Below are 72,089 nucleotides of genomic sequence, written 5' to 3' on the forward strand. Positions count from 1 at the left end.
TATCACCAGTTAAAATTAAAGCGCAGATTTTGCTTATAATGTCATATTACTCATCGTCATAAATTAAATAAGGATGCATGACAGCTTAGTGGGACAGCTGGGATAGGTGGAACTCTGAATATGAGGAGCGTTTACTCGCATGTGACTTGTTTTAGCTATTTTGGTTTGTTTAGAAACTTTGCCATGTGAAAGCGAACCGCACCAAGAACAAAGTGCAACATTCTAACAATTTTAATCCCTGTTTCAGAACATATCTGTCACGGTTTGCAATCATTCAGGATCAGGAACCGGTGTGAGTGTTGCATGACTGTAACTGTAGTCCATAAAATGGCGGATTTGTAGTGATCTGAAGGTTCTGCACAGGCTGGATTGCTGGTTAACACACAGATCACAGAGAACTACAACAGTTCCAGTCATGCAACACACACACTCACTCCAGTTCCTGAACCTGACTGATGGCAAACACACAGTTGAAGCTGCTTATGGACTGATCACAGAACTATTTAAACTGCGCGCACATACACATCATTTGCATTGAGTCTTGTCGAACTGTTAAGTAAACATTACAACGCATTTTCCTTACCTTGCTTTGCTGTGTTTTGGACCTTTGCCTTGTTTGTTTGTGTAAGTTGTCTGCTGCCTGCCTGTTGACCTTCTGCCTGTTTTATTGTCTTTATTGACCATTGCTTGCCTGACCACTCTGTCTAAATAAAGACTCTGCATTTGGATCTGCACCTTTGCTCTCAGTGTCAATTCACGTTACAAAAACAATTACTCTATAGGTGTTAAAGCACCTTTAAATTTAAATGAGCGCTCTTTTCAATAGAGGGCGGAGCTACAAACGCCTGTGTGTCAGCAAAGTGGCAGATTCAAAACCAAGTCTAATGTCCTATGCTAATGACAGTGAGATTGTCACTAATGGGCAAGGATTTCCCCCTCTGATGACATGTACAAAGGGAGAATATCAATCAAAATGTTTCTCCAGGCTGTTTTTTTTTTTATCAAGTATGATTATAAATAATAAAATCTATATATTTTTATCTTTAGAAGCTGGTTATATTATATACAGTGATTTTTGCATGACAGGTCCCCTTTAAACTTCCTTTATAACAATATGTCATATAGCTATACCAAAACGCTCAGTTTATACACACATGGCGTGCAGTATGAGTACAGACAGATAGAGTACAGATGATGAGCTTTATATGTCACGAAGACTCTGCAGGAAATTAAGCCTAATAGTCTGTGCTTAATGTCTATTAAAAAGACAACCCTCAGGGGGACACAGAGCTAATGCTCTCCAATGGAAAACAGCAGTCTGTCTTTTGCACTCCCTATCTGCTTGTTTAAAGGCATGGTACAGAATTCAGGCGATTGCTTCAAGCTCTTTATTAGAGCTTGTGACGACAGCAGCAAAACAAACCTCCTCACACTTAGAAAGATGACAGAAGGGTCTCTGTATTTTTGGAACTTTTCAAAGCAGAAGACAACAGGGTTTTCTTTGAAATGTGTACTGAATATACACTCGGGGTGTCCCTCGCTACGTTTCCGTGGTTCTCTTTCCCCTGGTGGCGATAATGCAGTCTTACCGTCACTTTGGTTACAAAACCATTGTGAATACTATTGTACCGAGCAAGCAAAAAATAAACAGCGCAGACTTTGCTCTGTTCTTAATGGCCTTTAAAAAACTTGACCGCAAGACCACACAGAACAAAGCACATTTTGTTCTTCTCAGCAAGTTTTGCCGGATTAATAGCAGCCATCTTAACCTTGCACACTGCATAATCTATAATCGTGCTGAAGTGGGGCATGATGCTGAAGAAAAATACAGAAAAATTGTCAAATATCACAATCAAAAGCTGTAAAAGCACATCAGGGGTATTTTCTTCCTGTGTCTTTTTGTGTGAAGTGGAGCTTTATTATCTCTGCTTAGGAATGATTTAAATGTGATTTTGCAACTGTAACAGGTCAAATTCCTTGCATTTTTGTATTGCATCAAATTACATAAGGCTTTTTTATAGTCATTCATTCATTTTCCTTCAGCTTAGTGCCTTGATTTATCAGGGGTCACCACAGTCGAATTAACTGCCAGCTTATCCAGCATATGTTTTGCAAAGCGGATGCCCTTCCAGCTGCAACTCAGAACTGGAAAACACCCAGTCTCATATTCATATACACAAACTCATATTTTATGGCCAATTTCTTCAGCTTACCTATAGCATATTTCTTTGGAATGTGAGGGAAACCAGAGCACGCAAAGGAAACCCATGCGAACACAAGGAGAACATGCAAACTCCACACAGAAAAGCCAATTGGCCCAGCTGGCACTCGAACCAGCACCTTCTTGGTGTGAGGTGACAGTGCTAACCACTGAGCCACTGTCACCTTTTTTAAAGTCATTTAAAACAAATTAATTACAAATAAGAGTCTGATTAAATGTTTCAAATTTATTTAGTTGTAAATAACAAAAAATATGGGTGAAATAATTTAGAGTAATATAAATAAAAATTGAACAACTCACTGATTCTGGCTATTCTGAATCCTTTTAATATAATACAAAAAGTTGACAAATGAGTAAAGTATAAAACTTTATTTACGTCAAATATTTAGTATTTAAACGGTTATTCCAGCCTGCTTCTACAAGGAAACGCAAGTTATTTACATTTTTTCAGTTTAGTGGCTAATTCGTACAAATTTGTGAGTCATACGAAAACGTAGGATTGAAAAAAAATGTAGGCATGGCACACAACCCCGCCCCTAAACCCAACTGTCATTGGAGAATGAGCAAATCGTACTATATTGTATGAATGAGATTGTACGAATTCATACGAAGGAGTCACTAAATGAAAAAAGTTAAGAATTGCATTGAGATCATGTTGGTTATTCTGAAATTTAGTACTTTAGTTGTTGTAGTCTGTAAACCATAGTAAAAATATACAACAGTCCTTATTATATCAGAAAAATAGAAAAAAAACAAAGCCATATTCAAGTTGGTCAGACCAACCGTTTTTGTTTAACTTGCAAACAAATTTAACGTAGAACTTGCAAAAATGTACTTGAGGCGATATCTCTGTAACGCACTGATATATTCACACCAAACTTGATGTGTGTTTTGACAACTATAGTCTGAGGTTATCTGCAGCATTTCAGCACACTGCCCCCTGGTGATCTGGAGATACAAAAAAAATATTTTTTTTGCTTAACTTTTCACCCCTTTGTCTAAAACTCATAAAACGGGTCTCTTTATTATGTAATTCAAGTTGATATGCGACATGGTTATCGTTTACCAACAAATGTGCTGGATCATCTGCAATGTTTAAACATAACATTTGGTAACAGCGCTACCCAGTGATCACGCATTAAATCCCTTACCTAACCATCAATTATAAATCTTCCAAAATGGCTAATAAATGTTGACTGCATAGGTTTATTGTGGTAAAATTGCTATCAAATTATGCCTTGGGTCATGTCGGGAACATTAATACCAAACATGCCCTATTTGAGGCAACTTCCTATCCGCCATATTGATTTTTTTCAAAAACCTTTTTCTTTTGCAAATTCTTTCTCGACCGTTGATTCAATTTTCAACAAATTTGACTATACGTTTGTTGCTTACTTTTCCAATATTTTTCTGTATTTATTTTTTTAAGAATTTTGTTTGATTGTCAATAATGAACTGGGTGGGCATGGCAGTTTACCATTTACAGATATCAAGCAAGGTACATTTAATAATCTACCACAGTGTGGTTTTTGCAGTGTCATTTAACAGGAAATGCACAGATTGCAAATCTATCAAAGTCATGACCTAGAAACTGTAGGGTACTGTGTTAAAACCCTGCCCTATACAAGATAGTGTTTATACTACATGTCAAGACTACTGCTTCTGCATTTTATTTCATTGATTATGTTAGCGTAATGTCATGTTAGTTTCAAAACAAAAGGATGTTCACATACACACAGACACACAAACAAAATATTTCAGCATATCCTTTCACATGACCTCAAATAGTTGAAAGTCCGCCTGTGGACCGTATTCCCATATGTCTATAAATGATAAGCTTCTGCGAAGTTGAAGAATCTAGCTTCTGGCGGTCCATATAATGACAGTCAAAAAAGTCCAAAACAATCCATATTTTTCTCCCAAAATATAATTTTCCATTAAAGAATTTACATTCTCAGCCAGCTCTCACAATATTTGCTTTGGTTCAATGAAAAGAACTGACTTGTTTTGTCCATAAATAGACTTAATTTGTGGATCAGGAAAGCAGCTCCGAGAATAACCTCAATGAGATTAGAGCTGTGGGCATTTTCAGGCTCTGTTACAAATTGCAAAAGCTTAAACATCCTCTGTGACCCTCTCTAAGTAATCTAATCACACTAACAGAGCGCTCTTGGCATCATTTTTTTATCACCCGCTAATGAGACATTCAGTTCCTCTCATCTGCCCTTTTAACTCAGCTAAACATTGCGGGATTATCTGCATTTTAATCAGAACTCTGCCTTCTCCCTTATAGAGAGAGCAAAATCTAAAGTTGGTGACGACTGTGATCTCTGTCTGACCCACACGCATGCCGAGTGCTATATTAAGTCCAGTCTTTGCATAACTATGAATTTATGTTTGCTGCTTCCACGGCTCGCATGCAAACCAGTCAGAGAACAAGCAGCAGACGTGATTGACAGATGTGTGAAGGTTTTCCTACGGCCAATTTGTTATTCTGTGGTCACGAGAGTCTGTATTTGGAAGACTATTTTTAACTAAAAGCGAGGCTGGTCTTCGGTTTTGATTTCACATGTTAGTTTAGAGTAGCATGCAAAGGTCTGATCATGAACAAATATATAAATAAATAAACCCCAGCAGATTCTGAACTGTCTGTAGGTTGCTAATTAAATATATCCGCGACTTTGATCATGTGATTTACTGCACAGATGTTCTTGTTTTTCAGGAAGTACAAGGTTCTTTAAACCATCTCAAATCAAGCTTGAGGACACGATTACATCATTCACATTATTTTATATAATATACACAACTGCATAAAGGTTTGGGGTAAATGGCTTTTTGGTTTAGAAAGAGCTGTCTTATGATCACCAAGTTATTTAAAGGTGCAGTAGGTGATATGCTAAAATGATAGCTGTTAGCATAATAACTTTGAAAACACAGTCCCTCTCCTGCCATCCAAAGCCAAGCCTTCTTATATCAGGAACGCGCACTTTAAAGATGGCAGTAGACAACCCACTAGATCATGTCATACTATCATGAAACTACTATTCAGAACAAAAAACTGTATTATATCTAGCACATTTACAGTTGTGTAGAGAGCAAAACTTGTCATAATGTGCAATATTTCATGCATGCAAGGATCGCTGGTGTCACTCTCTCACACGCTTTGTCCTAAAGTGACTACTGTAGTGGTTGGCCAGCTGCGTGCAGGAAGGAATTACATTTTTTACTAAGCCATACTAACATGCTATTTCAGACTGAATATTCAAAGTAGCATGTTAAACAATAGAGGGAGTGTGTCACAGGTTGTCATTGTTCAAAAATTAACCAACGTGAATATACAACCAACTTCACCTGGGTTAAGCAGGCTAGGCGGAATAGCGCTATTAACTGATGTTCTGTTGTTTAACTAAATACAAATCTACATTATTGATACTGTAAAAGGTCCCTTATGAAACTAAAAATAGTCACATCAATCTTTTACAGGGAGATTTCAGTGGCTAAATAACACTTCTGTGCATATAACCCATTCTTAAAACAACTAAATCTACATCAGCTTTGCACGACTAAAATAGTTTAAAAACAGAAATCCTTTAGCCATGGTGTCATCCTTCCTCCAGCGTGCAAAAGTAACTCCAATATTTATTCAGGATTTTAAAGTTTTGATTCAGCATTTGTTTTTAACGCTGTCACTCTCTTGTGTGCACTTAAGCGCGTGTGCACACTCAAGCAGTAAATCTGCGTGAACAGGGTGTGCAGATGTACAAATCTTTGTTGACAGTTCGGGCTAATTATCAGAATTATGGGAATAATCGTACAGACAAATTTTAATTGGTTGAACATTTTTTTAGTCTTATGCCTCACCCAGTACATTTACATTTAAATACATTTAAATATGTTTAGATCATTTACTTTAATCAGTACTATTGAAATGTGAAGAGACTTCCAGCCAGCACAACAAAAGATGTGTGAAGATAATCACCTACTGCGCCTTTAATATACAGAATTGTATTGTAATTCAAATAACCATTTTATTTGTTAAGAAATGTTTCAAAGTAATTCCTTTTTGTGGTGGCAAAGCTGAATTTTTAGCATCTTTAAAAGCCCTCAGTCTCACTCAATCCTTCAGAAAACATTTCCATATACTGATTCGTGCCTAACACTTTTCAGGATAAACTAATGAATAGAACAGCATTACTTTAAAATATCAACATTTTGTAACAATGGTCATTTATGAAAAAAATGCTTACTTTTTATTTTATTTAAAGAGGTCATACTCAGTTTTTAAAACAGCATTAATTTGGAGGGTGTGTAAATCTGCTGTTCATTAACTCAGGTCATTCAAGTATTGGTTTTGAAGAGTTTGAATAATCATGTACCATTGTTGTTTTCTGATCTAATCAGTTGGCATCAGATCTCTCACAGAGTAACATGAGCAACTGCTAATGGTGACTGTCTTGTTCCAAAGTGTAAGATCTCTTGGTCAATCTGTTTAGTGAACCGAATTGTGGAATGATTAACCTGTTAGCCTAAAATTAAAAAGTAATATAAATGTTTTTTAGTAGTGTACTTTTAGTAGTGTACTTAAAAAGGGGTTGAAAACAAAACAAGTGTTTACACAAATAGTCTAATATTAGTTAGTTTAAACATGCTGCCATTGCTTTTACCTTATAGCTATTTTATGCTAAGACCTAATGTGCATATGTATTTATTTTATTTTCATTTTATTTTTAAATGTCTAGCCTTTCTTGGACAGGTGTTGAGAAATAGCAAGTCTGCCAAAACACTTAAACAAATGCATTTGGTTTGTCCAGTGTAATTGTGATGTTCATGTCATTCATTCTTTTTCTTTTTGTCTTAGTATAAATCTGCGGTTGCAACAAAAGAATGAACCACCAAATTATCCAGTACATGTTTTATGCAGCAGATGCCCTTCCACCTGCAACCCAACACTGAGAAACACCCATGCACTCCTGCATTCAATTCACCTACAGCGCATGTCTTTGGATTTGTGGGGAAAACCGGAGAACCCGGAGGAAACTCACGCGAACATGGGGAGAACATGCAAACTCCACAACGAAAGGCCAACTGACCCAGCGACCTTTTTGCTGTAAGGCAATCGTGATACCCACTGCGCCACTCGGACACCCTATGTTTATGATAAACAAACTAAAGTGAAAGTATTTTCAAAATAGTACATTAATATGCTATATCAAATAATTTTCTACTATATTTTTCTTCTAGAACTGTGGTAAATAATTCATGATAAAATGTAAGGCACTTTGTTTTCTATCAATACTGTTCAATGTATAAAATGTGCTGAATAAATTAAAATTCCTGTTCCTATGCAATATATAGAGGTGAAGGAATGTACGCTATGTACAGTGCTTTGCGTGGTGAATAGAGGACGGACTCTAATTCAGGCCTCAGCTTGCTGGTAAAAAGGCTAGGGTGTAACAGGAATGCCAAAAGAAGCGTAAGGAATGAGGTAAGAGCTGTTTAGACCTCCTCAGTGTTGTGATTGGAGGATTCAAGTCAACATGCTCCTCCTAAAACCACAAAGAGGAACTTTCAGTGGCAGTCAGACAAAGCTTCACCTACTATTGAGATCAAAACAGACACAACTCTTCCGGACACATGATCTCACTCTTTCTCTCAGCTCACACCCTTCAAAACCAACATCTGTTCCTGGTGAGCAGTTGTATTCCAATAAGATAAGCTTACTTGACATTGATATGGACAAATAAATATGAGCGGAGAGTTTTTGTGTGAAGGCAGTGGGAGGCGGTATAGGAACAGCTTCATCTGAGCTGAGCAAACAATGGAAACTTGAAAAAAAAAAGCGTGACTTATTTCCCACTGTGACTGACCACTCATAACGTCTTGCATAACATCTGACCTCACTGCAGTGAACCTGGCACAGTGTTCAGCAGAAGCTTGTGAATTTCAACACATGCCTGGTGAAACCTGGTTATTATCTAGTTTTCCAGTCTGGATTGGTTGGTTTTAGTTGGGTTTTGGGGGGATGGTGAAATTACTCAGTTTACCCTTTTGAAAAGTTTGTTTTGGTGGTCTTTAAAAGAATAGTTTAACCAGAAGTGGAAATTTGCTCACCCTCAGGTGGTTTCTTTTGTTCTGGTAAACAAAAAGGAAGGGAAGATGCTTTGAAGAATGTTATTGAGGGGAAATACTATGGGAGCTGCTGGTCTCCAACATTTCTCAAAGTTTCTTTATTTGTGTTCAGTGGAGGAAAGGAACTCAAACAGGTTTGGACAAGTGTGTGGTATGATAAGAGACTTTTCGTTTTGGGTAAACTCACCCTTTAGAAGGTTATTAGCTGAAAGCCCTTGCTATTCATGTAGTGCAACATGACATAAACATTTTATATAATAAAATAAAGAAAATAATCTTTATTTGTATAGCACTTTTACAGTGTAGATTGTGTCGAAGCAGCTTAACATAGAAGTTCTAGTAAATTGAAACTGGGTCAGTCCAGTTTTCAGAGTTGAAGTTCAGTTTAGTTCAGTTCAGTGCGGTTTAAATTTCACTGTTGAAAGTTCAAACACTGAAGAGCAAATCCATCGATGCGTAGCAACAGTCAAAACTATTAATATTCACAACTCCTGATGAATCTTTGAGGTTTTATTAAATAAAACAATCAATTTGTTCAAGAAAGATTGTTTTGTACAGCATTATTACATCACAGCAGCATCTGGTCAAGTTTCCAGACCAATAATTGATGTTAAAATAAATTCCTTTCTGATTTTTCATTTTTAGGTAAACATTGCATTTAATAGAAGGGCTAGATTTTATCTGCTTTATAGCTGGTCCAATATGATCTACCAGCAATATTTTAAACCTTTAAAGGGCACCTATTTTACCCCCTTTTTCAAGATTAAAGATATGTTGTTTGCTTTTTTTGTTGCCTGTGCCTTTTATGCTAGCTCTTCCCACCCACTGTTCCCATGTGGCTGTCAGAGTGTGCCTCAATCTCTGGCTGCCTGTGTCAGATAAACAGCACAGTGACAGACATAAAGAAAGCAGATCACACGTAATGTTTGTGAGAAATACTACAGTAAGAACTTTACCAATGATTATTTCATGTATTTGTTGTGGAATTATTTCAAGCCTTTCTGCAAGGAGGAGTCATTGTCATTACAAAGTTCACGCACACACACACAGTGTGCGGTTTAACTTTGCACTGTTTTTGCATGGCAAATGTGACAGGATACACGTTAACATCCACTGCTGTATAAATATCCATTATATTAATGTACAAAATAAACCTGATTTAACATCCACAAACTAAGATAGAATTGCCTTCTTAATAATTGTACTGACATGCGGTTGTGGTGTTAAAGGAAAGATGGTAAAATATCTGTAATTCATTACAAACATGCACTGTTAAAACTCATTCTTGATCACATTTGATGATGATTGATGATCACAGCGAGCTAAACAGATCTTTCAATCCCAGTTGCTTTGCACACATTCTGTCTTGTTGATATGATTATATGCGTTACTACGGAGACATGTTAATATGCGGCTGTCAATCAAACCGTTGAGCTGGGAAACCACACTCATATGTTATGTTGTTGTGGCCCTTAAAATGAGAGGGATTTGGGTCCTATTTTAATGGCAGTACATTTTTAAAAATAGGTTTATTGTCTTTATATCACCCCAATATGACTGTGGACACACTACGCCTACACACAGATCTGTCCAAACAGCTTACAAAAGATGATTTTCATCATATGTGCCCTTTAAGTCAAGGAACAGTTCATACACTCAAAAAAAATGTTAATTATGTCACCATTTACTCAGCCTTTACTTGTTTAAAACCTTTTTGAGTTTCTTCTGCTGAATGCAAAAGAATATATTTTGGAAAAAGCTAGAAACCTATAAAAACTGACTTTCATATTTGAAGTTAGCCTAATGGTTACAGGCTTTAAACTTGCTTTAAAAAATAAATTTTTTTGTTCAGTTCAATAGAAAAAGACCTTCATAAAGGCTTGAAACCACAAGAGCATAACTAAATCAGGCCTGTAGCCAGGGGGGTTTGGGTGGTTTGAAAAATCCACCCCTCACTGACAAAAGTCCAGAATTGATCCCCTATATGAGCTCATTTATCCTATGTTTGACTTCTATGCTATCATAAATTGTGAAACTAACCAATCAATGAAGGCTTTAGACTAATAGGAATCTCCTGTTGGATTATTATTATTATTATTATTATTATTATCATGTTTGAATAAAATGTGTGTGTGAATTATTCAAATGGCCAAATTCTGACTGAGGTAAGTTGAATGTAGTTGGCGGTCCGCTGTAGTGACCCCTTATGAATAAAGGGAATAAGCCGAAGAAACATGAATGATTATAAAATTGTATTTTAAAAATAAGTATATTTTCCTATTTCTTTATTCTAAACTTTTAAATTTAAAATGCTAACATTATTATATCTCAACATTACTTTTTAAAAATAACTTAGTTTAAATGCACATTTGTAAATAAACACAAAGTACTAATGCAAGTAACTTGGCAAAACGATAGGAAATATTTTTGTTACATCAAAAAGTGTGGTTATATCACCATCTATCAAGCTAATCCAGCCAACTTTGTTCTTAAACGTCACTAAAATTCTACATTTAAACCTCAATCAAATAGAAAATGTGGCAAATACCTGAGTTAATTTTCATTTTTGCGTCAACTATTCATTTACATTCTATAGATTTGCCCTCAACATAGCCTATACTGAGCCCAAATCAACCAGTTGTAGTACAAAAAACTCACAAGTAGTCCAAATTCCAGGAAAAGCAAACAGCAGGCAAATCGTTTTTATTCCCACTGATCACTTTAATGAAAGTCAATGTAGGCTACTGTATGGTAAATACGCTTTTTTAATACCCCGCCCTGTTTTACATAGAACTGGGAGGAGTGGATGCATCAAGGACAGATTCTGGAGACAGCAGGATGTGAACGCTCTCACAGCTGGAACCCAAAGGTAACCATGACTTTTAACAAAGACAAAAACAGACGCTTTTCTTAAAATCGGGTTTGGCTGCTGAGCGCTGGGATTTGCTGGCTGTTAAGTTTGTTTGTTTCGGTTTTTATTTTAATGCTGTGTGAGGAGCGCGAGACAGAAGTCCTCGGCGTGCGTGCGGGTGAGTTTTTGACGTTAGCAGGTTCGCTAAAACACATCCGCAAACACTTACTTTTTGCTTTATACCATTGTTAAAATAATGGCGGAAGCTCTCTCACTTTACAACTGCTGTGTTGAGTAAAGCTAAAGCGACTGCGGCTGTGTTTTTGACGTTTTTCCCGGTCTGAAGTAAAGTTCGCTTGATTTGTTATCTGTACGGCGTCACCTGGTGAGATCGTTGGCCATTATTCTGTCTCTAAGTATGCTACATTATGATGGTTAAAACAGCAAATGGCTTCAGGAAATATAAATTACTCGCAAACCGATTCAGAGAACTCCGCTATAATCCAAAACAGCCATTAACATTTAGTCACAGGGTGTGTGTCAGTGGAAACTGTGTATCCTATAATAACTATGCTTACGCGTGTGTATGTAGTTGCCCAGTGCATTTAAGTAGGTGCTGGGCTGTTGCCTATTTACTATGGTAGAAAAAATGGATACGAATTGTTCTCTACTTTCAGTTTCACAACTGATTTGATTGAATACTAATTAGGTTATCGTGTCTTTAATGGAGCTGTGTGACCTGTCTGATCATGTCTGCTCTGTAGTTCTATAGTAGGCTCTATATGGTTGGCTAACTGTGGTTTCAGTTAACGTATGAACAGGAGCACTTCCCGTTTAACTTGATGCTTCAATTGCCATAACAAACTTTTCACATGCTTTATTTCGCCTAAGCACTGTGCAGTTTTATGCTATGTGACTTCTTATTTGAATATAATTTGCATTGCAGCTCTTGTACAGACTGTGAAAAAAAAATCAGTTTGATTATAACAATGATATTGTTTAGGCCTACTGTATCTGGTTGTTAGCTGTTTGGGCAACTTTTTGTTGTAATTACTTTCTAAAAATCTAGTTTAAGCAAGATGCTATTTTAGCTACAGGTTTTGCTTCAAGCTTCTAAGCTCTCATTGGTGTTATTGTTGTATTTTAACATCAAGTGCTTGCTTTTATCAGTGATACAATGTAACTTAAATGTATTCAGACGATCTCCTGAAGGGAAGTAAATGCCAGCTGAAGATTAAATCAGTGGCCACTTCCAGGAATCAGAATAAGGAGTAATACCTGTTTGATTCTGATCGAAGAGAAACTTGAGAAAACAAAGTCCTCTAATTAGTTTAAGGGTTTTGCATGAGTACCGGCGGACTCTGAAGTAATCAATCATTAAAATGATGTGCAAATGAGACATTTTCTATTTTTTTGCTTGGTTTTGGTGACGTTTTTGGCAATCTGATTGACTAACTTTGGGTGAGAAAACTGAACTGAGACTTTGATATACTGTAGCTAATCATCACATTGATAGTGGCACTACAGTGACAGTCAGTATTTGCAGAAGTCTATATATGTCATACACACAACATTATTTTCATTTTGCAAACTGCAGTGTTTATTTTGACTGTAGATATTGATTTGAATGTTTGTGGTTTGACAAAGATGCCATTCTGTTTTATCCATGTTTTAGGTATCTAAATCAATTTACATGACTAAATGTGTGGGTTTAGTTAAATTTAGTGTGGTGGAATTTTCTCACATCAATGGGATTGAAATTAAGGTTTGCAATTTTTACAGATGTTTTACTTTTTACTTCTCTTTATTTTTCTTAAAGATAAAAGCACATATAAAGAAACAAGAACATGGCGTTTAGTGTACATCCTTTATAGAAAAAAAAAACATTTTACATTAATTTAATCCTTTAACTGCCTGCTTTACCAAATAGTTTTAAATAACGGTTTATACACAAAGCATTGTTGATTTACAAAAAAATCAAACAAACTTAATCCTGTTGCACTACTTCACTTGATTTTGGATTTATTATTAAAAAAGAAAAAAAACATGTTAAATAAGAATCTGGCTTCAATATTTTATGGCAAACCTAAATAAAAAAAAGATGATTTAGTGTTTAAAAATGTTTTATTTTTAATATTTTCTTAAATAAATTGGTCGTATACTTAAAATTTTTGGATTTTTCATAGTATATGTTTGAGTTCTTTTACTTTTACCATAAACTAACACAACTACCATTTGGTAAAGAGGTTGATATTTTAGAAATTATAGGATGTGTTGAAAAAAAATGCATTGAGCTTGTTAAATAGTGACATTAGAAGTTAGGCAATGCAAAGGGCTTGTTAAAGGTTTAGGTGGACATTCATTTACATTAATTTAATAAGATAAATGATAAGAACAAGTCAAGAGTGACTGATTGTTTTTTACTTTGACTTTTAAACATTACCAGAAACCAGCAGATACAGTAGATTAGCCTGCTGTCACTTTAAGATCTAATACATATTTTGTCAATCCCATATAATATGAAAAGTTTACAGTGGTATTCATCAAAAATGTAAATGAAATTATATCATAAATTAAAAATAGCCTTTCCGTTCTTGTATGGTGATCAAGAGGTGGCATTCTATGTACAAACTTTAGATAAACATAGAAAAACATAGCAAATTCAGTTCTCTTTTATGTCATTGTACAACTTTGAAATTCTTAATATTTTCTTGCATTAGATGTGATCAGTTTGATTTTAAATGTGCACATCCAACCTTAAACCTCATTGCATGTTAACAAATCATAACTCATTCATTCATTCATTTTCTTTTCGGCTTAGTCCCTTTATTAATTCAGGGTGGCTACAGTGGAATGAACCGCCAACTTATCTAGCACATTTTTACGCAGCGGATGCTCTTCCAGCCCCAACCCATCTCTGGGAAACATCCACACACACTCGTAGACTACGGACAATTTAGCCTACCCAATTCACCTTTACCGCATGTATTTGGACTGTGGTGGAAACCGAAGCACCTGGAGGAAACCCACGCAAATCATAAATTTTTTTGTCATTTCATCTTTATTACTTACTCCCAGGGCCATTTATCTTGAAGTTGACATTTAGGCGCACAACATTGGTGTTTTGCAACATCTATTTTTTATGAGGTGGGTTGTTAGCCCAACACTCAACCCCCAACCTGGAGGACCAGGACATACAAGCATACACTACAGACAATTTAGCCTACCCAATTTACCTATACTGCATGTCTTTGGACTGTGGGGGAAACCGGAGCACCCGGAGGAAACCCACTTAAACACAGGGAGAACATGCAAACTCCACACAAATGCCAACTGACCCAGCCGGGGCTCGAACCAGCAACCTTCCTGCAGTGAGGCGACTGCACTAACCACTGTGCCACCGTGTCACCCATTTCATCTTTATTAGGATACAAAGATGTCAGTAGATAATTTTATTGAATTTTGTCTTTCAAAATACTTCAATTGTCACATTTTCGTTTGTGAAAAATTTATGAAAACTAAGGGAAGTGATTTGCTTATGAACTGAACTGTATTTTTTAATAAAAATCTTTTATTTTACTTGTGCGTTCAGAATTTAGAAAGAAATTTTTACACATTATAGGAAAAAAAAAACTCATTAATTTACAAATTAACTCAAAATATTTTCCACCTTGTCTCCCCCTCATGGCATACCATTGTGTTTTGTGGTCACTGGAGCATCTTAACTGACTTTATGGAAACCAGAACTTTCCTTTTTTGGCTTAACTGTTAATCGACGTGCATGACATTTCCCCATTGTGGCTTTACCTCATTAACAGTACACATTTACAATCTCTTCCTCCATATTAACGACTGTGAAGTCAGAATGAGGTTCATTCCTGCCTGGTTTTCACTAGCATACAGAATGTTAGCCTCATTACAAAGACATTGCATGCTCTTAGGGAATGCAGAGTCTTCATCAAGTCTGTGCTTGATTTTTCACACAACCTTCATACCAGGCTCTTCCAGGCTGTTGCAGTTCATTTAGATTTTGTGAGGTAAATCTGATGTAGTTTGAATTGTAAATTCTACATGTTTTAATGAAAGAAGTGCTGGTTACATATTGAACCACGTTTTATTTTCCTTGTGCTTGTGGCGAGAAGACTAGGACCAGGTTTTGCGCGATGTGAGTCAGTGGGGTTTTTAACTAACCAGGGTAAATCCCTTGGAGTTACACTCATCAAGCAGTTCCATGATGACTCAAGTAATGCTTTTCAGTGCACGCTTGTGGCCGTAAGGTGTTACCCTGTTTCATTTTAATCAATTAAATGGAAGCCTTTCAAAGTAACCTACAGGATGTGGTTAAAGTGAAGAGGTTTATCTTAAGAGATCCCAGCAAACATACTAAGAGGTGTGGCTTGGAGGGGGACTTTCTAGCATTTTGTGGATTTCTTCGGAAGTGTCCTTTTGTTAATACACTCTGTTTCATGTCCTATTCTCTTGGTCACTGGCATTCCATTTAGCCACCACATGGGAAATACTCCACCCAACTCCAGACCGTTCACTTTGGTGATAAAGTGTTCACCCTCTTCCAGGAAATCTGCTCAGTGTCTTCAGATTTATTGAACTGTTAAAGGGCAGATGAGGCTGCTAATGGCTTTGTTGTTTTTTTTGCGCTTGGCAAGCTGCATGTACAGAAAATATCATATTTCATGTGTACATGGATTTAATTTTATTAAATTATTATTTTGTTAAGGAATACTAATTTCATCAAATTCTGAAAAATATAATAGATTTCATAATTATAGTCAATTTAAGTAATATTTCCTTGGCACTAAATCAACATAATATTTTTTTTTTTGAGGCATTCGTGTGTAGGTATGGGAAGATAACCATTTTCTTGATATACCACGGTTTGGAAAAGTCAAGGTTTTAAAAGTTTTCTGCAATACCGCTCCTTAGGTATGTGTGTATGTGTACGATTTCTTGTATTTTTTTTTTTATTATTATTATTTTATTTAGTTTTTTAGGACAACAGTATCTCCAGCAGAAAAGATACCCAAAAGATGGCATTTTAAATAGTAAATTAATAATAATAATGTGTTTTTGAAACAAATGAAGACAGCAGAAGTCAATAATTAATTTAGCCTGACATGTTTACTGTTCCAAAATATTTTAACTGTTACTCAAAATAAAATGTATCGTGTTCAAAAGGGAAAAAAGTTTTTATTTTTACCCAGACATTTAAAAAGAATACAGTTTAGAGCAGTAATCACAATATTGTGAAACCATGATATTTTTATCTACAATTATTATGCAATTTGGGGAAAATATCTAATTGGGATTTATTTTTTTTATTTTATTTTTTTACTATGTATTTCTTTTCTTTTTTTTTGTAATTCAGTTTTTTATTTCTGAAAGTGAGAATATACAATTTTTACAATCAGATATTTACTTTGTATTTCAAGGTGATTTTGATTTTTTGAATTCAAGCTTCAGCTAAAAAATATGTAAGTCATGGCAACAATTCCGCGACTGCTCTTAAAAATGACTTGTTTTTTCGGTGTCTGTGACTTTAAAACTAAAATATTCCCACATTATAAATGATGTTTCTTTGATATTCATTTGTATATTAATGCTTTTGAAGCAACAGACGCCATAATCCCACTTGTCAGCACTTTCTTGTTTTCTTTTCTTTCTTTATTTGTGGGCGTAGCTCCGTTGCGTAATTCTTATTGGGCAGAATAAAAGTGTGTCCACTCAATGGACTAGTTATAAAGCCCTGGTCAGTTCACACAATTTCTGCATAATTTCCTTGACGTAGGGTGTCATTGGGAGTCATACTGTAAATGACAAATGGACATCGTGACACAAGCTTCAATCGTTTCCTCTCATGCAATGTGGCATGACAACCGATATTATGTCTGCGATGCCTCACAACACCATCGCAGAAAGTCTAGCATTTCTAGCATAGTTTAATTTTCTGAAGCATAGCAGACTCTTTAAAAAGCACTTCACCTCAGATGTTATTCGTTATTCTTGCTTGCATATACACATATATATTTTATATTGCAGCCTCTTGTGATTAAAAAAAATTGCAATGTTTCAAATAGCGATTCGATTTCAAATAATCGGAAAGCCCAGCTGCCATAGAAATCTCAATGGCTCAATTTATTGTTAGTCATTCTTTCATTCATTTTCTTTTTAGCTTAGTCCATTTATTATTCTGGGGTTGCCACAGCGGAACGACTGCCAACTTATCCAGCATATGTTTTACTTGCAACTGCAACCCATCTCTGGGAAACATCCAAACACTCTCATTCACACGCATAGACTACGGACAATTTAGCCTACCCAATTCACCTGTACCGCTTGTCTTTGGACTGTGGGGGAAACGGGAGCACCTGGAGGAAACCCACGTGAACCAGGAAAAACATGCAAACTCCACACAGAAACGCCAACTGACCCAACCGAGGCTTGAATCAGCGTCATTCTTGATTTGAGGCAACAGCACTACCTATTGCACCACCGTGTCACCATTTATCGATTATTACTATTTATTTTTTGATTAAATAAATTTTTTAATTGTTATTATTAATAATAATAAAAAAAAATAAGAAATGCTGGTTTTGAAAGCATAAGAGACACACATTTTTAAAATAACTAGAATAAATAGTAATGCATTGCTTTTTCATCAATTCTGCTAAGTAAAGCTTGGTTTTGCATGTTATTTATTCTGTCCATTTTTCTGAGCTTGTGTGTTTGTGATCTTCTCCTGATCTCTATACAGCCATGAGTTTGCAGCCTTTGCTTGAGAAATGCTCTCTTAAAGGGATAGTTCGAGCAAAAAAACAAATTCTGTTGTAATTTACTCACGCTTTACTTTTTTTGACTTTTTTACTTTTGAAAAGGAAAGATATTTTGAAGAAAGCTGGAAACCGGTAACTCATAACTTCCAATTTATCTGCTTTTCTCCACTATGGAAGTCAGTGGTTACTAGGCATGGGCCAGTATAAGATTCTGATGGTATATGATAACCTTGGATAAAAATACCAGGCTTTCAGGGTATTGTGATTACTGTTCTAAAATATGTTCTCTTTAAATATATGGCTAAAAACAAATAGTTTTTCCCCTTTGGACACAATATATTTTAATTTGAGAAACATTTCAGATATTTTGTAACAGTAAACTGCAGTTTTAAAAACTTGCCTTTTCCAAACCGTGGTATAACTTGCAAGCGGTTATCGTCCCAGGCCTAATGGTTACAGGTATTCAGCTTTCTTCAAACTTTCTTCTTTAATTCAGCAGAGGAATGAGTATAATAAAGCTGTGGAACCGCATGAGGTTTAGCAAAATTAGTAAGTTATTTTTTATTTATGATTTTGCTGGACTATCCCTTTAATTTTTTATCACAGACGGACTGATTTGTTTTCATCCTTTAACGTAGTCAATCATGTGTAACCATAATCTTCAAAAAACCTGTGAAGGGCTGAAGTCACACATGCAGATTATCATCAGAGTAGATGAACAGACAATGCTGTTAACCAGACAAGGTGCTAAATATAGTTTTCTCTGTTCTGATTCATGCACGCACATGACATCAGCTTCCTGCAATGTATTGCTGATTTGTTTAAGTTTTTAACGTAATTTCTGTACACATCACATTGATACACAACGTCTTTGCTGTATATGGTGAAACTGAGTTTTAGTCTACAACAGAAGGTCTTGAGCTCAGTATTGAAAAATAAAAATATAACTGATGCATGACCTGAAAAGAAAAAAAAAACTTTATTTTTATTATAAGTAGTGCTGAAATTCATTGTTTTAATTTGATGGACTGTTAGCTGTGTCTGTCTAACAGTTACATGCAGATACATGCATTTTTGACCGTACATGATAGGACAGCATGCTTGCAATTTTAGCATAGTCTGTCAGCTTCAAGTATAATAAGAGAAAAATAATCGCAACAACATTGAGGAATTGATTCTTAAAGAAGTAGGAATCGTAATCAAGTTCATTTCCAAAAGCTTTGGGATTTATCAGCCCTAATATACACATTTCAGATTTAAGAATGATTTATAAGGATTAGTGGTATGTTTTCCGTCTTTTGGCTTTATTCTTGGCAAACAGTCATCCTCTAAATCAAGGGGGTGTCCAAACTCTGTCCTCTAGGGCCGGTGTCCTGCAAAGTTTAGTTCCAACCCCAAGCAGACACACCTGGGCTAGCTAATCAAGCTCTTACTAGACTTTCAAGAAACATCCGTGCAGATGTGTTAAAGTACTGTAAGTTGGAGCTAAAATCTGACATTGGCCCTCCAGAACAGAGTTTGTGCACCCCTGCTCTAAATCTTTTGACCAAACTATGCAAGGTTAAAGAAAATATTATCCACTCTTTTACCTGCACTAAGAATAAACATGATTCATGCAAACAATATTTACAAAGGAAACCCTGAGAACTGGAAACTTAGAGACAAAACAAAACTGTTCATACAATTTTTTTACTATTATATACATGTTAATATATTTGCTTGTATATTAGGCTCATGATTATGACAGGACTTTTTGTTTGTTGCTGTTTGGTGCACACATTTGGTGATGAGTTTGGTCACTGCTTGTAGAACCCTATATCATAGAAGGGTTGAACAAAAGTTTTTTTTTAAATAAGTATTTTAAAGAGTGTTTTGTACAATTTAAATACCTAAGAAAATGTCAAATTTTTCTCATTATTATTATAATGGCAGTGCAAGTAAATAAATCTGCCCGCAGTACAGGATCAGTTATATATCTTGCAAAAATTGACCAAAAGAAATAGCAACAATGTATGTCAATTTGTATTAATAGATGAAGTTGTGGTGTCTCTTGGCAACTGTAACAAACTCTGTTCTGCTTTGCATATTTTTTAACAACAAGTTCTTCTTTATTGTACCTGTCCAGGATGTGCTGTTCTTTCTTTCCTCTCATTACATTTACAATACATACTTTCTTTGTCATGTTAGAAAGTGTAAATATGTTCTGTCTTCTAATAACTGCAGAACAAATTAATCTAGATCTGTAGCACTAAATCGACCACCCCATGTTGTATAATCCTATTAGTTTTCTGCATTAGTTGCTAGGGTTTTTGTTGCTTACGGGTTCACAGTTGCTTACGTTGGTGGTAACCAACAACAGTATGATTAACCAGCAACCTGGTTGGTTTTACAAACCAGTAAAATTCTTTCACAAGCAGTGCATGCATTGTCTGTTCACTCTTACAATCCAGCCCGACGTTAAACAATTTGCCTTGTGAAAGTGTGTTGATTTGAGGCAGAGAGAGTCAGTCATTGTTTACACAGTAAATGTGGTGTTAATTATTAATAAGAGACTTCACCTCATAGAAACTCCCACTGTTCTTCTGTCTGACCATAAGTGCACTAAGTAGGAACACTTAGAGCCTGGACTGTAGTCATCAGTGCCCTCAAAATTATTTTCTGCTTTCTAGACATTGTTTTTTAACAAGAAGTTGTTGAACGTCAGCTTCCTCGATGTTGCCTTTGTTTCACAGAATTGAGTTGCCTTATATTAGTAACCCTATTGAGGTAGTTTTGTTCTTATTAAATAATGTTAGTGGGAAGCTATTTCTCCTAGACTCATTATGCTCCATGGCAACAGTGTTTACTCTGTCTTCCCACATCTTCTACTCCTTCAGGAGTTTCGGAGGAAGAGATGCATGTAAGAGTGAAGTTCTCTTAAGACCTTCAAATGGAAAATTGGATTAGTATTTTTGGTTTATTGAAAAATGTTAAGCAAATGAAAACAAAATTAATTTCATTTGCTCAAATGTGAAAGTGTATGTCCGTCTGAACTCATTATTTCGAGCAAGGTTAAAAACTTAACTTTCTCAGACCACTTGGACCAATCCTCATGTGTGAACAGACTCTGTTTACTCTTGCTGTTTCTAATGTTCACTCTGTTCCAGCATGTAACCATTACTGCGTGTCTGTTTTTCTTTCTCCAGAACTGGATTTGTTTTCCACATCATCCCTGTTTCCGTGGTTGGTCTGTCAGGATGGGCTAAAAACAACTGCTAGCACCTGAGCAACTCACACCTGGACCCTTCATAGTCTCACCTGCACACAGGTAAACAGTTCAGCCATGAGGTTATCATTTCAGACAAAAAGCTACTTTGATTGGTATCAGTTGTAATCTTGGATATGTTGAAGTATAATGATTTTTATTATACTGTATAAAATAATATGATCAATTAGTCATGACAACATCTGTTTTTAGTTCATTGCAACCTATTAAACTAACTTAATCATGTTCTAACTTAACATTACCATAAAATAAGTTCAATGGGTTCAAGGTTAATTTGATTCAGCATTAAAAAAATTAAGTCAACCAGTATTTTTTTATACTTGCCTACTAGTTCTAGTTTGAAAGCCAGGTGACTGACTAATGATTGCACATATAATGCTGACAATTAAATAGTAAAATGCAGTTTGATTATACATATACTAAATGATTATCTTTGGTTTGTTGACGATATTTGGTCATTTTGTAAATATGAAGCAAGTGTTTTAAATGAGTCTGTATGTTGAATGGGCTATATGCACTGCTAGTGTTTTTCAGCCAATGATGAACTTCCAGGTTTTTGTGATCATAGTTGGGTAAACTAAGAACGCCGTGAATCAGAAAGAACAACAAATATTTTATTACAATCTGATTTGCTGAAATAATAACAGATAAACTCCACAATAGTGTTATCAAGACTTTCAAAAAGAGGGAAAAATAGTGTGAGACTGATAACGACAGCCAGAGGAGCGAATAATGTCAAATTTCCTCTCAGGCTCATAGACGCTGCGTTAGAAACCTCTTGCATAAGCAGTAATTCATTATTTGTAATTTGATGCAAAGATTAAATATTACATCCATAAATGCATAAAAATGTTTATACATTGTTGAAAATTTATTAAAAACTTAAAAATATTAAAAACTTTCAAGGATTTAAGATGTCATAACACGTCTGTGTCAGTCTTGTGATAAGGATCCATGTGATTTATTGTCCTGAAACACTCTTGAGTACAAAAGAGTTATACTTTTATAAATATAATAAACATTATCACGCCATCAATGCGTCTGAGGGTGACGTTCAAAGGAATATTTCATTATGAATTGCACTCTGTGTTTATAATTGCAAAATAATTGCAAAAACATTGATGAAGATAAAAAAAATGCATCGAAGAAAGCATTTGATCACAGCTATTTGGATAGAGTCACACAAACTCTGCAAATTCACCAGTGTAAAACAAATAGTAGTGAATTTTTTACAGAAATATTTGAAATGCAGAATATTTTTCATTGTACATTTTTAAAGTCAGAACTTGCACTATTTTCTGTAACTGCAAATGAATGTCTCTCTGTGACTAACAGGCTCATATGTGGCCTTTAAATCACCAGAAGGCCAGCTGGCCCATGCGGCCTCTCTAAACATAGTCCTTTATGTCATGCCTGTAACACCAGACTCCATCTGCACTCCATAGGTGATACCTGGCCTTATACCGGTATACCTTAGAGAGTTCCTGCGGTGGGTGTGGGATGCACGAAGATGGGAGAGGAAAATGGGCTAGGGCTGAGCAGACAGAATGGGAAATGTAAGCTAAACTGAAGAATGTGGAGTTGAATAAATGAGAGAAACCATGTGCAACAGAGCAGAGGGGGTTGCCGGGAAACAAACGCAACGAAACAAGAGAAAGAGGGAGGAGCTGGTGAAAGAGAAGCAACAGGTGGATGAAGAAAACGCCACATGTTGAGATCAAGCAGATGAAGAAGTAGTGATATTAACCTTCAGCAAGTGTGAATTCTCAGAAATGGACTTTTAAATGTCAAGAGATAATTACTGTGTCGTCCCAAATAAGTGTCCTTTAGGAGTTAACTCATATAGAGCTAAACATTAAAGAGGTTTAGTTTAATTTTAGCTTGGCGGTCTAAAATTAAAATGACCAAGCATGAAATGAGGACAAGTTCTTTAAGTAAGTAACGTCTTTGTGTCCACCAATAGTTTAAATGCCTCAGTGGATGAAATTTTTCGTATTTTCTAGGCTTATAGCACAACACATGGACATGACCACCTCAATCATTTTGGTTATACAATATATATATTGCCCATATATATTGCCCATATATAAAAACCTATTTTAGCAACATTTTAGCTGACTGTGCCACATCTCTATTTTTATTGGAGGTTAAAAAAACACTATAGTATTTACCATAAATTACTGTAGTATGTTTTCATGTGGGTGTCTGACAACTGAAAACATATATGGTACCAGATATCGTAGACTCTGTTACTTTTTACCTTGCACTTTTTTGTTAACATTTATTATTATTATTAGTATTATTATTATTATTTAGGATAGCGTTCCCATTCAGATTTCAGTGCCTAATTATTAGATTGTTAAAATGACTATAATTAAATTCAATATTCTTAAGAATTAAATAAGATGTGTTCTGTAAAAGTATGTACTTGCATTGTGATATTATATTGTTCTGGCATCATATAATAAATGTTTTAAAATGGTCTTAAAATGGCAGTAATATCGTTTATCACAATATATTTTGGTGCAATATATCGTACAACAAAAAAAATAGATATCTTGACAGGCCTAGCCTCTTGTGTTTTCTTAAGGAGTCGACTTGTCTACGGCGGACGTTTACACTCATTAGTACTCAAGCATTTAGTTGTTGACACACAATATGAACTGAGCTCTGCATGCTTGGTCTTCTAATGGAATTTGCCTTGTGGTAAGTTTTGTCAGTTTCTGGGTATGTCGTTAATTAAAAACCTGTGAGCTAACCATTGTGGGGAAGTTCTTTATACAGGATTCAGTTAAACTGTTCTCATTAACTGCTTTGAACTTGTTTCAGAGAAATGTAGAGACATAGGAGGAACAGGAAACATTCCATTGTATGCATTTTATCTCAACATAAATCTCATCAAGATTTCATTTATGTATTACATTTAATACACAGAACGCACACACATATTAGCATTGGATGATAACCTGTTTAAGATTTACTGCAGTTTAGAAAGGCAAAGTTTTAAAACAGCCAAATTTGTCTGTTATACCGTTCTTATGGTATGTTTACAATTGATTGTTTTGGGGGAGTTTGAGCGAAGTGCTGAAACCCAATTTTTTGTCAGGATTATTATTTTTATTATTATTATTATTTTACTTCTGCCAATATAATTACCATAAAATTTGTCAGATGGTAATAGTCCTCACTGCTACTCAGATCCAAAGGCTTGTCCAAACCGGCCTATAAGTGGTGCTACATCACTGAAAACACAAATTTTAGTTTTTTTGGCCCACATTCATACACCGTTTTACGTAGACTTAAAAACTGTACATATTTGGAATCCTCGGGTCAGCCTGAACAAAAGTAGGGTCACTTAGATTTTCCCTATGACGCACTGTTTTTCAGCTACATCAAGCTTTGTGCGAAACCTACTTTTGCGAACTAGTCCTAGTCTTACATGTTTTTTTGTGAATATTTTTTTTTTAGGGCAAGAATATTTCCATCAGGAAAGGACCCTCCACATCAAAAACTACTGTTCCGAAATATTTTAAATGTTTCTTAAAAAAAATATATATTGTGTTCAAAGGAGGAAAATTTATGTTATGTACCCAGACATTTAAAATTAACTTATTTTAGAGCAAAAATCACAATACCGTAAACCGTGATATGCCTAGTCTTGATGGCACATAGTTTGCCTGTTCTCCGTGTGTTGGTGTGGGTTTCCTCCGGGTGCTCGGGATTTCCCCTGACTCCTAAGACATGAGCTATAGGTGAATTAAACTAAACTGGTTGTAGTGTATATGTGTGGGTGTTTCCTAGTTCTGGGTTGCGGCTGGAAGGGCATCCGCAGTGTAAAAGATATGCAGGAATAGTTGAAATAGAGACTAAGCTGAAAGAAAATTAATGAATCCAAATATATATATATATATATATATATATATATATATATATATATATATATATATATATATATATATATATATATATATATATATATATATATATATATATATATATATATATATATATATATATATATATATATATATGTGTGTGTGTGTGTGTGATTTGTAAACTAAAGTCATTTAGCTCCTGAATGTTTACTTGTTTGAAGTCAAATGTAGCTATGCTAGTAGATTCTAACATCTGTCTTATCTTTCTGTTTTGTTTTTGTTTTTGGTCTCTGCTGTTCAGGTGGTGAGACTCGACACCATGCAGGGACCTCGGAGGAAGGTGAAGGTCATGGCGATGATGACAATGGTGTTTCTCTTCATAGTGGTGGAGGTCTCTCGCAATGCTGGGAAGGGCAGCAGCAGTAAAAACAAGTCTCTGGTTCCCTTGAAGCGTTTCTGGGCAAAAGATCTTCCCAGCGACGCCTATTGGAATCGGCAACAGCAGCAGATTAACTACATCAACAACCGCAACCTAGAAAAGCTCAACTACACAATTGATAATCTTCCAGACTGGCTAAACGACACCGTCAGCCTGGACTCATGTGACCCAGACTATAGAGTGACCACCCAAGTGAAGGATTACAACTCTTTACCTGATCGATTCAAGGACTTCCTGCTTTACATGCGCTGCAGGTCCTATCCCATAGTTGTGGACCAACCAAACATATGCAAAAAACAACCGTTCCTTCTCCTAGCCATTAAATCTTTAGTCCCACACTTTGACCGACGTCAAGCTATCCGTGAGTCATGGGGCAAAGTTGGCCGCATTGCGAACAGATCCGTCGTTACGGTGTTTCTTCTGGGAAATGCGGCCACCGAGGACCACTTTCCTGACCTCTCAAAGATGCTCCATCACGAGAGCTCCATTCACAGAGATATCCTTCAGTGGGACTACAGGGACACCTTCTTCAACCTCACTATCAAGGAGGTGCTTTTTCTGGAATGGCTGAGCACGCGCTGTCCTGGAGCCAATTTCATCTTTAAGGGCGATGACGATGTTTTTGTTAACACCATCCACATCATAGACTTCCTAACTAATCTTTCTAATGCCAAAGCAAGGGAACTGTTTGTGGGGGATGTGATTACTAACGCTGGGCCACACAGGGACAAAAAGGTGAAGTATTTTATACCTGAGAGCATGTTTGTTGGAATGTACCCTGCATACGCTGGAGGGGGAGGTTATTTGTTTTCGGGACAGCTGGCGCAGAGACTTCACAACATCTCGAAGTTGGTGCCCCTCTACCCCATTGATGATGTCTACACGGGTATGTGCCTTATGAAAATGGGCCTCGCGCCTGAGAAGCACAAAGGCTTCAGGACGTTTGATATCGAAGAGAAATATCGTGATAATGCCTGTGCCTATAAGAGCTTGATGCTGGTCCATCCCAGAAGTCCTCAGCATATGATCAAAATATGGGCCTGGCTGAATGACCCAGCCTTGAACTGTCAGTGAACAGCTGCTGCTCATAGGTTTTACAGATTAAACAAAACTCAAGGGCGTCTCATATTGAAATGTGATTTTGGAACATTTTCAAAACCAGTTCCAGTGAGTTTAGCATGTGACGCTCATGTGGTTTTTCTACAAGGGATTGGCTGCTTTAAAGGGATAGTCCACTGAAAAATCACAATTCTGTCATTGTTTATTCACTCTCATGTATTTTTAAAACTGTGGGATTGAACTCTCTTGGTTTTTATGAACCAAATTATTATTATTATTATTATTATTATTATTATTATTATTATTATTATTATTATCTGAGATTCAGAGTTGTGTTTGAACCCCGCTGACTTTGTTTATAGATTAAATATTTTCGTGTGTGTTCGTCTGACAACAGTTTGAAATGACATGAGGGCGAGTAAACATTGACAGAATTTTCTTTGTGGTGAGCTCTCCCTTTAATGTTTTACAATTCCATTTATTATTAGCATTCTGATGTACTTCATTTCATGTCAAAGGTCAGAGCCCTAAGCTTGTTGGATGTATATATTTTAATGTGGCTCAGAATTACTGCACACAAGTATTGCAAGGGGTTAACTTTTGGTTGACATTCTGTTAAAAATGTTACAAGTATTTATACAGTGCTCTCTGGTTTGTGTTATCAGAGGTACTAAGCATTGTGGGAAATGTAGTTCAGCTGGTCTGAACATGGCACAAGCAATTCACCACTCACATGAACACTCTGTTGGACATATGTAGAACTTTTTTGTTTTGTTTGTTTTTGTTTTTTTTTCCTACGGGAGAATTGAGATGCATTTAAAGGATCGGATGTTTTATACTTTACTTTTTGTTGCTTTAGGTCATTTATGCAGCCATCACAAGCCTAATCTCTTGGTCTGTACTTGCCGTTTTAGTTCTCTGCAATGTGAATGAACATGCTGCCCTCTTGTTTTGCACACAAACAGCCTAAAAGCAGAGGCGAGTGTGTTTTCAGAGAAATGAAGAGTTTGCTCCTTTTAGAGCCCTGCTAATTGGGACAGCGGTTTCTGAAACCTAAATATTTAGCCTAAATATAGGTTGCCCACACACACTTGGAAATATGTGCTTGTGCACAGACCTTCTTTCTTCTGATTTATTTATTTAATTTGCAGACAATCAATTTCAAGACACAATGGAACTTTTTGTATTAACATTTTACCCAAGGTTGCGTTATTGTCAGCAGAATGTACAAAAATAATTTCTGACAGAAAAACAAAACCGACTAAAAGCTTGTTACTGTCTCTGATCTGATTCTAAACCTTCTCAGGACGTTCCTTAGGGTAAAAATATCAAGGTTGTGATTCAAATAAGAAACATACCTAATGTAGCTTCTTGGCTAAACGCATTCAATTTGACTTTTTCAGTTTTGGATTAATCCTGTTGCTGTAGTGTTTTTGTGCTGTTATTTTCCCCCTTTAAAAAGAGGCCAGGAAGCAGGTCTCGGCTGGATGACTTGATTATTATGTGTTACGATGACCCCTGCTGGGCTGAATGATATTTTTTTTTAAATCAACACTGGACCTCTTTTTTTAAAGTGGTAGCTCACCCAAAAAAATGCACATTACCTCATTTAGTCTCTCTCATTTGCTTTTTAAAACTGTTGAGTTTCTTTCTGTCGAACACAAATGAAGATATTTTGAAGAATGTGGGTTCCTGGCACCCATCAAATGACCATAGAAGAATAGAAGTCAATGGGGGCCAGTAACCAGGATTCTTCAAATTATCTTCTTTTGTGTTCAACAGAAGAATGAAACTCAAATCGCTTTTCAATGAGTGAACTGTGAGTGAGTGATATCATTTAATTTTTTTGGATTAACTATCGCTTTAAGTCTGGGGTACCCAAACTTGGGCCGTTGTCCGGCATAGTTAAGCTCCAACTTGCTTTAACACACCTGCCTTGAAGATTCTAGTATAGGCAGAAAGAGATTGATTAGCTGGTGCAGGTTTAATTGTGGTTGGAACTTAAATATGTAGGACACCGGGTTTGGGCACCCCTGCTTTAAATCCTGTATATGGCCTGTCTGTAGTAGAACAAATGTATATTTCCCTCTCACTTTTGAGTGGGGACTATTTATCAGCTGTTTCTCTTACGAATATAAAGAGGTGTACACCTAGTAATCTTTCTGCTCACGAAATATTCTCTATTTTTCTGCGGTCTGCCTCACCGTGTTTGCTGAACAGTTTAATCAACTTGGTTTATAGAGTTTCAAATCAAATTGTCCACCAAGCTATGGAAAAATGAGGACCATAAGGATGTTTCATATCGTCTCTCTGCTGATGGTCAGAAAGGCACACCGGATGTAGTGTTTGGTGAAAGAAACAAAGTGTTTACATGTGTTCTTAAACAGTGAGAAAAGCTTGTGTTTTCTAGTATATGAATCATGATAGACAGGTTTTTTATACACTGGTATTTACTGTACTCCTGTGAAGTCTACAGGACATTGTTTGTGCTTCTGAGCGAAATAGATGATATTGTTCACAGCTTTAATGTTTGTATACCGGAAGTGTAGTTGAGTTTTTTTTTTTTTTTTTTGCTTCTGCCTTAATGATGCATCATAATTAACTCAAATGTTACAATGTGATGTGTTGGATTAAGTGTGTCTTTAGTGTTGTGCGTGTCTGTGTATTTATGTGGATGTGTAGCTATATAAAGGCTAAGAAGTCAGATCGTGATAATCCAGTTCTAAACAAGAAATAATTGCGGCTTTTTTATTAAATGATTGTTTTGAATTTATGATTTGTTCATTTCTCAGCCATATCTGTCGATTTCTTTAAAATGTAAAGGCGTTCACTTGACTAAATTTTTTAGGAAGATGTTTTGACACCCTTCAAACACTGCAACCAACATGTGCCTTTAATAATTGTGATTGATTGTTTGCCTGTTTGTCTTTCTGTAACTGAAAATGCACATGTATGTTTATTTTGCCTTGCCTCTTTCTGATTTAATTGATCTAATAAATGGACAAACTGATCAGATGTTTATCAAAACAATGTTTAAACTGTCGTACCTCTGGTATTTCCATCTTGTGTTTTTGTTTAAATAGTTATTTTCTCTTTAATTCAGCTTAAAGTGGCATCTTTTGCTAGAACCATTGGAAAAGGTACAATATTAATATTTGTGATCTAAACATTTGAGATAAAAATTGTAATAATTTAGATCAAATAGAAAATATTCACATTTAATGTTTTTATTTTAGAAAATGACATTTGGTCAAAAAAGCATTTCAATTTGTTCTTAAGTCAATATTTATTTATAAAAAGCTTTTTAAAATCAACAAGTGCTGACCAAAGGTGCTGTACACACATACACCATCTCAAACAAAGGACAAATACAACAGACACAAGACTCTTGCATGGTATTAAAAGCCAAAGAGTAAAAATGGGTTTTAGGACTAGATTTAAAAACAGTAAGGGTTTGTATTGTCAGCATAACATGGAGATGGTTTAGGGGCAACCATTGCAAAGGCACGGTCTCCCCTTATTTTTAATCTTATATGTGGAACAGTCAAAAGTAGCCGAAAGTGCCCTTGGAGTGTACAGGTAAATTAATGCAGACCGGTATCTTGGTGCTAGTCTATTTAGGCATTTAAACGCGAAATTAAAATCTTAAAATATATTCTACACTGAGGAAGCCAGTAAAGAGAAGCTAGAATAGGGGTGTAATGCGTTCTCGTTTGTATGTCTCTGTCAGCAAATGAGCAGCAGCATTCTGCACCATCTGCAGACGAGTATGGAGGCATGGCGAATACCCACAAGAGGGCATTACAATAATCGAGTCGAGTCCAGATAAAAATATGTTTTAAGTTGTTAAAAGACAGAAAAGACTTGAGTTTGGATAACTGCCTCAACTGGAAAAAACTAGCTTTAACTCCTGAATTCATCTGTTTGAAACACAGCTTAAAGTCTTTATAACACTCAGGGTTTTTACATTAGGATTTAAAATTTCTGATTTGAAATCGTGATTATTTAAACCAAATATTGACCTCTTAACTCTTGAGGAGGTAAAACATTGTTTTGCCAAAAAAATACTGACATCATGGCACAATTTTGTTATTTATTTTATTTTAATTATGGCAGAAACATTATCAGTAGTTTTACAGAATGTAATTGTATTTTAGTCAAAAGCATAAATGTAAATTAATTAATATATTAATATTAAATTAATATTATCAGACATGCCCAAGCTAGGGCCCGCAGGTCAAAGTTGGCCCATAGTAACCTTTAATTTGTCCCATCACCTCTCTCAAAAGAGAGAGAGAGAATGTAAATTACAATTCAAATGTAATGTAACCCTTTGTTTATTGTACAGGCTAACTGAAATTAAATGTTTTAATTTAATGTGTAAATTAATCAGATTTTGTTTAAATGTACATATTGACACCTGGCAATACAGACACTTAGGTAAGTAAATTATGTCAAAGACAGATTCTGCTTGAATAGTGTATTCAGCATTATCACTGTAATTGTTTGTGTTTTTATTGCAATAAGTTATTTATTTAAAAATATTAGGAAATAAATTAGGAAATTTCCCATGACAACTTTAATGAAATACTGGTATATTTACCTTCGGCCCACGGCTTGTAATAATATTTGTTTTTTGGCCTTTCATATGAAAAAATGTGGGCACCCTAGATCAAGCAAATCTGACACGTTCAAGTGTTTTTGTCCGTAGCTGTATATTTTAATTCCTGCTGCTTGTTACACTTTTGAACCACTAGAGGGCGAGGTGGTGCTTTTAGTGGCATTCAGTGTGCCAGGAGCCTTTGCAGTGCTCATTTTTTTGTCATTCCATTCTGCACATACATTATCAGTAATTTCTTAAATCTGGATGTCACTCTCTCTATGATTTACGAAGGTGCTTTGTCATGATCGGTGCTGTGAAACTATCTTGTTCCAACATGCAGAGTAATTTTTCCTCCAACACTCTGACATTTAATTATAGCGGCGCTCACAAATCATCTGCGGCTCTGTAAGAGGCCTAGAGAGATCCCCTAAACAGAATTTTCATACCTAACTGCATTTAACATTTCCCCAGTGCAAAAAGCACTAAATCTTATTCACACTTCCCATTTGATTGGTGTCATTTACTACCTGCAGAGATTACAATGTGGTACATGCACTTTCTTGTTTTGAGAGGAAGGTGGCTGCCAAAAAAAGAGCAGCTTAGGCATGGATGTTTTTAAATATATTATAAAACATTATAAAACAGATAGTTCCTCTCCTTGGTGATATTTGGTTGGTTTTGGTCGGTTTAAAGTGACAATGCTAATTGCGAGAGTTAATTCTTTTTAAAAAAAAAACCTGATCTAATCAGCAGATTCGGAAATACTCAGACCAACAAATATGCCACGTTCAAAGTCACTCAAATCACCTTTCTTCTCCATTCTGATGCTCAGTTTGAACTGCAGCAGACCGTCTTGACCATGTCTATATGCCTAAATGCATTGAGTGTGTGCGTGTGTGCGTGCGTGTGTGTGTGCGCGCGCGCCTGCCCTTCTCTATCACCTTGTCCCTGAAGACCCAGATTAAGAGGACGAGTGTGGAGTTGCTATAGAGACTTTCTTCTCTCTCGGGATGAATGAAGAGATGCTCCTCGGTAAAACAATGAGCGTCAAAATGAGTGAAATTTCGTCTTAGATGACGGCCTGATTAGATGCATACATTCGAAACATTGTTGTAGTATACACAGCCTCGGGATTGAGTAAACTAGTCTTGGAAATTTTCAATAGATTGTGTTTGTGTGACTGACAGCAGTGGATTTGAATAACACGTTTAAGTTTTAGTTAATCCACAAATTTATATAGATTATTAATTACTTACCTTTATGTAGTTCCAAGACCCCAAGAGCTTCGTTCATTTTCGAAATACAAAGTAAGATATGGGCGAAGCAGTGGCGCAGTAGGTAGTGCTGTCGTCTCACAGCAAGAAGGTTGATGGTTCGATCCTTGGCTCAGTTGGCGTTTCTGTGTGGAGTTTGCATGTTCTCCCTGCCTTTGCTTGGGTTTCCTCTGGGTGCTCCGGTTTCCCCCACAGTCCAAAGACATGCGGTACAGGTGAATTGGGTAGGCTAAATTGTCCGTAGTGTATGAATGTGTGTGTGGATGTTTCCCAGAGATGGGTTGTGGCTGGAAGGGCATCCACTGAGTAAAAACTTGCTGGATAAGTTGGCGGTTCATTCCACTGTGGCGACCCTGGATTAATAAAGGGACTAACCCGACAAGAAAATGAATGAAAGTAAGATATTCTGCATTAAATCTGAGAGCTCCCTCATCCACCATAGACAGCAAAGATCCTAGCTCATATATCAACTCCAGAAAAATACCAAAAACATCCTCAAAATACAGTATTCGGTGGTTCTATTAATGTTTTCAAACTATGAGAGATGATTTTATTCAACTTGTAAATGAGTTTCTTCCCCTATTTGGCAGCATAGGGCAACCCTTTCCCCAAAAAATGCTCACTCACGACCTCTATTGGCGAATCCGACGAATACGTCAGCAGCACGACCCAGTGGAAACGCGACTGGCCTTGGCTCGCCCTGGCCCGCTCGCGCTCGCTATAGGCGGGATAGTGGAAACGCGGCTATTGAGCACGACACGTGAACGCCTCCTATGTGAGTATGCTGACGGATATAACTGGCATCTGGTCTCGGATGTAAACAGCATGACTTGCATATACTACTGCAATCGTCGTTCTGTGAATGTATGATGTCTAAACGAAAACAAAATCTGCGAAAGGTACTAAATTATGTTTATTAAGCAGAAAAGGGTGCCAAATTTTGTCAAAGCTAATTTAATGAGTGATAAATTATACACATGAGCAGCATTAATTTAGATATTATCCTAATATTTTACTTTATCTTACTTGACTGAAAATGATTAGAACAAACAAATGCTGTATCATGGTTCAGTTTGACTAACCGCAATCTTTTATCACTGTTGTGTTTTATTTGTTATAGCTTTTGGCAGTCTAGTACTACTCTATATGTATATTTTCAGTATGGCAGATTAATACAGTCGAAACATGACTATAATTGATCATTTGCAGCTGTAATAATCAGCAAAAGATTAGTCTCGTTTGGTTGAGTGGCATTGTTTATGTTGATGACTCATCATGAGAACACACTACAGCAGATGAAGAGTGACGAGGTGTTGGAGCACATAGGGAATATAACATCATCACCTTTTACTTCCCCTCTCCTCCACACACAGTGAGTGAGCATTTACAGCCATGTATGGATATGAGAAAGCAGAAATGAGACACAGTGGAATCACAGAAATCTAGTAGATGGAGAAGCATGAGCTGATTTCTGTTCAGCTTGGCTGTGGTGCATTTGGCTTTGCCAAGTCTTTCTCTTATAAGCAGCCAGCAGAATCTCTTCATGTTTTCCTTTTGCTCCCTGCTTCCAAACTGTCTTATTCTGAAGGATGTCTCTGTACTGAGAGTCAGGCTGTAAAAGACTGGACTGGACTGTAAAAGAGCCGGGGTCTGTATTTAATCTTTACAGCTCCATGCCCTGCTGCACTGACAGAGATTTCACAACAGACAAAGTCCTTTTGTGCACATGTGTTTCTCTGTGGCAGAGATTTTCACCAAGCACCACCGCCCGTCCAATTTTGTTTTTGGCATGGAGTGTGAAAGCTAATTTCTTTGGCACACATTGGACAGATATAAATTTAGGAACTGTATTTTCACTCTTTCTTCTGCTTGTACAATAGATCACAAATACAATCGTTGACCTCTGAGGATAAGTCTCACAGGTGAAGGGATGCAGATGTCAGATGCGGATCTTAGAGGCCTTTTTTGCGTTTAAAATGGAAGTAAAAATAGTAGGTAGTGGCTTTTATTTGCTTTTATTGCTGCTTTTGTAACTTTGAGTCAAATTTTAAAGGTGCATTCCTTCATTCATTTATGTTCTTTCAGCTTAGTCTCTTTATTCATCAGGGGTCACCACAGGGGAATGAACCACCAACTAATCCTGCTTATGTTTAACTCATCGGATGCCCTTTCAGCTGCAACCTAGTACAGGCATACACCCATACACACTCATTCGCACACATTCACTTCGGCCAATTTAGTTTATTCAATTCACCTGTAGCGCATGTCTTTGAACTGTGCAGTAATCTGAAGCACCTGGAGGAAACCCATGCCAATATGGGGAGAACAAGCAAAGTTCACACAGAAAGGCCAACTGACCCAGCCGGGACTTGAACCAGCGACCTTCTTGCTGTAAGGCGACAGTGCTAACCACTGAGCCACCGTGTTGGCAATTTTAAAGGTGCAGAAAGTTACAAGTCAATGAAGCTGATGAAGGTCAAGGAAAGTTGTGACATGTGACCAAGTAAGTATTGTGACTTTAAGCTGAGAAAATATGATATATTATTACTTCTATGCTAATGAAGGACTACTGGGACATTCTGAGCACAGGATGAGTCCTCCTGGTGTGGCAGAGTTCCTCAAAGCTCCAACATCTCTGCCATTTGTCTTACAGTAACCATGTGCTTTTCACCATACACAATTTATCTGCTCGTGATCTATTTTTATTTAACTTTACCATGTTTGATGTCATTTCATAGTTTATGACTGCAGCCAAATACTGTTACATAGGTTGGCAAATTGGCAACATCATTAGGAATGAGTACAAATGACAATGGTGTAAAAACTACAGGGTAAGTTGGTATTGGGTAAGATCAAACAGACCCAGGGGAGTAGTAAGTGGGGGTAAAGGGTGACAGAGTGCCTCTTGCTCGCGTATGTTGCTAACGTCACCATCACCACATCAAACCATGATACTGTTAATGTTACGGTTGTTTATTCTGCCGAAACGCCAGTACAGACATGGACTATTGCAAAACAAGACAGAGATTTCATTGCAGTGATTGGGTATGTTATTAATACTCTCCTGGATTTTGTATAAATTGTGGTGGTGCTTCTATCTGTTTTTTATATAACACATTAACATATGCATATGTACATAGCAAGGCCTGTATATCTTTATTGGTGCTGTCAAACAAATTATTGCGTTCAAAAAAAGTTTGTACACATGGATGTACTTGATAAATGTTTATTACTTGCTGCCTTTTCTTCCATTTTTCAGCCAGTTTCTTGAACTTCTTTTTTTTAGCAAAAACTTTTGGAAGTTCATTATTAAGTAACAATTATAAGCAACATAAAACAGAAATATTGATAGCAATCCAATGAAGATGTAGAAGAATCATTTCCTGCCCTCCATCTGAATTCCGCATGTCATCAATGACGCCATGTGAAAATAACCTATTAATTAACCTTTTCCCTGGGGGCCCTCTTGAAATATAGTTTTGCAAAGGGCCTCAAAATTGCTGGCAATGCCCTTGGACAGACTTTTACAAAAAACAACAATTTAAACTGAAACAAACTGTTCAAAGTAGAATACCTATGTAACGACTGAGTCTGGCATCGAACGTGCATATCCACATGCAGTATTTATTAACACAGAACAGTCAAGCAAGCAATAGTGAACAGATACAAACAGGAGCATGCAGGTAATCTAAAAAGAGAGATCAAAAATCAGTCAAAAGTTCTGGACAGGCAGCATACAGTAGAACCACCAGAAACAATTACCAAGGCAAAGATTAAAACCACAGCAGAAAAAACAGAGAAAAACTCCTTCAAACTGCTGCACAAGGACAAAACAAAACTCAGCAAAGTGCCTGTGAAAGTGAGTGATATATATAGTCCAGTATTCATGAGTAACAGCTATGTGTGAGTGTGAAGCTGTGGTCACACTGCACTTTTCTCCCCATAGACTTCCATTCATACGTGTACAAATGTGGCAGACCGGAAACGCATGCTCGTGCTGGATTGCAAAGTTGAAGCTTGGTGAACTCTGACCTGCGAAATCGCATCATGTGACTGTGTGGGACCAATCGAAGATCAAAACATGACCTCTCTGTGCAGAAATGTAAAATATAGACCAATCGCTCACTTTTTAAAAAGTCTAATCATCCTGTTCCATTTCGCAGTGCCATACATCAGAGTTTTGCATGCTCAAACTCTAGCGTTATCATGGCTTGAGTGTGAGTGTCTGGATTATTGTCAGCTGTGGCAGTTGTGCAAAGAGTTCTGGGAGCTGTAGTTTGGTAATTAATGTCAGGCTGAGAAAACACTGCTGTCAATCACAACAATCTAGCTGTATCTTGTTGTTCAGAGAACTAATAATAATGTTTCCTACATCTCTACTTGCAAATTATGTTTTAAGATTTAGTAGAGTCAAGAAAATTCCAAACACCCCATAGCCTTGATGACCTGATGCTGATTGACCTTTTGAGGAGTTTGTAGAATGATCATGAATGATGGAGTATCCTTTCATCTGAAGTAACCTTTCCTGAAGAAGATGGACATGGATGGAGGATTTGAACAGTTTTCAAAAATGAACCGTGTGTGGTTGAGAGAATCGGTTCTCTTGGAAACAGAAACCCCACGGGGAGTCATTACACTCTTTCATCTCTCTGTAAACACACACATTTGTTTTACTGTCATAGTGGTGGCCATTCTATTGTTTTGAAGCCAATGATCATTTAACGCATGCCACTGAACCCAACCATAACAAATGTTTTATTTTCTTCTTCTTTTTTACTTGATCGAGAAGCCATTTCACTCAGATGTGTGTTATAATAAAAGAAATGGCGACCACAGATTTCTTTAATCATTAGGGATCCTAATTTTCTCCATACTATGGACATTTTTCACATTTCTATCTTGATTTCTCTCAACTTAAGTGCTTTAATTGTGCAAGTCAGTGTGAACAGTGGTGCTAATAGAGTCTTAAAAATGGACAGTTGTGGACAGTCAACGTAAGGCTTTTTCTTAAATCACATTCAAGTTTCATTGTTTTAGGAAAATATGATGCATGGGATCATTCTGTAATGTTTTTGTGTTTTATTCAGAAAACATAGAGCATAGAGGAGTGCGAGGGGGAGCTTTACAGAACCACACTATACTGTGGAACAGTGGTTTGGTTACTAACATTCTTCAAAACATCTTCTGTTTTGAAAAAAAAAATCCATAAAGGCATGGAACAAGCAGGGGGTGAGTAAACCAGGTCAGAATAAAAGTTTTTGATCAAACTTTTGCTTTAATTTCTATTTTTGTGTAAACTATTGCTTTTAGGTGTCAAATATATATATATATATATATATATATATATATATATATATATATATATATATATATATATATATATATATATATATATATATATATATATATATATATATATATATATATATATATATATATATATATATATATATATATATATATATATGGCAGCACTGTGGCTCAGTGGCTAGCACTGTCGTGTCACAGCAAGAAGGTTGCTGGTTCGAGTCCCAGCTGGGCCAGTGGGCATTTTTGTGTGGAGTTTGCATGTTCTCTTCATGTTTGCATTGGTTTCCTCCGGGTGCCCACAGTCCAAACACGTGCTATAGGTGAACTGAATAAATTAAATTGGCCCTAGTGTATGTGTATGGGTGTTTTCCAGTGTTGGTTTGCAGCTAGAAGGGCATCCGCTGCGTAAAACAAATGCTGGATAAGTTGGTGGTTCATTCCACTGTGGCGACCCCTGAAGAATTAAGGGACTAAGCCGAAAAGAAAATGAATGAATGAATGGATGAAGTTGTCTGTAGTGTATGAGTGAATGAGTGTGTATGGGTGTTTCCCAATACTAGGTTGCAGCTGGAAGGACATTTGCTGTGTAAAACCTATGCAGGACTAGTTGGCACTTCATTCCGCTGTGGCAACCTCCAAAATAGAGACTAAACTGAAGGAAAATGAATGAATGAATACATATAAATCACTCATCAGCATCTGCTAGATCTGCTGCACAGTTTGACGAATTACTTCAAACTCGGTCTTTCTGTTTCCTTTGACTGATGTTTCTCTGTTCAGCACACTGTTTAGACAGACAGTTGGAGATCTGACACAGATACGGCTAGAAAAAATAGACAAGATGTCAGCCTCAGGAGGAGGATTATTGGGTTTGACCGCTGCTCTGCATTCATCCTCATGCACTGACTCTTCAGGTAATAGAAAGTATACAATATTACTGAAAGGTGTTAAATGTGTGAAGTACCTGACATGATGTTTCTGACATGTATAATGAGGCGTGTGGCATTTTATAATTATCTGATGATGTGTCCAATTTGTCTGTGACCTGATTTCATCTGAGCCCATATCTAATGAGCTGTACTGGTGTGAGATTTTACGCTGTTTAGAATCTGATGACATCTATCCATATCCTTCATTTATTTCATTCAGTTTTGACCTAATTTAAAACATTAAACAATTTTCCCATGATTCACATGTGTTTATACAGGTTTGCAAGTGGCATTTTGGGACCTCAATCTTTTTTTACTCCATCACATTTTGATTTGAAAATTTCACTACAAAATATTTTACTGACATTCTAAGTCGTTTGAAACAATATTTTATCAGCTAATAAACAGTTTCTGCACTTTGTGATTCACAAGTCTTTTCCGTTTATATTGACGGTTTTGTATTGCATTATGGGATGTTGATCTCTGCACTGTCCACTTTTAATGTTGAAAATTCACAAAGTCACTTTTAACAAAGTGAATTTTATTGACATTTTAGTCATTTTAAATAATACATATATGTCGCCAGACAACAAGAAGGTCGCTGGTTTGAGTCCCGGCTTGGCATTTCTGTGTGGAGTTTGCAAGTTTTCACCATGATCGCATGGGTCGCAACTAAATTGACTGTAGTGTATGTGAATGAGTGTGTAGAGATGTTTCCCAGGCACATTATGATTTTGCCAAGTAAGATGCGATCCTGGATTAACATGTTGATCCTGGAACATCATTTTTGTTTGAAAAAGTAATCAATACCTTTTCTCTATCCCTAAATAAACCCAACCATAATTGTAAATTATTCCCAAAATCACAGGGGAATAATAGTTGGATAACAATCATGTAGAATTGCATAAACCTAACCGTATCCCTAAACTTAACACAAACGATAAACAGTACAGTACAGTATCCCTTATTCTGATTGGCTGATTGGATTGTTGTTCCAGAATCAACATAGATGTAAACCAGGAATATGTCCTACTTGTTGAAATCAGTTTAGGTGTTTTCCATTACTGGGTTATAACTGGAAGGGCATCCATTGTGTATAACAAGCTGGATAAGTTGTCAGTTCATTTCACTGTGGTGACCCTGATGAATAAAAGGACTAAGATGAAGGAAAATGAGGAAATAATATATAGAAAAATAAGTCTGTAAAATAACAGAAAATGTGCTGGCAGTTTATGACATAGTTTTTTGTACTTTAATATACAACACCAACTGAGAAAATATATCACATTATACTATTACAATGTTTTTAAATCTCACTTTTTTTTTTAGTCTTTCATGGTTAAAAGTTGTTGGGAAAAGATTCATGTTCCATAATGCAATTCAATAGCATTAATAAATGGGGAAAAACATGAATCACAAAATATGGACATTTATTTTACAGATAGTTTTTACACTGGATATGTTGTTTAAAATTATAATTAATAGTTTATTCATTCATTTTCTTTTCGGTTTTGTCCCTTTATTAATCCGGGGTCGTCACAGTGGAATGAACCGCCAACTTATCCAGCAAGTTTCATGCAGCGGATGCCCTTCCAGCTGCAACCCATCTCTGGGAATACTCATACACTACGGGCATTTCAACCTACCCAATTAACGAAATCAGAACACCCGGAGGAAACCCACACAAACGCAGGGAGAACATGCAAACTCCCCACAGAAACACCAACTGACCCAGCCAAGGCTCGAACTAGCGACCTACTTGCTGTGAGGCGACAGCACTACCCACTGCGCCACTGTGTCGCTAATAAATAGTTTATTTAATTATAATTTTAAAAGTATTTTTTACCAAACCTGACAATATATAGTTTCAAACTACTACAATGAATAATACAATAAAACACTTTCGACATTAAGTAATGTTGGAGCAGAAATCAACATCTCATAATAGAGTTGGAAAATGTAAATAAATGGAAAACACCCAACAAACTATTAATGAATGATTTACAATGTGTTTTCTAGACATAATACAATTTCTCCAAAAACATTGTTTCCTACAGATGTAATAATAATTTAATAAATAACAAATACAAACTGAAATAGTAAGAACAATGAAATAAAATAAAAAAATGGTTAAGTGAAATTAATGCCAATTTAAAGGTTTTTCAATTACAATAAATTAAATTGATGTATTATTTTTTTACTTATTTTGTGTTTAGTAATTCAGCTGGCAAGATACTATTTTTTCATTTATTTTAACTTGAAACAATAATTAAAACATATTAAATTCATATTATTGTATGCTTACTTGCTATCTTAAAGTATCAGGATTATCGTTAATACTGCTCTTTTTCAACACTCTAAATAATAACACAAATATCTGTGATTGCAGCAAAGTGGTGGCGGATTAGATAGCAGGAACGACTCACTGCAAAAAGGTCGCTAGTTCAAGCCTCGGCTGTGTCAGTTGGCATTTCTGTGTGGAGTTTGCATGTTCATGTGAGTTTCCCCTGGGTGCTCCAGTTTCCCCCACAATTTAAGTATATGAGGATCCTATAATAGAATTTAAAAATGTAAATAAATGAAAACAACCAGGAAAAACAAATGATTAATGAATAATTTACAATGTGTTTTCTAGGCATAATACAATTTCTCCAAGAGTATTGTTTTCTACAGTTAAATTCGGCTTGTCTGTCAATTAAGATGAGACAATGAGACTAGAGTGAGAGCAATAAATGGAAAGAGCTAGCCTTCATCAGAGTTATTAAATCTTCCACAGTGACTTTTGTTTGTTCAGAGTAATAAAATAATCAGTGCATGCTTCCTTTGACGCAGCAGTCCGCTTGAAAATGGAGCTTCAGAATAACAGTAATTGTTGCATAACCAATGTTCACATGGCCTGGTAAAGATAGTTGGCTCTGACATAAGCCAATGCAATGTGACAAAAGCCTGACTGGACTCAGTATCGTTTGGAGCCCCAAGTCCTAAAGCATTGATTGCTTTACTGTGAATCATTATTTTGTCTGGAAGATTTTATGACTTGTGTTTGCACACACTCGCTCTCTGTCTGCAGAAAATGGCAAAAAAGACTCTCAGATTTTCCATGTTGCCCGACTGGAAACTCAACAGAGCTGGAAAATGTCTGTCCTTGGCAGTCCTTTGATGAATTGTTTTACGTGGTGTTAATGTTCAGCTAGCACTCTTTTAAAGACAAATGGTCTCTTCTGCACTGAATGCTTTTATTGCTTTATGATGTAGTCAGTCAGACAAAGAAAGCATCTTTTAGAAGCACGGCCTGTGTGAGATACTATGACTTTTGCTTAATTTAATTAACTTTTTTTAGCAGTATTTCCAAAGAAATAACCATCAGATACAGAAATTGTTAACACTTATATATCACGCTTAAAAATTATAGTAATATAAATTAGTTACTTTAGTCATTAAGATTAGACATAACTCCCACAATAAATATTCAACATTTTGCATAAAAAAGAATAACAGAAAACAATTTCATATGATTTAAGGCTGTCGGCATAACACTTTTACCACAAAAAACAAGACAATATTTCATGCAATTTATTGATATTATAAAAAATTACAAACTAAAATATTATTAACAATAAAATAAAATTATAATATAAGTTAGGTAAAATAAAAGTTAATTTAAATGTAATTATTAAAATTAATGAATAAAATAACTGAACTTATGTTTTCAGCTTGCAAGATATTTTTTTTCATTTATTCATCCATACATTTTCTTTTCAGCTTAGTCCCTTTATTAATCTGGGGTTGCCACAGCGGAATAAACCGCCAACTTATCCAGCACATGTTTTACGCAGTGGATACCCTTTCTGCTGCAACCCAGTACTGGGAAACATCCATACAAACTCACACTACGGACAATTTTCCAATTCAACTAGAGCACATGTCTTTGGACTTTGGAAACCGGAGCACCCGGGGGAAACCCATACGAACACAGGGAGAACATGCTAACTTCACACAGAAACGCTAACTGACCGAGGTTCGAACCAGCGACCTTCTTGCTGTAAGGCAAACATGCTACCCACTGCGCCACTCTCTCTGTCATTTTTCAAGCTCTATAATAGTAGTCTTTTCACTATTATTTGAACAATAGCTGTTTGTGAATCGGTGGAAATTTTCTTTTATTTGAACAGACACTTCTTAACAAGCTAACGAACGTTCCACTATTCATGGGGCGCCCTAGATTAGCAAACAAGTAATGTTAAAATCATAATTATAGACAGATTTTACAGCATATGATAAAAAAATAATAAAATAGATATATGATTAATATAGGCTTCTTGGCATTGGTCGGGGCCCCCTAATTCCCTGGGGCCCTAAGCGGCTGCTTACCTTGCTTATTGGTTAAAATCGCCGCTGGCGAACTTGCTACCCACTGCGCCACCTTGCAGCCCCTTTATCATTTAGTTTAACTTTAAAACAATATATAAAACATTATACCTATAATATAAGCTTTTTATAATATGTAAAATCATTTAACTAAAACAAAAAGATATAGAAACATTTAAAAAATCATTTATAAAAACAAAAAACAACAACAAAATAAACAAATCTTTCACATATTACGATGAAAACGGAAGATACAAAACAAAAATTTAAATCAAAAGTACAACAGATACTATAAAGCTTTTGTGTCAGTTATTTTGCTTTATTTTGTGTGTTATTAATACTGTGGATAATAAATAATAAAAGAGGATAATGTCATGTCTTCATTCTCTTGATGTTTTATCAGTCAAATAATTTCTTACATCTATTCAGCTACAGCGACAAATAAATGACAGGTGAGAGTTTTGTGCTATAAAACACGGCCAGTGTAGTATTTTTATTAAATACATTGTAATCATTTGCTTTTTATCTTTAAGTATCATGATTATCCTTAATGCTGCTTTAATACTGCTTTAATACTGCAATAATGATTGCATTCGTTTGTCTAATACAAATTGTAATTATTGTCTATACTGGTATATTTCAACACCATCAAAAGTTATTTCCTCAGTGGAGACTCGCAATGTCAAAAAAAAAAAAAAATCTGTTTTAATCTTTGTGGGGATATTTTTTTCCACAACTTACGAAATACCTGAAGCACACCTGAAGTTTGATGTGGCAAAAGATTTTAGACTAAGTTTTAGAATCAGTGCTTGGTTCAGTTTGTTTTTTTAACATGTTTGTGGATAGAGACTTGGAATCAGCACTGAAACAAAGCAGAAGTTTGTTCTAGAAAAAGAGAGCGATTAATGGGAAGGTTTTTTCAGTTTCTGTAGATTTGCCTCAGGCAACAAACTTTCTTGATGAGCTGGAATGAGTGTGTGGGTGAACATGAAGCTGCTTTCTCCCCACATACATGTTCTTCTAATTTTTGGGCTCAATTCATTCACACACACACACACACACACATTTTCACAAATGCATAAACACCCTTTAGGATCTGTGTCAGACACTTGTCCCAGTTCAGACTTGACACCGATATGACTGAATAAGCTGATGCTGTGTTTGCCCTGCTGCAGAGAGTTCATTTTATCCCCTTAAAATAACCAGCTCTGAAGCTCCCAGTGTTGGGTCTCTCTTCGACCCTCCTGCAGTTCCATTGAGGCCTTTATTATTTCACCTGTTAGCAATGAGAGCCAAATCGCACACTACAGTATATCAGCAAGGAGATCATTTACCCTCCACCTTCCTTCAGTTTTCCTCTCATATCACATGCTGTCTGAATGTCATCTACTTAGAAATTTGCTTAGCTTTCTTTTCTTTATAGAGACCTGTTCACACCAAAAAAAATGACGTTTGCTGTTTGTTTAAATTACTTACTTTAAATGAGCTGAAACAACATAATTCTTGAGGTTCTTTTGGAGCAACTTAAATGTTTTGTTTAATTCACTTAAATTTGTAAATACGAATAAGTTAGCTTAAATCCCTCATGTTGTCCCAACACAAATCGATTGAGTGAAACCAGCATTTTACAGTGAAGATAATACTTCATTCATTTTCCTTCAGCTGAGTCCCTTATTTATCAGGGGGTCACCACAGCGGAATGAACCACCAACTTTTCTGGCATACGTTTTATGCAGTGGATGCTCTTCTAGCTGCAACCCAGTACTGGGAAATACCCATGCACTCTCACATTCACACATGCACTACGCACAGTTTAGTTCATCCAGTTCACCTACAGCACATGTTTTTTGAATGTGTTTTTGAATGTGTGGGAAACCGGAGCTCCTGAAGGAAACCCACGCCAACATGAGGAGAACATACAGAAATGCCAACTGGCCTAGCCACTGGCCCAGCCCAACAATCTTGCTGTGAGGTGACAGTGTTAACCACCGAGTCACCCCAAGATAAAAATTTAAAAGCTAAATGAATAGGATTACAATAAATTTTTAAATATTCATTCTGTAGATTTGTTAGAAAATACAGAAATCCATATTACAGCCACTAAATAAAAAAAGGACATGGAGGAACAATATCATTGGATAAAATTTTGGTGTATATTAGTATCTAAATAATTCAGAAAGTACACTTCTGTACTTTTTAAGTACTAATGTGTACCTTTAAGGTATCAATGTAGACCCTTTGGAAAGGTATCAGCCCAGTGACAACTCCTGTCTTTATCTCTGAGAGTGTTTTTTTTCTTAAAGCTGTTAAAAAATAAAAGCAAACAGTAAACATTTTATTGAGAGTTATATTTAATACATTCAGTCTTTCAATTTTGTTACACATGCATTGAACAAATACATTGCTGCAAATATGCAGAACTTCATTTGAAACTTGTAGTTTTTTATATCTTTGTTTATTAAAACAAACTTTAATATTTAAATCAGTTTCATTTTACTCTGCATAAAACTCAATAAGTCATTAAAATGTACCTTCTGCCCAACAATTACAATAAGTTGTTTTAATATTTTCTATAAGTAATAATTTTTCTCATTCAAACTGTTGATATAATTAGCTTCTTTATATCCTTTTTACTATAGTTATAGCACCAAATAAATATGAATAAACATCTCAGATTTCATGTAATCATCCAATCAATATTAACCATGGAAAGACATCAATAAAACAGTTTGTAAACAACATCACATAGCATAACATTTACCTCCAGCAAGTCATTCAGTGCTTGCAGTTCGCAAGTATGACAAAAGAAGTACCTTTCATTAATGTCCCTATAGTATTTTAGATTCATTATTTTAGTGATGTCTTAAAGTTTTAGGACTCTAAAAAACTCTATTTAATTATATTTCAACTGGACTATTTCAACTATTTTGATGTGCAATGTATGTTTGCTGAAATCTTCTTATTGGAATGCCGATTATTATATCTAAACATATATAACAGTTAAATAAAAAAAAATGTGGGCTATTTTAATGGCAGCAAACATTTTTATATTTTACGTTTTTAGATTTAATTTCTTTTTTAATTTCCCTATTTGTATATTTAAAAAAAATCTTTTATATTAATATTCAAAAACTCTAGGGTCTTAAGGCTATTGTAATATATTAATTTTTAAACGTAGGTGTACTTACCTTACTCTCAAGAAAATACTTGCTAAACAATATTTTCTAGTGAGTAATTTTAATTTTGGAGCCAAATATTGCCTACATGCATTTACTCCAGAGTAAAAGCTCTTTTTATAAACACTAGATCACACTCTGTTCCCTCCTCTTCAAATAATTTCGCAGAATTCTTTTGCTCGTCTGCATTGTGGGCTGAGAATTTTGCCAAAGCTCATTGTGTGGCTCTCAGCTGGTGTTGTTGCATGTTTGTGTGTGTCTGTGTGTGACTTGCTCATGGCAGATAACAGCTTGCTCTCTCCTCCTGATATACTCTCCACAGACTGAACGCATCACTGCAGAAGATAAATGTGATTTCGACAGGCAGCAGAACTATTACAAGTTGCCCTGTAGTTGAAATCTTTTTTATTACGGGTCATGCGTTGGCTCCATACATGTTTTATAAGGCATGAATGATAGCATACTACCCATAAAGATGTTTTACTGCTGCCATTTCTTAGGCAGCATCTGCATCTGCTATGTTTGTGTGTGTACTGTTTGCCCCCACAAGTATGGCAATGCTAATCAATTTTGGACTATCTAATATAGATTTTTTTTGTTCCCCATGAGGAAAATGCCTTATTAATACACAGAATAAAGTTTTTTGAAAAAATGTAAAAATGAAGATCCTTTACTGTAAAGAAATGTGTGAGAATTTACCTTCTATTGGTGGAGTGTTACTAAATCTTAATGGAAAATGTATAAAAACACACCAAAAAACATTAAATTGTTCTGGTTTTAAAGGTCAGTAGATGTATATTAAATTGTATTTATTGTTGAAACTATAAGAACTTATGTGGTGTTTTTTATTCTTAAATGCAATTTGGTTTAGAAGAACAGACAAAAACACATGCAAATACAAATACAGACTTAATTCTGGCTTATGATAATGTTATTTGACAAAAGAAAGCCACAATAGTCTTGTGTAAATGTTATGTATTCTGGTATTCTGATAGATGAATGCTATGAGTAGAATCCCAAAACATTAACATGTGGACCGTGACCAATGAGATAAGTTTTCTGGCATGTGACCAATTTTGATCCACTCAGAAATATTGCCTTAAGAAAGTAAACCAAGCCAAGAAGAAATTGCAACCTTTTAATTCCTTTTTCAGATAAAAAGCAAACAATCCACAGGCGTAACAATGTCTGAGATTTATTTATTTGCGCATTAAAGCTGCAGAAAATTATTGTCTTCAGAAATTTTTTTTTTTTGTGCTGGTTGAAAGTTTCTTCACATTCCAATAGTACTGATTGAAGTAAATGATCCAAATGTGTTTATATGTATTTTTATATTCTAGGTGAGTCGTAGGACTAAAAAATGTTCATCCAATTAAAATTTGTCTGGTTAATAATTCCCATAATTCTGATAAGTAGCCCAAACTGTCTGTCAACAAATGTAAATTTGTACATTTGCGCACCTCGTTCACGCAGAAATGCCATTTGCGCATGCACATGCGTTTACGGTCACACGAGAGAGTGACAGCGGTAAAAAAATGCTGAATCAAAACTTAAAATCCTGAATCAATATTGGCTGAAGGATTTCTTTTTGACAGGTAATGTTATGTTTTAAAGCTCTTTTTAGTCATGCTTTTTGTCACACTTTTGTTTTATTAGATTTAGTTGTTTTGTTATATACACAGAAGTATTGTTCAGCCACTAAATTATCTGGCGAAAGATTGATGTGACTATTTTTATTTAATTCAACAACAAAACATAAGTGAATAGATATTCCGCCTAGCCTGCTTAAAGGCTCGTACACACCTGGACGCTTTTCGTTTGCGTTTATCGTCAGCCTTTTTCGAGACGTTTTTCTGGATTTAAACCCAAGCGATTTCCACTGGTGTAACACAGAAGAAGAAGACAGATGGTTGTCACACTTGTTGTTAAAGTTACTGGTGATTTGAACAAGCATAGAAGGTTCAAGTAGAAGCTCCAGCTCTAGCGATGGAGAAATTATTATTGTTCACGTCAAGTGCAATAAGCAGCTCCACGTTCATATCACCTCTGGGCATCTTCTTCAATGTGCGCTTGCATTGACAGTTTTGCGCTTCAGTGCCTCCAAGTGCTGTTTACTGTAACTTAAGCAGCTCCGTGTAGGTAAAAAAAGTGCCGGTCTGATTGGTGGAGAAGGTTTCAAAACAAAAATTAAGCTTTTACGCCTGGTGTGCTTGATCACATTGGCACCCTTTATTTAGTCACAAGGTGTTAAACTTTGACAAAAAATGCAGGAAAAAAGCATCCCGGTGTGCACAGGCCTTTACTGAGGTAAAGTCAAGAGCATAGAATCACCAAGAGGCGACACTCTAGTGCGATTTGGGAAAAAGCCTCTAGATGCCACCGCAGCCATTTTGAAAAGAAAAATCCAATAGAACAACAGCACATTATAAGTCTGTGTGCTGATGATTGTGATAGTAAGTGTTATATTGTCTTCTGTCAGGTTGTATCTCAGCTTTAATCTAAATAAATAAATAAAAAAACAAAGCAGCTGCTTGCCTTCGCAACAGCAATGAGATTTAATGGACGGGCAATCGCTTTCACTTCAAATTGGCGGAATCACGGAGCTGTTGCTGGGCGCTGCTGTTGCAATGGAACGTTCTATTGAGTGTCGCCTCTTGGTCATTCTAAGCTCTTTGTGTAAAGTTAGTTTTATATTCACATCACATTGGTTTATTTTTGAACAATGATAGCCTGTGACGCGCTCCCTATATTGTTTACCATCCTACTCTGAATATTCGGTATGAAGTAGCATGTGGCTTAGTAATAAGTGTAATTCCTGCACACGGCATACAGTAAAGCATAAAGTATACAGTAGTCGCTTTAAGACAATGTGTGCAGGAAAGTGAGACCAGCAATCCTTGCATGCATGAAATATTGTGCAGTATGACAAGTTTTGCTTGCTACACAACTGAAAATGTGCTAGATATAATACAGTTTGTCATTCGGAGTTGTAGTATTATAAAGTACTGTAAAGTTTTCTTTCTGGCGAATGACAAGATCTAGTGGGTTGTCTAATGTCATCTTTGAGGTGCACGTTCATGATTTCAGGAGGCGTGGCCTTGGACGATAGGGGAGGGACTGTGTTTTCAAAGATATTATGCTAACAGATAGCATTTACTGCACCTTTAAAGAAGTTTACATTATTGCATGGTAAAAATGGTATAGCTGATCTGGATTTTGACAGACCTGATTGGCATCCAGTCTCTTGGAAAAGACTATAGTTCATTTTTGTGAAGAAACAGATGCCAAGCATTCTCATTTTCTGTCTGAATCTCTCTTTGAATCAGAAAACTTAAGTACATACTTTTCAAAACTGAATTGATCTGCATGGTATTGACCTCTTTCATCTGGAATATTAAGTTCATGTTGAAGTATTCTATATTTTGTTAAGTCATGCATGTGAAGATTGTGGGTTGTGAGCCCAAAAAAGAGATAAAGTTGCCGTTTCTGCTTCAAATTAACAGCTCCATCTGTTCTCCATTACCCAGTGCTGGAGCGTGAGAGTAAAACAAATACACCACAGTATCAGCTGAACTACAAGGAATCTCAAAATCCTCCAGAACACACTTGACGGTAATCTGCACCAAAAACTAACATGATGTTTGTGTGTCCCCCTGCAGAGGTGAAATCTGTGCTGCATAGATGGATGGACCCTTACAGGCCTGGCTGGCCCTTGGGAGCCGCTGGAAACCCTTGTTGGTCTCAATAGGCCACTGTGTGATTTGAAGTGCCAAACCGCAGGAGGTGGTGTCATACTCTCACCTATCTACACACAGCAAAACACCACTCATCATATTAATCTTCAGCCAGAGTTAAAGTCTAAATAAAGTTTAAATACAATTGAATGGCTGCCTGTTTTTTTATCATACTTATTAATTTATTAGTATTATTATTAGTAGTATTATTATTAGTATTATTATTATTATTAGTATTGTTTTAAATAAAATTGAATGGCTGCCCATTTTTGTTTTTTATCATCAATATTAGTTTAATATTGTTGTTGTTGTTGTTATTATTATTATCATTTTAGATTATTATTTTGGAATACAGAATAATTATGTAATAATAATAATTAATAATTATGTTTCATATAAAAGACTGTAATTAAAATTGAATCAAATGACTCTAACTCGAGGTCAAAATAAACCCTGATCTGGACATCCCTAGTAATAATACATTTTATTTTATATTTTTTTATTAAGATGCTTTCTTAAAAAAAGATGTTGTAATTCTTATTTTTTTGTTCACTTATAAACCTTACATGCAACCTCACACAAAGTCTAACCACTGACTTTTTATTACTTGTAGATAATTAATGTTGCATGCTTTTCAGACTTTGTTTACATCTTTCTGCACACACTAATAAATAATCCATCATGAGTATGCTGAGGTTGTGCTCAGTGCTTCCTTTGTTTGTTTGTAAACAACATTCAGTCTCAGTTATTAACAGATTATTCTATTCAACATCTGCCTTCAAAAACAAAAAATGAAAAATGCTACTCAGAACACCTCATCAACACTAGGTTCTTTATAATGAGGTTTAAAAGGTACAAACGAAACTAAAAGCAGCCTTTATTTACAGGAGAAACAGTAAAGAACATTTAATTCCTCATAATGAGGCGTAATAATGGTCTATAGTTTCTTGTGTGATGTCATTGTCTCTTTCTGGAGTCTGAGACTCTGAAGCATCATTACATCAGTGTTCTCTCCTTTCTTTGTCTTCACCCTGGACTGTGCCCGTGTGTATGTGCCCCCATGCATGAGGGAGTGATTCACTTACAGTAAGTGTGCTTATCTCACTGCCAGCGAAACACACTCGCATTACCACTGGGACACACAGAGGAAGAGAGAAAGTAAAGTCGATACACAGACAAACTGCAGACTCACTTCACACCAAAACTGGCTTTCTGAACATTTCATTGACTAAACTGGGAATAAAAGGATTTTAAAAAGACATATAGTGAAAAATACGACGTTTTCCGTGTTTAAAATGTATTATTGCATCCCTGGTATGTTTCTTAACCCAGAAAAGGTAAAAAAAAAAAAAGGGCAACCCAGTGACTTTGTTTTGGCAAGCCTTTTTCTGCAAGCGTGTGAAAAAACACACTGTTCAGATTTTTCTCCCCTAGTGACATAGAAGATCTTATTATATATTACCAATCCCTAATCTGCACATTAACTCACATTTACTCTTGCTCAATATAACATCTAGAGCAGGGGTCATCAATCCTGGTCCTGGAGGGCCGGTGTCCCTGCAGGATTTAGCTCCAACTTACCTCAACACACCTGCCTGGATGTTTCAAGTATACATAGTAAGACCTTGATTAGCTTGTTCAGGTGTGTTTGATTAGGGTTGGAGCTAAAATCTGCAGGACACCGGCCCTCCAGGAACAAGTTTGGTGACCACTGATGTACACTCAACGGCCACTTTATTAGGTGCACCCTACTACTTAGTACTGGGTTCAACCCCCTTTTGCCTTTAAAACTGCCTTAATTCTTTTGTGATATAGATTCAACAAGGTACTGTAAAAATTTCCTCAGAGATTTTGGTCCATATTGGCATGATAGCATCACACAGTTGCTGCAGATTTGTCGGCTGCAAATCCATGTTGCAAACCTCCTGTTCCACCATTCATGTTCATTATCCCGAGGTCTCCAAAATCCTAGACCAGGCCGTATCCTGAGCAGAAGCTTTGGTGGTCATGGACAAGTGGGGAGCTTGAGATTGATTCCTGAAAGACCCCAGTGACAGAAGAGTCTCTGCATTCATCCTGAAGCCTGTACACCCGCCGATGATCTACTCATACACACGCTGTTTCTTCATGATAGACATCCAGCGTTCTCCAGCTTCTGGCACCAAGGCTGCAGCTCTGCACAGGAAGTTTGGCCAGAGGAGAAATGGTCGTGCCCAACTGAGCCTGGTTTCTCTCAGGGATTTTTTCCTTCACTTTCATCAATTGATGAAGTTTTGTTCCTTGCCGCTGTCGCCACTGGCTTGCTAGGTTTGGGACTTGTGGAGATGCGCATCGATGGATTTGCTCTTCAGAGTTTGGACTTTCAGCAGTGAAATTTAAATCACACTGAACTGAACTAAACTGAACTTCAACTCTGAAAGTTGGACTGACAGTTTCAGTTTACTAGAACTTTCATGTTAAGCTGCTTTGGCGCATTCTACATTATAAAAGCACTATAGAAATAAAGATTTTAACTGAAAGTCTTCAACCTGGCTGAATAGAAAAAAAAATACGGTTTTGAAAATAGCCTTGTTTGTGTGGATAGGGCCTTAGATTTGTTTTGTTGTTTCTAGAGAATCGGAATCGTGCATAAAGTCTCCACCCTGCTCTGGAAAGTAGCAGGAATATATATACACACACACACACACACACACACACACACATATATATATTATTCATATAAAATACAAATCTGTTAGCTATTTTGTGATGAAACTTCACAGAGAACTATTTTACATCCTAATAAATGGGAATATGTCCTTTATAAAAAATCTGGTCAGTTTTCTTACATCACAGAGGAGCTGTTTTAACATCTTATCTGTGACAAGATGGTGTTGGCAGCTCTTGAGCCTCCAGAGCAGTGGCACGAGAGGTTTAATGCTGACTAACACATGTCCTAAAGTGTTGGCAGCCCATAAAGAGCAGGATCTGATGTACAGGCTTCTTGAATCTGACACATGGCAAAGGTGTCTGATTAGTTGTCTTTCAAAGAGCTCTTGGCACCACAACGCTGCCGTCAGGATGTTTCGACTCCCTGTGGACACTGTGGCTGCTTTTGAGTAGAGATCACGCCCTCCTCTGCCCTGTATGCCCACATCTTCTCATCTTCTGACACACACACACACACACACACACACACACACATCCGTTCATCAGGGAGGAAACCCAGCTCATGCACTCAAAGATAAGTATCAAGATGCTGGAGAAACAGCAGAAAGAATCTGTGAACTCCTCCCTCCACAAACTCACAGACATATGGGTCTTTGCAAGAATGTTGGCTGCTTCAAAGCATTTTTTGACACGTGGTGTGTCTCTCTGTAAAGGCAGGCATCAAGATTTTTCTGATAAGCGTGTGAATGAACACTTTATTCAGGTTTATAAATTAAATTAGTTAATTATTATTTTTTATTATTGTTGTTATTATTATTACATGAACATATTTCTTACATAAAAGTGTAAAAACACAAAAATAAAATTATAATACGTTTATTTTTATATTAAGATATTGCTAAAATGTTTCAATTGGTCCGGGCTTTTGCTTAAAACTAAAAAAAAAAAAATATATATATATATATATATATATATATATATATATATATATTTATATATATATATATATATATATATATATATATATATATATATATATATATATATATATATACAGGGCTCGAAATTAACTTTTTTACTTGGTAGCACCGGTGCTCCCAACTTCAAATATTTAGGAGCACCAAAAAATTTTTAGGAGCACCAGAAAAAATTTAGGAGCACCCACCAAAAATGAATGAGCACCGCTGCAAATTGTTTTTTAAGGGATTTATTGTATTTTAAAACAACATTAATAGGACTAACAAAAACCAGAAACAACTATCTAACTAATGCTGCGAAGACATTGATATTTGTGTGCAATAATTCCAAAATGAATGTCTAATGATTAGGCCATAGAATATTAATGATGATGAAAATGACAATAATAGTAACAATGAATTCCATTTCTCATTATGATACTGCCTTGAATGTGCATGAATGTAGGTTATCTGCTATTAAAAGTCTGTTACTTTATGAAAAATAATTGTATAGTTTGCATCAAACAAAAATGAAGCATTGCAGTAAGAAATATTAATTTTGTACTGCTGTTTTTATATGCATGTCAATTTAATAAATAATATTTCTGCTACAAAACAAACAAAAGATTATAATAAATCATTCAATTCAATGATGAAAGCTGCAAAGCAGTCATCAGTAAATAAATAAAAAAATAATATATACCTTAAAAAAGAATAGACAAAAGAAAGAAAGTAAAGTCTCGCTTCTATCACTCTTTTAAAGTTTTGGTTTCAGTTTGTGTCAATTTAAAGGTTCAGTCTGAGATGATCTTCATTTTTCTGTGTTTGTGGAAAAGCAGGCGAGTCAGCCAACCCAATTAATAAGTAGGCAGCGCAAGATTCTTGCGCTAACCATCGGCGCAAATCCGGTCTTTGTTATGAGCCGCAGTTTCAGTGTAAACTTAGTAAAGGCGAGCTTCTTTGGCGATGATATGTACAGTATTAGATTTGACTTTCAGCGGACATTTGCGCTGAACACGCAGTGAAAGCGACACATGGAGATTCGGGCACCTTCTCCAAGAAGCGCGTACTCGATTGATCACAGCTGGCGGATCATTATTCACCACGTGACGTGTCATGATCGCTTTCATCTGCGCCTCAACTTTAGGTGGGGTTTTCAAACTTGTGAGCTTTAAGTTTTTACTCTTCAGCCGTTTGCATTTCCTGTGGTCATAAAAGCTCCTTCCCTGTCATCTGACAGCGCAATACCTTGAGTGAATGACAGCTAATATGAACCAATATAGAGGCAGGGAAGAGCGATTCAGCACGTTTTTAGAAAAAAACAAAACAGGTCGCACTACAACCATTATCTGCAGTCGCACTAATGCGCCCAAATATATTATGAGGTCGCATAGATTAATTTTCGGGCGCATATGCGACCAAAATGGTCGCAATTTCGAGCCCTGATATATATATATATATATATATATATATATATATATATATATATATATATATATTTTTTTTTTTTTTTTCATTATTCAAATCCCTTGATTTCATTATACAAATCCCAAACATATCCCCTCATTTAGTTTTCCTCTTTATTTCACAGGAGGAGAGGGTTTACATTACTTCTGCTGCTAGTCAGCTCAGTATGCTTGCTCACTCACACACACGGGCGGGTTAAAGATCTCTGAAAGATGTCTCTGTCGACCAATAGGAGCGAGCATTGGAAACAAAAGCGTTAAGAACTGTCATGAATATGTAAATATATACGGCTCGGCAGCCAATGAGGGGCGCGTGGGGGCGTTTCTCGGAGACTCAGCACAGATGTTTGACTGAATGTGGGATTGGGGAGGAAAATGATGGAGTCTTGATACGCTGAGTTTGTGTGTGGATAAGAAAACAGCGCAGGAATTTCCTCCTCTCGACCGGGAGAACCGCCGCTGCTGCTTGCCTTCAAACTCCTCAGTGCGGTCGTCGCCGGTATACGCCGGAGAGCCCTAAGGATTTCGGTTTAGCTGGCGCTCTTTGCCCTGGGATAGCCTGTCTGGCTAAGGTTAGCCTAGTCTGCTAACGGAGCTCTATGGGGATATCCATCCGGAGCGGCTCTTTAGCTCGCTAGCGGCTGAATGCAGCCACGCGCCTCCCGCCGCAACGGGCGCGTTCAGCCGCTACTGCTGCTGCTTCATTATTGACCGGGTGAGTGCAGGAATGCGGCCGAGATGTTTAGGAAAATATCACGATAAGTGTCTCTGTGATTGCACGAGATTCATTATTGATTAGTGGGATGAATTCTTAAACCGTATTGCTAGTCCGGCGTTTGTAAAAAGACTGCGACTTTAAAAGAGGATCTTTAACCAGTAACCTGAGAGCAAATACCTTGAAGTGGCTGATGAAGAGGTCAGTTTGACAGCACTGACAGTGTAGCAGTTGTGGATGAGGAGGAGAGTTGTCTACAGACGCCTTCAGCAGCAGTCTTGTGTTGATAGAACTGTATGCTTGAACAGCAACAGTTGTGAGCATAATTTAAATGATAATTTAAAGATGGTCATTACTACTTTTAGCTCCTATTGAATCTTAAATTAATAATATTGCTTGATTTCAGGTTTATTTATAGTAGTTTGACTGCATGAAACAAACAAACACTACAGATAATCTAATTGTAGCCTAATTGACATTCAGGCAGTAACACGTGAGTAAAAGTGGACTTGTACTGAAAATTGTCACAACTGTGATTTTTCTTGTTGTCATTGTAAATAAAGGGAATAGCAGAGTAATATTTAGTTACCTTCTTCTACATTGATAATATAACAGCCTAAGGTGTTTCTTAGCTTTTGTTTCAATGCTGGTAAAACACTATTTATCAAACTCGTGTATTGTGTCACTCTTTGGCTAGAGCAGAGCATTACTGTGAAAATGGTAACTAGTTTGATTGGTGTTATGCAACTGTTACTTTATCCATCAGCCTTGCTTTTGAAAACATTTTTCTTATTAATTTTTCAACAAATAGGGTTTAGATATTCAGGTTCTGAAATGCAATAATCAAGTATAACAGTAACACTGACTGGTCTTCACTCTATAAATTAAATACAGTTGGAAAGCTGGAAACATTATTGTTTACTGTGCTTTTTTAATTTAAAACTCATGTGGAAATTACACCGTAATACTGTGGATATTTAAAATGGGCAGATGATAATATTTTTATGATGAAACCTTAATAATTAATCTACAAATCAGCAGTCATCTATGATCCTCCTTGACATCACACATGATGTAGATGCATAGATAATATATATTGTGCAGGGGTGGGTAATAACAACAAAAATATTTTTGATGTTTCAGAAATGCTTGCATGTCTTTGAAATAATTGCAACTGGTCCAGCAGATCTAATCTGCCTGCATTCTGCTGGTGTTATGAAATTTGGTGGCACAGCTAAACAAGTCTCTCAAATGTCTCTTGATATCATCGCTTTCCATTGCTATTCACTGATACCTGATAAGGATATTCTGTTGCTGCTATGAATCACTGCTTAAATGTAGGATTTTAAAGACTATTAGTGTTTGAACGCAGAAAAGTAAAATTAAATCTCGACTGTTGAATTAATGGATATAATTTTTTAGTAACAAGCTTTATCATTCAGATCTAACCGGCTCCCTCTTTGTCTCTGTAGGTTTATTGACACATGGAAATGAGGAATATTGGATTACCATGCACTCCTTGTGTTTATTTTGAGGGATTTGCTGTACGGAATGAGCTCTGTGAGTGCTGTCAGTCACTCCGGCGGATTTAACAAGTCATGCCATCATGCTGATCTGAGATCATCCATGCTAATGTTTTGATAGCAAGGGATCTAGGTGTTTTTTTCTTTTTCTTTACCTGATTTAAAACCCCTTAAAAATCAATGAATGCACACAAGGCAATTTTGGAGGGATACTTTTGAGAACTTTTCCAGGAAAAGGATTTGTGAGGAGGTGGCGTCAGAGAATACGACAGTGTTTTTAAACAAACTGTCAGCTCTTTAAATAGGAAAAACCATGGCTTCGGTGTGGAAGAGACTGCAGCGTGTTGGGAAACATGCTTCCAAATTCCAGTTTGTCGCCTCCTACCAGGAACTCATGGTGGAATGCACAAAGAAATGGTGAGTTGTCACTGCTTGCATGTCTTGCGCGTGCCGCTACTCATTTTCAGCCTAGCTTGTGTGTGTGTGTGTGTGTGTGTGAGCACCGGCTTCTGGAATGCTGAGTTGGCCTGTGACGTATCTAACTGCGATGATTTATCTGTTCCCTCAGGCGTTTCTGTGTGTAGGGAGAGACAATTTACAGCTATACTTTTACACATCTTTTTGTTTACTTTCTCTCATCTCTGACTGTTTAGGAATTGATTTGCATGAGGAGTTGTCAGACAAGATGTTACTCAAATGGGATCAGATGAGACTGTAAACATGTTTTTTAGCCTAATAAGTTTTGTAAATGTTTTTGCGTGGTAATATGGAGGATATATTCATTTTAATAATTTTCTTTTTTACATTTTTTTCTTCTACAGTATTCTAGCACTGTATTTGTTTATATCTTTAGGTGTGTATGTAATTAAACTTTAGTTATTTATTTCTATTCTATTTATTACAATTATTCCAATTGTTTTTTTTAAGTTTATTTATTATGTTAATATAATTATGATTAACAGCTTTATTTGAATATATTTTTTATTTGATACATGTTCTTTAAGCTATTTTTAATACTTTACTAATGTGTTATACTAATTTTAGTGCCATTTAAAAAAATATGTATATATTTTATATATTGGTGAACATTTGACCTACACCTTTTTTCTGTCTTGGACTCATAACACATATAACAAAAAATGAATAAAAATTGTCTTAGTCTAGATTATTTGGTTATGTTCTTGCTGCATGTCTTCTTAGGAATGCTCCTAAGAGGTTAAGGTCAGGTTGTGGATTGTTCTGTATCAGAGGTCAAGCATGGAGCAGTTCTGCTAAATTTCTCAGGTTTTTTTGAGAATGTTGCTTCTGGACTGTTGGCGGTTTCTAGCCTCTCCCGGTTTAGTTCATGCAGTTTTGGCAGTTGGCAACACATTCGGTTTCTCCACAAGGGAATCATAACTCGTATTTACTCAACTCAAGTCTGAAGAGTTCAGGTGCAGCAGGATTGTTTCTGGGTCCTGGAGGCATGTGTCTAATTGAGTGTTTTACTCTCGGGTTTGACGAAAACACACCCCTGAGGTGTTTCAGATGTGAATGTGTCAGATAATGGTATGGTAGAAACGCGCTAATGTGGATTGCTAAGGGCACTGACTGGGAACAAAATGTCTTTCTGTGGAAAACAGTATTTCTTAATCAAGTTTAAGACCAGAAAACATTCCTTTTGCCCCTTGTATGTGTGTTTTGGATTCACATACTGTTGTCAGCATAGTGATGTGTGGACCAATGCAGAGTCAGTGCTGATGAAAGAGCATTATTCACTTTCTGACAAGAAGCTCAAATGCGTTTTTATGGGAAGATGTTTGTGCCTCTGCTGTTCGTGTGTGTGTGTGTGTGTGTGTGTGTGTGTGTGTGTGTGTGTGTGTGAGTGTGAGTGTGTGTGTGAGTGTGTGTGTGAGTGTGTGTGTGAGTGTGTGTGTGAGTGTGTGTGTGTGTGTGAGTGTGAGTGTGAGTGTGAGTGTGAGTGTGAGTGTGAGTGTGAGTGTGAGTGATGGCTACATGATCTCTGTGGTTTGTCTGTCCCGTGTGCTATTGTTCTGATACAAGGTTTCCCACATTTGGCCTGAAGTTTACTTAAGCTCTCCAGGCTTGAGTAAAAACTCAATTTCTACACTTTTTATGTAGAAAAAACCCACAAGTATTTGTTCTGGAATTCAGTGGTGAAGAAAATTAGTGTGTTGGAGGAATGACTGGATGTGTGATTCACCAATTGACTAAATAAAGAGATCATTTTTATTTTAAACTTTAAATTTCTGCTCCTGTTATGGATAATGTTGCAGAGTATATAACATAATGAAAAAGCACTGTGACAGTGCAGTACATTCTTTTTCATTTTCCCGAGCACAATGGATTTAACTTGATCTAAAGTTTACGATTCGTACACAAAGTTGCAAATTTGGTTGGAAACAGTACTATTGTATTGACATCATATCTTTCAATCATTGATATCTGATGTCCATTTGGTGGTGACAAGCCAATCTCAAGAGCTCTGCTACTGCAGAGGAAGCATCCAGTTAAGCCTCAACCACCACCTAGTGCAGGGCTCCAGAACATGTTGCTAGGATACGGGACACGCCATGGCCTGCTTGGGTATCCCCGCCTGTTGATTCAGTGCCTTCTAGAATGTTGGCCTTTGCAGTTCTCTTGTCCCTTGGCAACATCAAATGTTTATTAGTTGAAGCTCTGTTGTGTAATCCTGACAATTCCCACGCCTCTATAGGGCGACACAGCGGTGTTTTATTACTGTGGAGAATTGCAGCAGTAATGCATAAAATGGTGTTGACCATTTTAAAGGGATTGTTCACCCAAAAATGAAAACATCTACATGTTCCTAACCCATGTAAATAATTTTCCTCTGTTTAACTTAGAAGGAGAGATTTTTTTTATTAATTGAATTTTTTAAAAATTCTATGGGTTGTAAAGTCTGATTTGCCAGAAGCCATTTTGTAATCATATAATTGTAAGACATTGTTTGGCAGTAGCGTTGCTACAAGTAGTGGCACTACTAGCTTAACTAGATTTCTCAGTATTGTCACTATACTTTCTAAATCAAATAGCTTTTCAGTAGTAAAGCTATTTTTTAATCAAGTACATAGTAGCATTCACACAAGCTACATTTACCGATCGGAGATTAAGTGACTGCACCGACATTCATGGAGCTGTGAGGCTGGTGTCTAGCTGATGAAAGTAAAAACAAATGATGGCGAGAATTACAATTTTTTTTTTCCTGATTTTCTGTGTTGGACAACAAACATTTTGGTGTGTTAGGGCCACCTCTCGCTCTGGTTGGTGTGACATTGCTAACACAAGAAATTAGCTTGATGGAAAGATGACTGAGTTATTTCTGAAGCCGGATTCTTCATGACCATACCTCGAGAAGTACGTTTATATGTTGAGATGCAATAATGTTAATTCTGATGCTGTGCTCAAAAATACTTTTGTAATTCATAGTAAGTACTATAATGTTTTTGAACTACACAATAGTGAAGTACTCAAATTAATTTGTTCTGGTACTTGTACTTTTCTATAAAAAAAGAAAAAAAACAAAATCACAAAAATCCGGGGTGGCCACAGCAGAATGAACCGCCAACTTATCCAGCAAGTTTTTCCACAGCGGATGCCCTTCCAGCTGCAACCCATCTCTGGGAAACATCCACACACACATTCACTCTCACACACACACACACACACACACACACACACACACACACACACACACACACACACACACACACACACACACACACACACACACACACACTTATACACTATGGACAATTTAGCCTACCCAATTCACCTGTGCCGCATGTCTTTGGACTGTGGGGGAAACCGGAGCACCTGAAGGAAAACCACACAAACGCAGGGAGAACATGCAAACTCCAAACAGAAACGCCAACTGAGCCGAGGCTCGTGTGTGTGTATATATATATATATATATATATATATATATATATATATATATATATATATATATAAGTATATAATATATAAGTTTACTCTAGTAAAGTCTAAGTTTACTATGGTAATTATTACTGATAGTTCATGATAGTTAATGATGCTACATTATGTAGTGTAGTTCATTAATGAAGAGTTGTAAATATATATAAAATATAATGCTAATTCCTAAATATTTCTCTATAAATTACTATAGTATTTTAAAATGTTTAACATCTAGTTTTACATTTTTTGTTGTTGTAATATTCTATAATTTGTTTCTGTTTAGTACAGCACATTAATTGCAGTAAATAACTGAACTGAACAATTATGCCTCATATGATTCATTGACAGTTTTACTGATCACTAAGACTGACTTAAATTTAAGCTTGCGCAACACTGGATATGCAAACATCAATCTTAACTAATAGGCAGAAAAAAAAGATACTTTTTAATAACTTGTACTATTTAAAAAAAATTTTTGGCTTATGATTGTTTTTGGAAGTATTGTAGCTACTATGCTATTGCATGTATTTTTCACTTTCTATGAAAGAGTCTTAATACATAAAAATATAGAGCCTCTTTTGATTTCATTTATACTTCTAAAATATAGTTTTAATTTTGACAAGCTAATTTTTTTCCAGACACTATTCATTTCAATGTTTCCCCTGTTTATCATTGTTTGGGCTGCATTTTAATGACTAAAATAAACCATGAAGTGGTTTAATTTTCAAACACACTAGTGAGCAAGCTTACTTTGATTTATTCATCCAAGTTTGCCCAATTTTATGATATTTTAAATTTCCAGATTTGGATTTTCCATGACTCCAGACTAATTTTATTCTAGATTTATGAATGGATTTAATTATTCTGTTCCCATTTTCTTTATCACAAAAATTATAAGACCATACTTTTGGTATGCGGTTGCTTTACAAAAAGATTTTGGTATCAAAAGAAACCCCTCCTGTCCAGTATTGCAGCTGTGAAATGTAGCTGCTTTAAATTGTTGGCCTGGGCTTGACAGCTGCTTTTGCTTTCAGGCTCAGTGCCACAGGTCAGTCTGACTGGAATGAGGAAGGGAAATCCTTCAAAGTGCTACGGCGGCCAAACCTCAACTCAAACCTTTAAAATCCCAGCATGCTTCATGTGGGATTTCACTTATCTTTAAGCCCAGCATTATGCATATCAGGACTGCCAAGAATCTCATCTTTATTGGTGAATTATATTTGACCCAGGAGCATGTTGACTCTGAGCCTGTAATGATTTTGCAGTTATGGTATATATACAAAATGACATCATGAGCTACAGCAATCTCCATAGTTTGAATTTTAGTCTTTAAAATGCTTTAAAAAAACTCAAACCCAAAATAACTGCACCTTTTTACGTTGCTCTTTTTGGAGAGGTGGAGAATAAGAGGAGAGGATGGAAGAGAAAGACAGGGATTGTGGCTTGGGGTGTGAAATACTTTTACATACTAACAGCAAAGTAGGATGCGACTATAACCAGTTTTAAGGTTTAACTTGTTTTGGAAAAGTCCAGTTTTAAAGCTGCAATTTTTTACCTAAGGTATTTGTATGAATTTTTTAAACATGTTGTTAAAATCCCCATAGTTGTCAAGGACCATTGATACAAAAGCTACTGATCATCAAACAAATTGCTTATCACCTACATGTACAGTATGACAAGCATTTCATGGACCCGAACAGTGGAGTTTTTTTCTCAATAGGAAATTTTGTGTATTTATTTATTTTACCCAAACATTTAAAACTATCTTATTTTAGAGTAGTAGTCACAATACTGCGATACTGGATTTTTTTTACCTCTGTTTTGGTGTGATATAACTCCATTGGCTCTCCTGTCCTTAGGCACAAGGTTCATCAGCCTTCAGCACTGTTGTGATTCAGGGTGCTAAATTGGGCTTTGATTATATGTTACTTATCAGAGTGAATAAAAAAAACAGCACAGGACATCTGTTCTGTGTCATGTGCTTCTGGGAAAAGAAATTTAGCTAAATAGAGCGCATGCTGAATATACATGCTGTCAGTAGAAGTGGATTTTTCTTTTACAGTTTTGTTGTGCTTGTTCATCCATTTTCTTTTTCATTTTTGGAAATTTTTAATTTCTCCTCTATTTCTTGGCAAGGACGGTTTGATGGCTTTGGTCTGTCATGTTTTTTCCTTGCAAAATCACCTCCATTCTCACAATGGGCTTCATTTGTTAAACAAGCAGAATTATTATTTTTTTAATGTAAATCATTTATAAAGTTGTTACGCCAAAACTTTTCAGATTCATACAAGTGTTTTCATTTTCCAGATATCAGTTGGTATGAGGGAAAGAGGTACCTGCTTCCTGCTAGATGTAAATGCTGCGCAACCCCTGTGTTCTTTTTGGCATACTGGTGATTACTGATTTTTTATGCACTGGATTAATAATATTTTATTGTTAATTATCAAGTTTTATTTTGTAGCTGAGGTTTAGTAACATCAAATTTGGGTAAACCAAATCACACTTAACACTGTTGCTTTTTTCCTGTTTTTCAAGCCTGTAGTATTTACTGGTCGCTGCATTTTTATATTCAGAAAGTATCTTCAAAATGCGATGTTCGTAATAAGTAATTGCTGTGGATTTCAAATCATTGTAACCAGAGCAGCTCAGGAAAGCACTGTGTTAACAATGGATTTTCATGTTCTTTAGAGCACTGTCATGTTTAACTATCAAATCTGATGCTTATGAGGCATTTTGTGAATCCTGAGGAGAGTTTTCTGGAAGGTCTGTGCTACATGGAAATTACTCCATTTACCCCTGGATTTATGATTGTTTTAATGTTTGTAGTCCTGGGCTATATAACCACTACTATATCGTTACTGTGGAATAAAATTTCAAGATTTCTTTTATTCTGTGTATACCATGATATGTAAATCAGTGGGTGTGGCTAGCAGGCAGCTGACAAAGATTGTAGGCTGCGTAGAACATGTGCTGGATAATTTAGCGGTTCATTCTGCTGTGGTGACCCCAGATTAATAAAGGGGCTAAGCAAAAAAGAAACTGAATTATACAATACAATAGTACACTACAAAATAATACGATAGCACCATCAGAATGCAGTGATTATAATCAAACAATAATCATGCAATTTCGATTATTCAGACAGTATTCATCTGCTTTTTTGTGCATTTAATAATTTCTTATTTGTATTTAAGAAGCAACCTTTTTTGTTATGTTATTTCATATTTTGTGTATTTCTGCCTTTGTTTATTAGCTACTAAATTTGACTTGATAATAATAAAATAATCAATTAATCAATTAGTTTGAGCTTTGATACTTTGCAGACATTTTACATTCTCAAATACCTATATTTAGCATGAAATGTGAAACCTGAAAAATCAATCTACAATCAGTATTTTATGTTGTGGTGACACTTTTTGCGATTTCATTGCATAAAATATTTGTTGTCAGTCTTATTGAATTTTAATACATAAATAATGGAATTCTATTTATTTATATATTGCATCTTTTATGGGGCCAAGAGCCCTAAAATTGGTCTGAAAAAATGCCAATTTAATGCTCTCATTGCTGTCTGCCACAATCCATCACTCTCTAGTCCACAATGCACACAGATGCCTCACTCCATGTCACTCTGAATTTAGTCACTCGGTGTGAAGGAAACAGACCCTCATTTGTCATTTCTCATGTGAATGGATGCTCATACTTGGCAGATTCTCTCTGCTCTCTTTTCCTAGCACAGCAAATGTAGTTTTTCTTTTTGATTTTAGATGCCAGTTTATCAGGAAGTAATTATTTTGTTCTCTTTGACTCATTGGATGGTTTATTTGCAAATGTTTCATGCAATATTTAGTCTTTTTTTGCATCTGTGGATGAAAACAGCTATCAACTGAGGTACTTAACATTTTAACATGTGCTTTGATTGTAAATGTAAATGATCTGCGGATGTTTGATACATTATTCCTCTGATGTATTTGACAGCCTAATTGCATTGATCCAGAATGTTCATTCAATCATTTGATTGGCACATCTCTGTAAGTTTTTTTTCATCAGTCCCCTGGCCTTTGCTTTATGTGTGAGGAAATGACTGATGTTGTGTAGGAGCCTGTCAAGATGCTGATCTGTGTGTGTCTGTGTGTGTATAAGTGTGTGATTACTCATGCTGCCGACTGAAGGTTTAATAAGGTCATGTAAGAGATCAGGGAGTCAGAGGGGAGTCATGATGTATAGCTTAGCTTTCATTGATCAATGAACCTCACAGACGGCAGATCTGTATTTCTCTTTCGCTCTGTGCATTTGGGTTTGGAATCACGTCATCTGAATGCAGTCAGGCCTCATAATGTAGGGATCTTGGCTTTATGCATGTTTGAGTAAGTTTAGTCTAAGCTCTTTCATGGGCCTCATGACACTGGGTGTGTATGTTATGTTTGTGTACCATCTCAAATTAAAGACTTTTCTTGCTAGCAAGACCAGATAAGAGGAGATTTTCAGCAACTTGAAATGGCTTGAAGGAAACCATTAGTATTGTAGACTTCAGTGATCGTGCACAGCTTGCAGTATATGCAGGATCATGTTCTACATTTTTGTGCTATTTTATTTTCCACTTAGTCTGTGTTAATCAGGTTTCTTGAATCACAAAATTGTTATACTTTCTTTTTAATCAGCTAAATCTAGGCATGAATGTAGACATGAATCAACTTATAGGCATGTCTGTGTTATGTTAATGTGGAGATTTAAGAGTGCTTTTGGTCCTAACCAAACTAGAAAAATGTTTTCAACCTGGCTTGGTTTTGCACCTACAATTTATATAACCAATCAAAAGATAAAAAACCAAAAAAGTAATCTGACATCATTGTTTTGGATGTCTAGTAATTTCTGTAAAATATTTCGCATCATGTCTAGTGCTGTCACGATATCTATTTTTTGTTGGGCGATATATTGCACCCAAATTAATTGCGATAAACGGTATTATTGCCACTTTTATAACTTGTATTACTAATAGTAAATAATGCATTTTAACAACATAATACTGTAATAATTCGGGTTTACTGTTTCAAAGAACATTTTATTTTTAAGAATATTTAGACTAAGAATGCACCGATACCATTTTTTGGAACCAATCTGATCTTGATACCAAAATTCTGAGTATCGATCGATACAGATCTGATCTTGATACTGTGCCTTTTTTTGTTTAGTTTTTTAAGCATTATACAGTTTCTATAGTTCTGGTGATAAACTCAAATAATATATCTTTAGTAAAAATAACAGACCTATAGGCCTACTGTATATGACAGATGACACAATCTAACTACAAACATGAAGCTTGCTGTAAACTAGCCGTGCCCTTTTTTAATATTAAGATTTTTCTTTGACATCTGTAAAAGATTACCACTATTGATCCTAATCGTTGGTAAAATAATCAGCCTTTAAGCAAAGCCTGATATTTTCCTGCAAGTTTGTTCCTTGCAGGTCAAAATGAAGCCATTTAATGCAAATCTAAATGCAATTCTCCACTGATTATTTAAACTAATAGGATCAAACACTTTTGGAGAAAATTTTTCGTGTTGTCATAAACAAATGCGACACGCAGTTTAAATCGTGAATAAATAGAGAATGATTAACAGGCGCAGCGGAGGGAAGCGCTGAATTCAACATAAATTTAAGCACTTGACTATTCAACTGTACTTCATATTAAACTATCCAATGGCTTCAGAACATTTGGGATATAGTAGGCCTATACATGACAACTTTCTAGTGCCTTATAATAGGCTACTTTCATGTCTTTGTTGGCTTATAAATTACACCGAATATAGCATATGCACAAGATCAAAGTTGGATCAGTACCAGCTGGCCGATACCAGATCCAGCAAAAATATGCAGTATCGAACTGATATCTGATCTAAGTATCGGGATCAGTGCATCCATAATTTAGACATTTGAAAATATCTTAAAACAAATAAGTAATAATAAATAGTAAATGTAAACAAAAAAGTATACGTGAAAAGTAGACTTTCTTTTAAATAATCAGGCAGATTCCGAGACAGGACTGTTTGTTGAAGGTTTGCAGCAGTTTTTTTAAATGCAGTTTTTTTGAGCGTGTTTAATGGCTGCATCTCTTTAGCTAAATGATAACTGTCTGAGAATGTGTGCTATTTCGCTCTGTCACATTTATATTTGCACTGCCAGGTAAACGCATCCATTTCAGTAAACTGTCTGGAAGACCCCGCAGTACCATCTGCAGTTGTTGTTCCCATGTTGAAAAAAGGGCACAGTGGTAATGTTTTAGGTGTGGTTTAAAGTTAGTTGTGTTGCCTTTTTTCATTGCCACTGTTCTGAAACAAATTCAACATATCAGCTCGTTCGCATTAACCGGCTCTCTGTTTTCATTTGGCTTAAAGCCAAAATGTTGCCACATCATAGCAGAAAACTATGACTTTGAAATAAAGTCTATCGCGACTTGTTTATCCTAACTGACTGTTGTTCCTAAACATGAATCAGTGGGTTCATGTTTTACCTTCTCCACTATTCTCTCTCTCTCTCTCGCACACTGTCTGTGTGTGTGCGCGCACAGCGTGTATGGAGATACTGCATAGGCCTTCGACAGAAAGCAGAATGCAGTGCATTTGACAAAAAACTTGGCTTGTTATATTATGTGGCCTAATCATCATCATCATCATCATCATCTTAAATTCCTTTATATAAAATAGACTATATTGCGTGGCTCCAAAACTAACTGCCCTCATTTTCATATATTGTGCAATAAGTCCGTATATATTGACTATCGCGACAGGCCTAATCATGTCAAAGGTTCTCCATCTCGCACAACGATTTGCTGGAATAAAGTAGGAATTCTGATGCACGGTCTATAACAGAGATGCTCAAACTAGGGCTCAGGGGCCGAAGTTGACCCATTCTAACCTTTAATTTTGGCCCACCATCCCATCTGAAAACAGAATAATGGGTTGGTGGTTGGGTCGAATATCTTTAAAAAATATTGTTATTTCGAATGTAATGTAACCTTTTATTAGTTTGTTTTATAATTTCTTTATTTTTGTAAATTCATCACATTAAAAAAAATGTAAATACTGTCAGGCGAAGCACAAAAGATCAGCAAGCAAATTAAATCAAAGGCAGGTGCAGTTTTGTGTATTCAGCATTGAACTCCATAGTGTAAAATGCGATTTTGTTTGTTTTTGCTGTACTAACTTTGTTAAACAGTTTTTAAATGCACTGCATTTGTTATAATTAAAAGTAATGTTTTCTACATATTTTTTAATATTAGAAATGAATTAGGAGATTACTTATGGAAACTTTAAAGAGAAAAGGCCCACAGGCCTCAGTTAAGTTTAGTTTTTGGCTCTTCATTAGAAACAGTTTAGGCATCCCTGGTCTATAATGTAATGGACAGCATAACTTTTGTTCACACTTATCTACATGAACTGCACTAACAGAGTCGAGTTGCACCAGAGTTTGTTTCAATCTAACCAAACTTGTAGAGTGTGAAAAAAAACAGTTTAGAGTGTGTTAAAATTTTGATGACTTGTTCAGTGTGCTGTTGAAAAATCTATGCCTAAAAGTAATGGAGCAAGTAATGTTGTGTCAGCAGAGTTATTAATAAAGGGGTTTTGAAATGTGATGATTTTAAAAATGATGATTTTGGTAAAAATGTTTATTGGTGTAGACCCATTTCTCTTTTATTGGCAAGAATCTTTTTTTTCTCACTCCGTTCTTGCTCATTGAATGATTACAGCACTGATTGCAGTTTTTCATAATGACTTCAATAAAAAGAGGTTTTTTACAGGTTTGTAAAGTTAAGGGGATATTTCCATTACGAAATTGTGGGAAGAGAAGTCTGTCTGTGTGTAAGATCAGAAACTCTGTCATAAGGGACTTCAGGCAAACACATTGCTACTTTTAGATGAAATTACACACTTTTTAAATAAGTTAATTTAAATGAGTGTGATATTTTTTAAATCTGAGAAATTTATTTCATAAATACTGCATATTTATGACAGAGCAGCTCACTGTTCCTAATTCCAACACAATCTCTTTAGTACTTTAGTAACTTAGAAATCATTTTGACTAAGGTCTGTCTTTAAACGCTGAAAGAGTACTGCTGACCAAACAAACTAACTTTGCCATCTGAATAAACAAACGAAGACCACTGATCGCTTACTTACCAAATCTGTAGAGACAAGACAATCAACACCAACTGGAGGCACATATTTTTTAAAAGGAGACGAGCAGCAAATTCGGATTTCACCATTTCCAGATGAGAAAAGCTCTCGGGTAAAAAATGTAATCTACACTTGAGCTCAGCTGAGCTCTCATAACTGGAAATGAAAACAAAACCTTTGTTGCAGCAAATTTATAAAAGCAACACTGACGACCCATATCTCCAAACAATTCTTCCTCTTCCACTTGTTTTGGCATACAGTCTACACGCTGGTTTAAACGCAAGGATCTAATTGGCATAACGCAGCTTCGAAAATTAGTTTAAAACCGGAAGAACAAATTTGCTCTAAATAATGTAAAAACAACCAATTTTCACTTTTTTGTGAAATATATGTGTCCTAATAGTGTTTTTAGCAGTGTGGGACACATATATGACTGTCATCAGCTCATAAAAAGGTGTTTTGGTGTTTTGTGACCCTTTAATGGCAATGTAATCACCTGAAAATATTTTCTTACAAAATGTAATGAATGTTTCTTTCAAGCAGACGGCTTTTCTTTACACATGAGCCACGAGCATTTCAAGTCTGATATGTTTTCTTTCACTCTCTCACTGTATTCTACTTAATAATTTAAAAACAGGCCTGGATAGCCGAATCAATAAGCTTCTCGTCTGAATCTCTCTCTCTCTCTCAGTGGTATTGTGTGGCAGAACTGTATTGTGTGTTCCTGATCTCCTGTTTCAAGCTCTTTAGTGTGTTAATCTTAATATCACTCTGTTCCACTTGCTGCTTTCTCTTTGTTTTTCTCTCCTTCTTAACTCAGATGTTCAGATGGGGGTTTTCTGATTGACAGCATCACTGTGTGTTTTTGTCACACGTATTCTTCCCTTTTTACTGATGGAGCTGTTTATAGCCTGGTGATGGTTGCGGAAGGCTTTTCCTTCATCTGTATTATTATTAAATCAGGATGTGGTTCAGTCTGTCCACTCCTCCTCTCGTGGCGTCTCATCCCTTCCTTTTCCTCCCTTTCCCTGTGGAGGGAGTAACGTAGTCTGTAAGGTCACAGATTGGTAGAGCATCTACTCTTAAATGGCTTTTTACAGATGTGATGCATAAATACCTGATTTTGTTTTCACAAACACACATACCCAAATGAATTATTTGTTATAAATGCAAATCTAACCCTTAACCTTTTTTTTTACACACTCCCTTGCCAAAGTCAAACTGTAGCTGAGAGATTCATTTGTAAACTGCAGACCATTCAATGTGTCACTGTATTAAAATTTCTTTACCAATACTGGTAAAATTCCCCCAGTTTTCGCTATCAGTTTCAATAGGTAACTTATGCAATTTTTAGAAAAATTGCAAATGCACTGAAAAAAGGTTCATTGGATTTACTACTTATTTTAAGGCAAGTGGTTGCAAAAAATGTATATGGGCTGAATTTAAACAAACAACTTTGGCTTAGTCCCTTTATTCATCAGGGGTCGCCACAGCGGAATGAACTGCCAATTTATCCAGCATATTTTTTAAACAGTGGATGCCGTTCCAGCTGCAACCCAGAAATGATAAACATACACACTTATTCACACGCATGCACTATGGACAATGTAGTTCATTCAGTTCACTTATAGTGCATGTCTTTGGACTGTGGATGGGGGAAAGCACCCGGAGGAAACCCACACGAATGAGAGGTGAACATGCAAACTCCACATAGAAATGCCAACTGACCCAGTCTGGACTTGAAGAAATGACATTTTCACTGAGAGTCGATAGTGCTAACCACTGAGCCACTCTGTCACTTTAAAATCAGCTCATATAAATTGTTTGCAAAAGTTTCCTTAAAATATTTTAGTAAATTTAATAAATATTTTTTCAGTGTTTGAAATGACTGAAATGATTGAATAATACTCTTAAGCTCAATCACAATTCTACCTTTTAGCTCTTCCCCTCATCGAGGTGAAAAGTTGTCTTGTGAGTTGTGATGTTGTGATGGAGCATGAGGGTGAATTTCGCACTGACAATCGAAGGCAGGAATTGATTTAAACTGCAAATCAAGTGGGAGTAGCGTGTGTCACTTGGTTGCTTGGGCGAGTGGGACGTAACCGTTTCTTTTTTTTTTTTCCAGCGGCTGTCTTGTCCAACAGTGGCTACAACTGCAGCCACATACATTATCCATGTGATGTAGTGGCACTTCAGAAATGCTTAAAGTCATAATTGGTGTAAACATGGAATTAAGACATTTGGAGTATTCCTATTTCAGTCACATTATTGAAGTGAAGGGAGTACAGACGGCAATCAAACTATTACCGTTGTGTATGCCTTTTAGCCGCATTTAGCGTCAGGATAAGACATACACACTTGGCTGTTTGACACTAATTCTCTACACCTACAGAGTAGGTAAAAGACCACAGACACATCTCTAAGTGTGTGCAGAAACACAAACCCACAGTGAACTTCTGGAGACTCGTGATACATGCCTTTATCATCACTAAACACGTTTAGTGTCGGTGTGGGCCCTCCTTACTTCATATTTGCATTCAGTAGCTCAGAGTTTGTGAAGGGGGCATGAATGAAATCTTGCTAAATGAGTGAGCTAAATGAGTAAAACTGCAAAAAAATTAATAATGAAGTACCAAAAAATGACATGAG

At 36.1% G+C, this 72,089-nt stretch overlaps 2 protein-coding genes across 17 annotated transcripts in view; both read left to right on the forward strand.

Moving 5' to 3' along the window:
* The first annotated feature begins 11,158 nt into the window (after positions 1-11,158).
* Positions 11,159-29,654, forward strand: b3gnt2b (UDP-GlcNAc:betaGal beta-1,3-N-acetylglucosaminyltransferase 2b). 8 transcript variants are annotated; one of them, XR_012392849.1, is made up of 5 exons: positions 11,170-11,379; positions 21,175-21,296; positions 22,700-22,810; positions 25,431-29,199; positions 29,263-29,654. XR_012392849.1 is itself a non-coding variant. In NM_205752.2 (4 exon segments), a coding segment is annotated over 1 exon segment (1,194 nt). In that variant the 5' UTR covers positions 11,159-11,219; positions 21,175-21,296; positions 25,431-25,448; the 3' UTR covers positions 26,643-26,891; positions 26,919-28,214.
* Positions 29,655-55,453: 25,799 nt separating this feature from the next.
* ehbp1 (EH domain binding protein 1) overlaps positions 55,454-72,089 on the forward strand; it is a 196,208-nt gene continuing 179,572 nt past the window's right edge. For all 9 annotated transcript variants that reach the window (XR_012393389.1, XM_005158531.6, XM_001919697.9 and 6 more), the window contains exons 1-2: positions 55,454-55,807; positions 57,280-57,747. Coding sequence is in view for 8 of the 9 variants with exons in the window: in XM_005158531.6 (XP_005158588.2) it covers positions 57,644-57,747 (104 nt within the window). In the remaining variant the exon portion in view is untranslated. The remainder of the gene's footprint in view (positions 55,808-57,279; positions 57,748-72,089) is intronic.

The sequence above is a fragment of the Danio rerio genome, chromosome 17, assembly GCF_049306965.1.
Source record: "Danio rerio strain Tuebingen ecotype United States chromosome 17, GRCz12tu, whole genome shotgun sequence".
Lineage (NCBI taxonomy): Eukaryota > Metazoa > Chordata > Actinopteri > Cypriniformes > Danionidae > Danio > Danio rerio.